Genomic DNA, 72,089 nt, shown 5'->3' with positions numbered 1-72,089 from the left:
AACAAAAGCAGTACAAGCAATTAAATATAAACATAGACAATAAAATATACAACATTATCAATAAGACAGCATGCAATTAAAAACAGTGGGAAGGCCAAATGTAAAGTTAAAATGGAAATAATGCTGGTAGCCAGCTCAGCTCACTCTGAGATGGGTTGCCATAGTAAAAGGGGAGGAGCCAACTGCCACTTGGCAAGAGCAGGCATTTTAAATAATATCCCTACAACTGGTGTTTAAAAACACCAGATGTCAGTAAACATATCTATGTGCATCTCTATCATCCTCCACTTCTCAGCTTCAACATAGGAAAGAATTAAACCAGTCTACTTTACACGATTGTCATAAAGATTGTAACAAAGGTAAGTGATATACACTTTGTACACTCAAAAGTTTTGTGTACTAGATGATGTTTAAAATCCTACTTTTGTATTTTGCTCTGGCAACCACACACAGAGTTGTTACTAATGCAAGGATTGGATATGCAAAACTATGGAAGAAACAAAGAATACCAACACCAGACAAATGAATTACATGTTTTTAATAAAATGGATAAATTAACATTAGCTCTACAACAAGATAATACACAAAAATTACAAGAAGAATTTAAATCTTTTGTGGATTTTATTTTAAAAAACCAGAAGACGACTGCAATAAGATTTGTGAATTAAAAGTATTATGAAATAATATATGTGTATAACTTGTATATCTAAGAACAAAGAAAAGTTTTTTTAAAAAATTGATGAGTTAATATTTCTGAATTAAAGTAGAAAAAGTTGATATTATAGATGGCAAAAGTATGATAGCTGGGACCCAATGCTGAGACAGGGCAGTGAGTGAGAGATGCAGGTGCAACAGAGTCTTGGCAAGATATTTCGCCAGAAAGGGGGGGGGGAGAAAGGGGAGGACAACAAAGAGCCAAGCATAGTGGTTAAGGCTATCTGGATATCATATGCAAACACATTCAAATATGTAATGTCTCAGCTTCTCTAATTCTGACCCACGTTGCGCAACCAGCATTGGGTCCCAGCAATCATACTTTTGCACCATTGTTTTAGGCATGTACATTTGGGCCAAAAGGCATGCCATATTCAGGTCTGTTTTCATCTCACCACTCATTTTGTTTACCAGAAAGTTACCCAAAAGGTGAAGGGTGTTTTCAGTTTCATTTGCCAGAGATTCAGCTTTAAAAGCTCAATCCTCAGCCATTTTAAGTCCAATCTGCATGAAACCTACCTCAGTTGTAGATCCCATTTACATCTGCAGGCCTGCCAAGTTTTCAAACAATTCATCAATCTACTGATTTTTTTTAGAATTATTTGAAGTTTTAACCATTTGTTGTTGTTCATTCCAGTCGTCTCCGACTCTTCGTGACCTCATGGACCAGCCCACGCCAGAGTGCTGTTTTTGTTTAATTTCCAAAAACAGAAAGGGGAAGAGAGAGACGAAAAGACCAGCGAAACAAATTCAGAGATATTATGTTTTTGAAAAGAGTTAAGTCTGCAAAATACTCAAGGCAGGAGGATCTGTGGTGTCTTTTTCTCTCTTTGGCAAAAAAAGTTTCCATTTTTTCTTGGAAAATTACCTCTTCCTCCTCCAGAGAGGAACCTGGGAACTCGCTTTCTCAGTGGCACTAGCATAGAGTGACCATTGAAAGTTCCTCTCGGAGTATGATGGGAGTTGAAGTTTTTCTCTGTCTGTGTCTCTCAGCCAATAAAAAGGCCATTGGTGTCCATGCTCTGACTGGCTGAGAATGGACCCAACCAGTGTCTACAATTCCCAAATGTTTTAACCATAATACTATGCCATCAGAAGATAAGAGAAAAGAAAAGAAGGGATAACATAAGAAGTTAAAAGAAATCAATGCGGATCCTGAAGGATAATATTTTACTCTTGTTAGAGAAGATGGCATAGCTGATTTTTTTTCCTTTTACTTCACTTTCTCCCTATACCAAAGAATATGTATAATGATACTCAATACATAGACTCATGTGTAGAACTATTTAACTAACAAGGCTCCATAACTTACATACTATATCCTGAGATATTTCCCATCTTTCCCTTCTTTTTTTCCTTTTTTAAATTATTTGAGTTAATTTTTTCCTCTCTTTTTTGAAAACAAAATAAAAACTTTTTTGTACCAAAAAGAAAAGGCAACTATGAAAAAGTGTAACCAGAAGAAAGAGGAAAAATAGAGATCTTGTCTTCAGTATCTAGTTGCCTTGCCAACAATGAATCTCCACAATTTTCACCACCTTGAAGTTATTGTAGTCATTCCTTTTGTCTCTGAGCATAATGACTGTATCAATGATGTGCTCTTTTTCTCTCTCTTAGTGAAAACCTGCAATTAATCAGTTAAGGTGCTGATTAACTACACTGGTGTAATTTGCTATCAGTTACATACTGTACATTGAAACTGAAGTATTAATTACACCATACACTGAGTCAATAAGGAATATGTGTTATCATCTGGTTTTGCATTATTCAACTGTTTCTTGTGCCTTTATTCATCATTAAATGTATAATCCTAAGCATGCCTATTCAAAAATAAGAATGACTGGGCACCATAGTGCTTGAAGCTTGACACCACTTTAACTGTCATGGCTTAGTGCTATGGAATCATGGGAATTGTAGTTTTATAAGGTCCTTAGCCTTCTCTGCTGTTCCTCACCAAATTACAAATCACAGGATTTCACAGCATTAAGCTATGACTTGTAGAAAAGACTCCTTTTTAAACCAGCAGCCTCCTCAAATCTCATGCTAGCATTGGTTGGAAAAGTTAAGTGTAAAAACATGCACGTGCAAACGCATCTCCACAAGTGTTTTCCAGCAACATTTTAGGAGGTCTAATATTGTATATCATTTGTCTATTAAATCCATTTGATTTTTATGATCATTCAGTTATTAAAACTTATTGACAAGGCATTAAGCTCAAAGTTTTTCCAATGCAGATAGATGACCATACAAATGTTTATATTTAGATTTACTAAATATTCTATTTCAGAGATGGAACTAAAAGGTTGAATTATGCTAAAACTAAACACCTGCTGTTATGGATTTTTCTACAACAATGGGTGTCTAACTCCAGATGTTTCTCAAAACATCTAAACTTGATGCTGGTTTGAAGGAAGGAAGGAAGGAAGGAAGGAAGGAAGGAAGGAAGGAAGGAAGGAAGGAAGGAAAATCCTTACCACTTAAGGACCTAGGACACTGCCTGGAGCCAACTCCTAGCCCATGTAGTTCCAGATAGGAAACACTGCATGAACACCAAACACAAAGTAGTTGCACTCAATAGCATCCTGAGGAAACACTGGCAGCACATGGGGTGCAGACCCAAAATTAACAAGAACATCAGCCCTGGCCTTGTCTTACTCAACTGTTGAGTATGCCTGCCCTGTTTGGCAAAAGTCTGCCCACACAAAGTAGGTAAACCTAGCATTAAACAAAACATGCAGAATAATCACAGGATGTCCTAAACTCTACAAGCTAGCTGGCATTGACCCCCCCCCCTTCCCCGATGTGCGATGGGAAGTTGCTGCTAACTGGGAGAGAAACAAGGTTGAACATTGTGAAAACCACCCACTTTATGGCTATCAGCCTCCTCCCAGTAGACTCAAATCAAGGAAAAGGTTAATGAGAGCCACCACTCCTCTTAATGTTCCCCCAGCAACAGCAAGTGTATCCCTCTGGGCAGCTAAACCTGGAAATCCCATTTGGATGGCCCCCCACGAGGGTCTATCTCCAGGGGCAAACCTAGAATGGGCAACTTGGAAACCCCTGAACAGACTCAGAAGTGGAGTGGACAGATCAAAAGACAACCTGGCAAAATAGCAGTACCTAAAAGAATCCTCACCTTGTGCGACTGTGGAGCAGAACAGAGAACTCCGCATCTGTATATTTGTCCGCAATGTCCTGCCTCATGGACAGAGGAAGAATTGTTTGAGGCTACAGACAATGCAGTGGCTGTTGCCTGTTTTTGGTCAAAATATATTTAGCTGCTTGTGCTCCCTATATTTTATCAGATTTATACGAGTTTATGCAATACTTTTGATATGAAATAAATTTTAAAAATCCATATTATCTATACTAACTGGCAGGTCTTGGCCACTGTTTCAGACAGTTGTCAATTCTAGTTCTACTTTGAGTTGTCAGGGATTTAAAATAGGACCTTTCATAAGCAAAGCATTAGTTTTACCATTAAACTCCAGATATTAAGATTAAATCTTGCTCGCTAAGAAACCGAAACAGGAAAACAGCTGCTGGAAGTATTTGGCAGAAATCATATGGGATAAGGGAACTGTGGTAGTTCAATGGGTTAAACCCTTGTGCCAGCTTGAACTGCTGACCTGAAGGTCGGTGGTTTGAATCCGTGAAATGGGGTGAGCTCTCATCTGCCAGCTCCAGCTTCCCATGCGGGGACATGAGAGAAGCCTCCCATAGGATAGTAACACATCCAGGCATCCTCTGGGCAACATGCAGGACTTGTAGTTTCTCAAGTTGCTTCTGACACAATTAAAAATGGGATAAATGTCTTGTAATTCGGTCTCTCTTTTTTAGGACTTCTGCATAAGAAGGGAATTTGGAATTTTATTGTTTACAAAATTGTCAGTCTATAGCCATACAAAGGTTTAAATAAGAGAATTCAGATATGTGTGAGTGTGTGTGTGTACACGCACATATCTGAATTCTCTTATTTAATGTATGTAATGTATGTATGTATGTTTGACGAGTTTGTGTCCCTGGAAAATTACATTTGAATTTAATGTTAGGTATCAAAATTGAAAACCTTAGTGACCTAAAGTCAGCCACTATGTCTCAGCCTAATGTTTCCCACAGAGTTATTATGAGAATAAAATAGGGGAGACCATGTATGTTGCCACGATTGTCTTAGACGTTGGATGGCGTTGGATATGAATGAAATACATGCCTGCTATTACCTTCTTATCTCCATTATCACCAGCAGAAGTTTTCCCGGATGCTAAACTGAGGAGGAATGTATTTTTTATTATTACTAATATCCCATAATCTGTAAGCATGACTAGGGAGCTTTTTAAAAGTACTCTTTTCAGGCTTCAAATCTAATTGCATGGAGAATGTCATTCAAAAGAAATAATTCTCCAGTGTTGACTTTCTGTTCTTTTCTTAACTCAGATAGTTAAAATAGACATAAAATTGCTAAGATGGATAAAGAAAAGGAAAGAGATGAAGAGGGAGAGAAGAACAGAGAAATATATAGAAAAGACAAATGGAGATACAGATATAGATGAAATAAAAATAAATATATATTCTTCTGTTAGATTTTTGTAGTGAAGACAATCTAAAGTGGATGCTGAACACAACATATGAATGCTGATCTGGCATAATTTATCTTTACTAGTGTTAAGGTGTTTGTATCATGTTTAAAAATGTCACCACCACACATTTTAGTTTCAAAGTTCCAGAACTTCACCTGTCTTTAAAAAGAAACACACAACTGGGTCGCTGTGAGTTTTCCGGGCTGTATGGCCATGTTCCATGTTCTTCTGGAACAAGGCCATACAGCCCGGAAAAACTCACAGCAACCCAGTGATTCTGGCCATGAAAGCCTTCGACAACACATTAAACACATAACCATTGGTCAACTCATGGTGACTCTAAGGAAAGCCCATCACTTTCTTGACAAGTTTTGTCCAGACTGGGTTTGCCTTTGCTTTCATCTGAGGCTGAGAGAGAGTGACTTGCCCATAGTCACCCATGGATGTTAGAATGAATCCGGGGATCCGAACCTTTTCATCAGAGTCATAGGCCAATGCTCAAACCATTACACCACACTAGCCCTCTGTGTGACAGCAACTTGAGATTATTCTTTGTGATGAAGAGGAAACTATGTATATATCTTCATTCTGTTACACAATTATTCTTTTGTTTGTGTGCTGGAATACTGGGACGAAATGTTTCAGATTCAGTGGTATGCTGAGTCAAAAGTGGTGGAAAGTGTTTATAAGGAGTATAAGCAGAAGAATATATGTATACCCTACTAAATGTACATCCAAACTGTGTTGACACTTTATGGCTGAAACATCCCATGGAACCTCCAATAGATTTTATTTATTTATTTATTTATTTATTTATTTATTTATTTATTTGCAGTATTTCTATCCTGCCTTTCTCAGCCCAAAGGCAACTCAAGGCGACTTATGAATTGACAGCAATTCAATGTCACAACAGTAATAAATACCAGTAAAACATTTAACATGACATAATAAAAATCCATATAAAAACCATATAAAACCATTTTAAAAAGCACAGGGATTGTGGCGCAGCTGGCTGAGTGTCAGCTGCATTAAGATCACTCTGACCAAAAGGTCATGAGTTCAAAGCAAGCCCGGGTTGGAGTGGGTTTCCAACCAATTGTGTGTAGCCTGTTGTCAACCTTTGCAACCCGAAAGACAGTTGCATTTGTCAAGTAGGAAAATTAGGTACCACCTTAAAGTGTGGGGAGGCTAAATTAACTGATTTATGAGGCCATAAAGAAGACTCCAGCAAAGCATTCCAGTGGGGAAGCATGGAAAGAATGCGGAAGAGCTTCATCAGCATCGCAGATGGACGATGAAAGCGACAGCTCCCCTGGCGGCCAGAAAAAGTTAAATAGCCTCTGTGTATGTCTGTATATGTTTGTATGTCAAAATTGCCATATATGTGTACTGCGGGATGAGAAGGGCGGAATATAAAAGCTGTAAAAAATAAATAAATAAATAAATAAATAAATAAAATCACATAATCACCAATATCATCCAGTTAAAGTCATTTTCCTTTATCATTGTCTAGCTATGCTCCATGTTCATTCTTTCATAGTACAATATTTATCTACTATGCTGCATTTCAAAAGCTTGTTTGAAGAGCCAGGTCTTTACTTTTTGTTCAGAAAATCAGGAAGGAGGGGGCTGATCTAATATCCCTGGGGAGTTCCAATGAAAAGGCCCTGTCTCTCGTCACCACCAACCGTGCCTGCAAAGAAGATGTGATCAAGAGCAGGGCCTCCCCAGTCGATCTTAAGTTCCTGGGTGATTCATAAGGAGAGAGATACGTTCAAACAGGTAAGCTGGGCCGGAACTGTTTAGAGCTTTATAGGCTAAAGCCAGCACTTTGAATTGTGCCCGGTCGCAAACTGGCAGCCAGTGGAGCTGGCACAACAGAGGCACAACAGCTGCCACCCGCTGGACCATTTGAAGCTTTCGAACAGTCTTCAAAAGCAATCCCACATAGTAGTCTATACATGATGTAACCAGAGCATGGACTACCATGGCCAAGTCAGACTTCCCAAGGTACAGGCAAGCTTTAACTGTGCAAATGCTCCCCTGGTCACCGCTGAAACCTGGGGTTCCAGGATCAACGATACTGCAAACCTGCGTCTTCAGGAGGAGTGTAACCCCATCCAACACAGGCTGTAACCCTATGCTCTGTTCAGCCTTTTGACTGATGAGGAGTACCTCTGTCTTGTCTGGATTCAATTTCAATTTATTCACCCTCATTCAGACCGTCACAGCGACCAAGCACCATTTCAGGACCTAAGTAGCCTCCTTAGTAGCAGGTAGGAAGGAGTGACAGAGTTGGACGTCATCTGCATACAGGTGACAAACTACCCCAAAACTCCAGATGATCTCCCCCAGCAGCTTCATGTAGATGTGAAACAACATGGGGAACAGTATTGATCCCCGCGGGACCCCACAGGACAATGGCCGTGGGGTCGAGCAGTTGTCCACCAACAACATCCACTAAGGTGACCAAGGCTGTATCAGTTCCATGTCCTGACCTAAAGCCAGACTGTGCCAGATCCAGATAATGCATGTCTTCCAAGAATATTAAAATCTAAAGATGCTCAAGTTCCATTATGTACAATGGCATAGTAAAGTGATACCCCTTATATAAAATGACAATATTGAGGTTTCTTTTTTGGATTTGTAAAATATATTTCAAGCCATGCATGGTGGGATCTGTGGATACAGATTCCATGAATATGGAGAGCCAACTTGATTTTAATTGATATGCATCACAGGTCTAGGCTTGAGGGAAAAGATGGTATGGGTCACCATCATCACCACCTCTAAGGAAATGCTTTTCAATAAAGTTGGTTGACATTATTCATCTTCCCCATAAAAGCAAACATAAAAGCAATTTCATTCATACACAAACAAATGCAGGAGTGAATTAGCCTTTTCATAATCATAGTCTCTTTGGCAGCATGTGCTAGAGCTTGCATCCATTAAAGGAACATTAGGCTGCAATCCCATATGTACTTAACTGTCCATAGAACACATTAAATTCAATATGGCTTACTTCTGGAAAATATATGTACATGTGTTGTTGAAAGCTTTCATGACTGGAATCACTGGGTTGCTGTGAGTTTTCTGGGCTGTATGGCCATGTTCCAGAAGCATTCTGTCCTGACGTTTCATCCACATTTATAATAGGCATCTTCAGAGATTATGAGGTCTGTTGGAAACGAGGCAGGTGGAGTTTATATATCTGTGGAATGCCCAGGGTGGGAGAAAGAAATTTTGTCTGCTTGAGGCAATTGTGAATGTTACAATTGGCCACCTTGATTACCATTTAATGGCCTTGCAGCTTCAAAGCCTGGTTGCTTCCTGCCTGGGGGAATCCTTTGTTGGGAGATGTTAGCTGGCCCTGATTGTTTCCTGTCTGGAATTCTCCTGTTTTCTGAGTGTTGCTCTTTATTTTGATTTTAGAGTTTTTAAATACTGGTAGCCAGATTTTCATGGTTTCCTCCTTTCTGTTGAAATTGTCCACATGCTTCTTGTGGATTTCAATGGCTTCTCTGTGTAGTGTGACATGGTGGTTGTCAGAGTGGTTTTGCCTCAAACAGACAAGAGTTCTTTCTCCCACCCTGGACATTCCACAAATATATAAGCCCCACTTGCCTAGTTTCCAACAGACCTCCCAACCTCTGAGGATGCCTGCCATAAATGTGGGTCAAACGGCAGGAGAGAATGCTTCTGGAACATAGCCATACAGCCCAAAAAAACTCACAGCAACTGAATGAGTACATGGTTGTAGAGTTCACTGATCAGAAGTGTTTAAATCTATTACATAAATAAGCTTATCAGTAAAAAGAGTTCCTCCAAAATAAGTAGAAGTTTTAATTTTAAGATAATTTAGTTTTAAGCTATTTTAAAATAAGAAGGAAGCAACAACAACATTTTCATAATTGTGTGTTTCTGTGAGAGGGAAATATAAGATAAAATAGTACAATTACAGGAGGCTGTTCAGCTTCCGACTTCAAGTAGATTGTGATTTTATTTTATTTTTCAAAACTTCACTGCACAAATAGTTCCTCCACTGTTATAGCTAAACAAAGCTATTCTAGACTAGGCTTGATTGGTGTTGTGCTTCTTTGCTTCCTCTTTTCAAGAAGCATCAAAAAGGGAGCAAGAAGAAATATGATCACCACCACCACCTGTAGGCTGAAGGGGTACATTCCACTGCCTCATCTCTCAAAACTTGGCTTGCTCCTTCCTTTGCACTGATCCTGTCTGGGGGTGTTAAAGAAGGAGGGAAAGATGCATGCCCATTCCTGTTAGAAGGTGACAGGGCTCCCATCATTCCAGGGTCCCATTTTCTGGAGCTAAGGAAGAAGGCACAGAAAAATAGAAAGAAATTGGGAGGGTCTTGTCTATATTGTGCATTTGTGTGTCTATGGGTGCATCTATGCTGTAAAATTAATGCACATTGCCAAGACTTTATCTGTCATGGATCAGTGGTATGAAATCCTAGGAGGTGCAGTTTGGTGAGGCACCAACATTCTTTGGCAGAGAAGGCTAAAGACTGGGTTGCTGTGAGTTTTCCAGGCTGTATGGCTATGTTCCAGAAGCATTGTCCTCTGGCGTTTCGCCCTCATCTATGGCAGGCACTCTCAGAGGTGGTGAGGTCTGTTGGAAAATGGGTGAGTGAGGTTTATATATCTGTGGAATGTCCAGGGTGGTAGAAAGAACTCTTGTCTGATTAAGGCAAGTGTGAATGTTGCAATGGACCATCTTGAATAACATTGAATGGCCTTGCAGCTTCAAAGCCTGGTTGGTTGCTGCCTGGGGGATCCTTTGTTGGGAGGTGTTAGCTGGCCCTGATTGTTTCATGCCAGGAATTCCCCTTTTTGTGTTCCTCTTTATTTACTTCCCTGATTTTAGAGTTTATTAAATACTTTTAGTCAGATTTTGTTCATTTTCATGGTTTTCTCCTTTCTGTTGAAATTGTACACATGCTTGTAGATTTCAATGGCTTCTCTGTGTAGTCTGGTTTTTAAAGTGCTCTTTCTCTCACCCTAGACATTCCACTAGCCTAGTTTGTATGTATAATACACACACACACACAGTGAGGATGTCTGTTTAAAAAGTGAATATATGCCAGAGAAGGGCAAGCAAAATAGTAAAATGTGTTGTTGAAGGCTTTCATGACTGGAATCACCGGGTTGCTGTGAGTTTTCCGGGCTATATGGCCATGTTCCAGAAGCATTCTCTTCTGATGTTTCACCCACCTCTATGGCAGGCATCTTCAGAGGTTGTGAGATCCGTTGGAAACTAGGCAAGTGGAGTTTATATATCTGTGGAATGTCCAGGGTAGGAAAAAGAACTCTTGTCTGTTTGAAGCAAATGTGAATGTTGCAATTGGCCATTCAATGCTAATCAAGGTGGGCAATTGAAGCATTCACACTTGCCTCAAATAGTCAAGAGTTCTTTCTCCCTCCCTGGACATTCCATAGATAGTTTCCAACAGACCTCACAACGTCTGAGGATGCCTACCATAGATGTGGGCAAAACGTCAGGAGAGAATAATTCTGGAACATGGTCATACAGCCCAGAAAACTCACAGCAACCCAGTGATTCTGGCCATGAAAGAATTGGGCAACACAAGGCTGTAAAACCACAACTCCCGTGATTCCATAGCATTGAGCCATGTTGTTTCCAAATGCATTCATTCCACTCTTTCCTGTGAAAAATGGGAGGAAGGGAGACAGAGGCTTCATCTTCATTGCAGAACTCATGCATTTGAGCGCCACTAGCTCTGAAGCACAGTATTGTGGAATCATGGGAGTTGAAGTTTTACAATTTCTTGGACCTTCTCTGCCACAGAGTGGTGGTGCTATACCTCTCACAATTCCATAGCATAGAACTGGTGTCAAACTGCATTAATTCAACAATGTAGATGCACCTCTTATCTGTGTGAGTCTATAGTTTTCTCCCTGAGTCCACACCTGGTGTGAGGAGGCTTCTCAACCAAAGCTGGAACAGGAAGCCACCTCTGAGGATGCCTGCCATAGGTGCAGGCAAAACGTCAGGAAAGAATGCTTCTAGAACATGGTCAATCAGCCTGAAAAACCTACAATAACCCAGTGATTCTGGCCCTGAAAGCCTTCGACAATCCACATATAATTGTGTGGGTTCTTCCTAAATAAGCAAGAGGGCAAAAGTGGGGCAGATAAGAGGCAGGCGCCTAAATGAGAACATGTAAGTTTACAATCGTGTACACCAGTGGTTCTCCACCTGTGGGTCCAAAGTTGTTTTGGCCTACAACTCCCAGAAATCTCAGTCAGTTTACCAGCTGTTGGAATTTCTGGGAGTTTAAGACCAAACCATCTGGGCACCCACGGGTTGAGAACCACTAGGGTACACCACAGAGTCTTTGGCCGCATTCACACTGCAAAAGATTAAGGGCGAATGTGGAAGGAAACCCGGGATGGAAAGTGCAGGAAGTTGAAGACCAATCAGAATCTTCTCTCGGAGCTTTCTGCTTGACTAAGGGGGCGAGGAAAGGAAGATGCGGGGTTAAGACACGTGTCTCGTCTGCCGCGTCCTCCCACCCGAACCCATCTGGGCGATGATGGGTCTCCCACCTCCCACCTCGTTTAGCTGTGAAGTCCTGGGGTGGATGAATGCAGTTGGACGCCACCTTAACCATCTTGGCTCAGTATCCCTTGGGAATCGTCGTCTGACGAGATCTTTGCCCAACTCCACCAGGTAGCGTTGGTGTCTCAGTAAATTCCAAAATCCCAGTATTCCACAGAATTGAGCCTTAGTAGTTAAAATCTGATGTCAAACTTTAATAATTCTACAGTGCAGATGCGCCCATCGTGGTGGTTCTAGGGTCGCTATAAGGGTTTTTTGTTAAGCTACTTTGAGTCCCCTTCTGGGGAGATAAAGCGGAGTATAACATATGATGATGATGATATATAAGTGAAAGGAGATTCCACCTGAACATTAGGAAGAACTTCCTGACTGTGAGAGCTGTTCAGCAGTGGAACTCTCTGTCCCAGAGTGTGGTGGGGGCTCCTTCTTTGGAAGCTTTGAAACAGAGGCTGGATGGCCATCTGTCGAGGGTGCTTTGAATGCAATTTTCCTGCTTCTTGGCAGGGGGTTGGACTGGATGGCCCATGAGGTCTCTTCCAACTCTATAATTCTATGATAAGTCGGGAATGATTTGAAGTCAAACAAGAAGCACGTGGTGGTTGGATGGGAATGCAAGATAGAAAGGGTGGGAGTTATTGAAATATGAATCTAATACACAACATTCATGTATATGTGTGTGTGTATATATATATATATATACACACACACACGGATGGGTGGAAATTGGATAACTGCATATCTATATCCATATAATTTTCATATACATGGGATCTGTTGAAGGGGAGTTTTTGAAACATGCATCTAATACATATATATGTATATTTGCGTGTATGTATGTATATGTGCATGTATACATGTAAACACACATATATACATATAACATATTCATACATATATATATACATATACATGTGTGTATTAAATGCATATTTCAATATGTGTATTAGATGTATATTTAAAGAACCCCTTTCAATAAATTATTATTATTATTATTATTATTATTATTAAACTTTATTTGTACCCCGCTAGCATCTCCCGAAGGACTCGATGCGTCTTACAAAGGCCAAGGCCTCAAACAACAACAACAGACAATAGCAATACAATACAATAAATCCCAATATATATATATAGTTTTCATAAATATGGGATTTATCATAAATCCAATTGAAGGAATATGTATGTGTGTGTGTGTGTGTGTGTATATACATTATTTATATTTTTATATATATTGTTTTCATAAAAATGGGATTTATCAATAAATCCAATTTAATGAATGAATATATATGTAAATAACACACACACACACACACATAACATTATTTATATTTATATATATATTATTTTCATAAATATGGGATTTATCAATAAATCCCATTGAATATATATATATATATATATATATATATATTCACACACACTGCATATGCGTGTATATAATGATATATGTGTGCGTGTATCCAACTATCAAATTTTCACCCGATCCGAAACACATTGGCTTGAAAAGAAGCCCAAGTAAGAGGCTTAGGATGTCAAATGTGATTTAAAGCCGTCTCTCTGTTTCGGACGTGTGAATCTGAACTTCTGGTCTACGGCGAACCGGGAGGCGAGTTTATTTTCCACGCCAACGGCTTCCGATTCATTTTGTCTTCTTTTCCCCAAAACATCTTGCCCACCCCATCCGGATATATAGAGCGCCGAGCCCATTTTTTAACCCCCCCCCCCCCCCCAATCTTTTCCAAGCCAACAAAGGACCGAGTTTTTCTACAGGAGCCGGAGACTCGTCTGGAGGTTGGTCTGCGTGTCGTGGGAGAGCCGCTTTCCGGAGCCGGATGGGTTAAGCCTGCTCGCCTGCCTGCAGCCTCTGCCCCCCCCCCCTCCTCCTCCTCCGCCAAGAGGAGCCCCCTCGGCAGCCCGCCCGCCCTCCCTCCACCCCTGGCCTGGCAGGGAAGGCGCAAAGGGGCTCCAAAGCTCGGCCGGGACCTCCTCCACCCTCCCTCCCGACACAGGCGCACAGGAGTCTGGAAAAGCCAAGCGGACCTCAGGAGTTTGGAGTCAACGGCTTCTTCTCAGGGGGGTGTCGTTTTGGACGCTGGAAATCCGATGTTTTTCTCAGGCATTCGGGAAAGGATTTGGGGAGGGGGGGGAGGAGAGAGAGAGAGAGAAAGAGAGAGAGATGAAATCCGGCGTTGAGGAAATAATTTATATCAGAGAAAAGGGAGGGAGGGAGAGATTCTGTATAGAGAGAGAATGCAGCATGCTCACATATACATATATTATGCACATGTAAACATGTGTGTATGTATGTATCTTTGTGCGCTTGCCTCCTAAGTTTACACACACACGCATATGTGTGTGTGTGTGTGAAGTACATGCACATACATATTTTGCATGCCTCCTGATTTTACATACATATAGGTATAGATATAATATTTACATACATATAGGTATACACATTCGCATTTATCCATGTATGTAAACATAAGAAGGCATGTACTATAGACAGAAAGATATAGCTAGAGATATATAGATATAGATATAGTACATAGATATATATATATTATATCTATATACAATATAGAGGGGGGGAAGGACAGGGTGTGTGTATACACACATACAAGCACACACACACACACACACACACATATGTACACACACATACATATTTTGCATGCCTCTTGATATTACATACATATATGTATAGATATAAATGTATACACATCCAGATTTATCCATGTATGTAAAAATCAGAAGGCATGTACTATATAGAGGTATAGAGATATAGAGATACAGCACATAGATATATGTGTACTATATGTATTATATGTACCATATGTAATATATACACTATATATGTGTGCGTGTATACACACTATATATATATATATAGAGAGAGAGAGAGAGAGGATGTGTGTGTGTGTATACATACACTCACACACGTACACACACGATATGTACTATATATAATAATACATATGGTGTATATATACACACAGGCACGCACAGACATATACACAGTCAGACGCGTATCAGGAACCATGCACAAAAATCTAGGCATAGATGTGCATGCATGCACCCGTGTCTTCCTCGCGTCTTCTGTCAGAAACAAGACATCTTTTCATGGCTTCTCCTCCTCCGGGGTGTGTGTACCTTGCTCCCTGAAAGCAGCAGTGTTTCCCCTTCAGGTCCTTTCCAAAACTCCTTCCCCCTGCGCACCTTCTGGCAGGCAGACAAGTCAGTTGCAAAGGAAGGGGGGGGGGGGGGGAGAGATCGGGACAGGAGAGAGAAGGAAGGGAAGACAGACAGGGGGAAACGTCAACTCCCAACCTTGATTCGCGAGGTCTTTTCCCGTCCTCGTCCCTCTGGAATGGGGCGGAGACAGGGTTCCTTCCTGCCCAGTATTTCAGACCTTCCAGAACCCTTCTTTCTCTCCCCCACCTCCCAAAAGGAATTGGGAAGGGGGCTCTCAAGACATTTACACATCAATGACAGAAAGAAAAGCAGAAAGGGCATTTTCTCCCCCTCACAACGAGGATAAGCTGGAAAAATCAGGAATACTTTCCCATCGAGGCTGGTTAAGCCAGAAAGGATGCAGACACATTGTGAAGGGGAGCAAATTTGGAAGAGAGGGAGATCACAAGGGACTGGAGAAGAAATAGCCCACCTATTCACATCTTTCAGCCCCCGTCGGTCTTTATGTTACGAAAGTTATACGAGTTTCCATCTTCCTTTGCTACTCATAAAAGGCCTTTCATTCATGCGGCCCCACGAGGGAACTTCATTAGTCTCGAGCGCTTAATTATGTTTGTAGAAATGGGGAGGGGGGGGGGAGGAAATCATCATAAAAAGGTCGCCAGGAAGGGAGCTGGTGGTGGGCTTCTGATAGGAATGAACATTCAACACCAGGAGGTGCGTTCCGCTTTCGGACGCCAGGGGTCGCTGTTGTAGCCAAAGTCAAAGGGGAAAAACCCCTCTCCACGCTCTCTTCTCCATCACCGACTGAGCCTTTCTATTAAAAGCTCAGAGGTACACGGGGAGAATATATCTACACACACAGTCACACACGGTGCAAATATCCTCAGTCACAAGCCATGCTGGTGGTTCCCAGAAAAGGAACGAGCCAGCCACCTTTGCATCCGTTGGAGCTTTGACACGGATTGCAAGGGGAGTAGGATGAAATGTAGTCATCTGCACGAATATAGTTGGGGAATAGTTGAGAGATGCACTGCATGGATGAAAGGAGGAGGAGGGAATAAAGAACAGAAGAAAATGAGAAGGAGAAAGGAGAAGGGGAGGAAGAAGAAGAGCGGAAGAAAGAAGAGGAAAGAGGAGGAAGGCAACAAGGAAGGAACGAAAGAAGGAAGGAAGGAAAGAATGATGGAAGGAAGGAAGGAAGGAAGGAAGGAAGGAAGGAAAGAAAGAAGGAAGGAAGGAAGGAAAGAAAGAAGGGAGAGAGGGAGGAAAGAAGGAAGGAAGGAAAGAAAGAAGCAAAGATGGATGGCAGGAAAGAAAGAAAGAAAGAAAGAAAGAAAGCAGGCAAGCAAGAAAGAAAGAGGAAGGAAGGAAGGAAGGAAGGAAGGAAGGAAGGAAGGAAGGAAGGAAGAAAAGATGGGAGGGAAGAGAGGGAGGGAAGAAGGAAGGAAAGAAGGAAGAAGGAAGGAAGGAAGCAAAGAAGGAAGGAAAAAAGAAGGCAGGCAGGCAGGCAAGCAAGCAGGAAGGAAGGAAGGAAGGAAGGAAGGAAGGAAGGAAGGAAGGAAGGAAGGAAGGAAGGAAGGACGAAAAGATGGAAGGCAGGAAAGAAGGGAAGAAGGAAGGGAGGGAAGAACGAAGGAAGAAAGGGAGGGAGGAAAGAAAGAAGGATCTTTAAAAAGCACTTGCTCCAGAGACAGGCTGTTCTTGTATTTAAATGAGAGGGATTTATAAACAGGACCAAAAAAATGAAATCAGCAGCCATGAAGAAATATTTCTCCCATTCAAAGAGACCAGGATTCAAATCGAGGAAGGTGCCTTCTCTCAATTTGGGAAAGGGTGAGGGGAAGAAGATTCAAAGCCCCATCATCCAAAATCCTTGTTCTCTTTAGCCTCCACTGACACCGACAGTTTCTCCAGTCCCGGTCCACGCGGGATTCCTCCTTCCACGTCCACGCAGTTGCGTGGGAGGGGAAATCCGAGGCTGTCGCCCTCCATGTCCGCCGAGAGACGTGTTCAATTCATGGCTTGGTTTCTCCGATGTCAAATGAAGGGAGGGTGGCAACCTCCCCTTTTTTCCCGGTGGCTTTGGGATAACTATCCCCCGCAATTATTACTAATTGCTCCTTGGTTGAGAGAGCTAAATATTGCGGGGTGGGGTGGGGGGAGAGAGGAGGGGCTCCTTTCTTTCTCGGATTCCAGGAAATTTTTAATGGCCCTTTTAGGTCTCCCCACCCCCATCCTCCAATCCCATATATAGAGACTCAGTGGTGTAATCGGCCATGTTTGTTTACACAGTACCAACGTTGCCTTCCTGGCCTTTGCTGGAAATCAATTGCATTTATAAAGATACATAAGAAAGGAAGGGCAGGGAATATCACACTGTGGTGATTTGAAGGTCCAAAATCAAAACAACAATAAGATATGTTGGTGTATATGTAAGAATGTAGTATGTATATATAAGCGTGTGTGGGAAGATAAGTGTCTCTGGCTGAATCTAAACCAGGCATGGGCGAACTTGGGCCCTCCAGGTGTTTTGGACTTCAACTCCCACCATTCCTCACAGCCTCAGGCCCTTTCCTTTCCCCCCTCAGCTTAAGCGGCTGAGGGGGGAAAGGAAGGGGCCTGAGGCTGTGAGGAATGGTGGGAGTTGAAGTCCTGTGTGTGTGTGTGTGTGTGTATTCAACTCCCACCATTCCTCACATTCAACTCCCTTCAACTCCCACCATTCCCCACCATTGCAGAGCTAGTGCAATCCGCATATATATATGCGGATTGCACTAGCTCTGCAATTTCGGGAGGAACACAATGGCTTTCCACTACTCGAGAATCCCGTTAATATTCTGGTTGCTTTCAGAATGGCCAGCTCCACATCCCAGGGTGCATCTACACTGCAGAAATAATGCAGTTCGACACCACTTGAATTGCCATGGCTTCCATGGCATTGGCTTTGGAAACTTGGGAGTTGTCCTTTTAGGAAGACTTGAGTCCTTCCTGCCAAAGAGTGCTGGTATCTCCCTCAACTACTACAACTCTTATGGTGCCATAGCATTGAGCTATGGCTACTCAAGTGACGTCAAACTGCGTTAATTCTTCAGTATAGATACTCCTGTATGGATTGCTGTCAGTCTTCCGGGCAGTCTGGCCATGCTCCAGAAGCATTCTCTCCTGACGTTTTGCTCACATCTATGGCAGGCATCCTCAGAGCTTGTGAGGTTTATTGGAAACTAGGCAAGTGGGGTTTATATACCTTAGACTGATATCCAGGCTGGGAGGAAGAACTCTTGTCTTTTGGAGGCTAGTGTGAATGTTGCAATTGACCAGCTTGAATGACCTTGCAGCTTCAAAGCTTGGCTGGTTGCGCCCTGGAGGGATCCTTTGTTGGAAGTGTTAATTGGCCTGGCCCTGATTGATTCTTGTTCAGAATTCCCCTGTATACTCTCCAATATTTCCGCTTACACCAAAGTGAAGAGGCGTTTAATTAGGAATCTGTTGTGTTGACTGGAAACTTTTGAGGGGCGCCTGTGAGTTGAGGAGAGGATGTTTAAGGCCTCCCAAGCTTGGCCTTCCACAAAGGCAGGTTCAAAAATCAGCTGACGTTCTCCTAAAGCAAGAAGGAGAGGAAGCCCTCATTCTCTAGCAGGAGGAGGAACAACAGGATCAGGAGGCCACTCTGGGAGGAGAAAAAGAAGGTTTCAGCCATGGAAACCCATTGGGGCAAGCCACATTCTCTCAGCCTTAGGAGAAGGCCATGGAAACCCCTCTGAACAAATCTTGCCAAGAAATCCCGTGATAGAACCTCTTAGGGTGGCCACGAGTCGAAAGAACTTGAAGGTACATCAGCAACTGATAATATGGATGGTTGTAATTCTCACAGTCTTACACTTTGGCCCCTTCCACGCAGCTGAATAAAATCCCACATTTTCTGCTTTGAACAGGAATATATAGCAGTGTGGACAGTGGGCCCTTCCACACAGCCCTATATCCCAGATTTCATATCATATTGTGGTAATAGCACAATTATAGTAATTCACACTGCCTGTCCTCCCAAGAAGATTATAAGGAAGCAGAGATGGTGATAATTCATTAGTGTGCTTTAATCTTAGGTTGATGTCTTATGTGTTTTAATAGTAACGTGTTGTACTCTACATTTAGCATTGAGGAGAGGCTGATGACAAATTATTAGTAGTAGTGGTAGTAGTAGTATTGGAAATATCGTCATCAAGTATCATCTTTCTATAGAAAGTTGAGGACACCATGTCATGCACTGTCAGCAGGAAGAGAATAGTAGTGGCAGTTTTCTCTATTCCTCCTCCAAGAAGAATAAACTGGATTATGTAGAAGATAGACCTGGTTATTCTTTCTGCCTTTTCAAGAAGTTCAAGGTACAGAAGGAGAAGGGAGAAGAAGAAGAGGAGGTAGTGGGGGAAGAGGAGGAAGAGGAAGAGAAAGAAGAAGAGGAGGAGGAAGAGAAAGAAAAAGAAAAAGAGGAGGAGGGAGAGGAGGGAGACGAGAAGGAGGAAGAGGAAGAGAAGGAAGAAGAGGAGGAAGAGAAAGAGGAAGGAGAGGAGGAAGACGAGAAGGAGGAAGAGGAGGAGAAGGAGGAAGAGGAGGACGAAGAGGAGGAGAAAAAAGAGGACGAAAAGGAGGAGAGAAAAGGAGGACAACCACGAGGAGGAGGAGAAGGAAGAGGAGGAGGACGAAGTGGAAGAGCAGGAGGAGGAGGAGGACGAGGAGGAAAAGGAAGACGAAGAGGAAGAAGAGGAGGATCAGGGACCATAAGTTTTGCTTTGCAGTCGAAGCAAACGTTTTCGAAGTCGTCGCAATCCTCAACCTAATATCTATCGAGGCGTAAATTCCCTCGAAAACTATTCTTGAGACCTAGTCCTGAATTAGGCATTTTAACAATAATCATTAATTCATATCATTTGCTACCCGCCTCTCCTCAAGGCAGAGTACAACACAGTTAAAAATACCAAGGTTAAAACCTACGGCCATGGACACACCTGTATCAAGTGACATAGACCTAGGATTCAAACACATCAATCGTAGGCTCTGACTGGCCACCTGAACAACTCCAGGCGTGTGGATGGTTGGGATCCACAGGTCCTCATCATCATGTCTGTCTCAGACTGAGGTTGGTGGGGGAGGAGAGAGAAAGTGAGACGTCAATAATTATTTTGGGGGGCGAAAGGGGTTTAAAAGCACCGACAGCCTGGGGTCAACCGGAGCCTCGCTTGCGCTTTTATGCCCCGATCTACATTTGTTATTTGAAAAGTACAGCGAGTAAATATCTAAGCAGCAACTAAGCCTTGATTGCCCCCTTTTCGTGGCATAATACAGATTGCAGCGTTTTTAATCCGCCGCTCCACCTCTCCTCTCCTCTCCCCCTTTCCATATTTGATCTGATCAATTTCGTTTCGGGGGGGGGGGGGGGAGAGATTTGGAGGGAGGGGAGAGGGGACGAGGAGAAGGGGATGCTTCGGGGAGAAAAGCCTTGCTTCCCCTTCAAAAGGGGGAGAAAAAGAAATTCCACATTTTGAAAAAAAAACACCCCAGATTGAGAGAGAACAGGGAAAGACAGCTGCCTGCTTTATAATCCAATGAAAGGGGAGGCGGGGTCTAAAGAGAGATAGAGGGAGAAGAGGTATATGTATGTGTGTGTGTATGTATGTATTCTCCATTCCCTTTCCACTCTTCTCTTCCACCCTTAATCCTATATAGATAGATTGAGTGAGAGAGAGAGATAGCAAGGATTAAGGGTGGATGAGAAGAGTGGAGAGGGAATGGGGTGAGAAGGGGAAAGTTGCCCCTTGATTTTCTTTTTCTCGCCCCTCTCCTCTTCTTCTTCTTCTTCCCCTTCTCCATTCCCTTTCTACTCTTCTCTTCCACCCTTAATCCTTGGTAGAGAGAGAGGGAAAAAGCAAGGATTGAAGGGTGGAAGAGTGGAGAGAGAAGGGGGTGAGAAGGGGAAAGTTGCCCCTGATTTTATTTTTCTCCCCACTCTCCTCTTCCTCCTCCTCTTCCTCTTCTTCTTCTTCTTCCTCTTCTTCCCCTTCTTCCTCTCCTTCTCCATTCCCTTTCCACTCTTCTCTTCCACCCATAATACTTTATATATAAACAGAGAGAGAGAGCAAGGATTGGAAATGGGGTAAGAAGGGGAAAGTTGTCCCTGATTTTCTTTTTCTCCCCATTCTCTCCTCCTCCTCTCCTCCTCTTCTCCATTCTCTTCCACCCATAATCTTATATATATATACAGAGAGAGAGTGCAAGGATTAAGGGTGGAAAAGAAGAGTGGAGCGGGAATGGGGTGAGAAGGGGAAAGTTGTCCCCGATTTTCTTTTTATCCCCACTCTCTTCTTCTTGTGCGCCCCCTATTTCCAGGCTCTGCCTGGGCTTTCTCCAACCTCTCCTTTTCCTTCTCTCCCCCCAGTTCTTCTATTCGCCCACCTGCAACTCTTCTCCCCACATCCCTGCAGGCCCTCACTCTCTCCTTCCCCCTTCAGGTCCTTCCCCTCCCTCTTGGTCCTCTTTCTCCCCCTTACAACCATGTCTACCCCTCTCTTTCAGCTCCTCTCCCTCTTCCGCCTCCCTTTCTGAAAGGACTGTTTCCCTCCCTCCCTCCTTCCCTGGTCCTCTTCCCCCTTCTCTCTAGTATTTCTCCCCCTCTCTCCCCCCCCCCCCCATTTCTCCCCCTTCCCTCTACGATGTCTCTCCCTCCAGGTCCCCCTCTTTCTCCCTCCTCCAGCCCCTGAAAGATGATAATCAGAACAGCTGCTTCTGCGTCCCGCCCGGCCAATCAGCGGCCAGCAAGCCTGACGTCCCCGCGGCCGACGCCGACCAATGGCGAGCGGGCCGAGTTGGAGCAGAGAAGTTTGAGTAAGAGATAAGGAAGAGCGAGCGAAAGAAGGGAAGGAGGGAAGGAAGGAAGGAAGGAAAGAAAGAAGGAGGGAGGCGGGAGCCAGGGAGGGAGGCAGGCTGGCTGGCTGGCTGGTGGCCGCGCCGCGTCCGGGCAAGCGCCTCTCCGGCCACTCGCGCCTCGGGCGGGGAAGGCGGCAGGGACGCAGGGAGGGGGCGCCTGGCCTCGCGTGTCCCCGCGCCACGGCCGTGTCCTCCTCTACACTTGGAAAAGAAGCCTCGCCGTGGCCCTAAGGGAGCCCAGCCCTGAGCCCCGTCTTCCTCTGGGACTCCTCCACCAAGAAGAGGCACCCCACAAGCGGCACTGCTTCCCTTTCTTCGCCTTGGCAGCCTCTTCCGCGTGACTTTCTTCCTATTGCTGCTCTTCGCATCATCATCATCTTCCTCCTCCTCCTCTTCTTCTTCTTTGGGAAGTCCCAACGCAACCGTGCACCATTCCACTGTGGACTCTGTACCCTCTCACAGAGATGGGAGATATGGGAGACCCACCGAAAAGTAAGAATAGATGTATTATCATTATCATCATCGGTATATTATTTTATTTATTATTTTATTATTATTATTATTATTATTATTATTATTATTATTATATTATTATTTATTGGCAGTAATCGTAACCACAATTCATTTTATTATTACTTAACTATATATTATATTATTTATTTTATTATTTTATTTTACATTATTTTATTATTATATATTATTATTTTATTATTATATTATTATTTATTGGCAGTAATCGTAACCACCATTCATTTTACTGTCACTTAACTATATATTATATTATTTATTTTATTTATTTTATTGTTATTATTTTATTTTACATTATTTTATTATTATATATTATTTATATTATTATTATTATTATTATTATTATTATTATTATTATTATTATTGAAAGTAATCGTAACCACCATTCTTTTTATTATTACTTAACTATATATATGCATTATCCATTGGACTTGTGTGAGGCTCCAACCACCTTTAACTGCTGGGATGGCATTGAAAAGCAACCTTGACTGCCAATAGTAATGGGGAAGAAGGTGGGGACGGGCCCCAACGGAGAAATTGGGAAGGCATGGGGATCTCCTGTCCAGAGAGATCCCTCGCCTCTGCCAGGTGATCCCAAACCCCTCGGCTGGAAGTAAGTTCTGCTAGAGAAGGACAATCCCATCCAGGCGGTGGAGTTCCCTGCAAAGGCATGGAAAGGAGCGCATGTTTGGGAGGGAAGGGCGCAGGGAGCAAGAATCCGGATCCCTTTCCATGCCTCCCCTCCCCCTCAATTCCCGCAACGACTGTGGCAGGGGCTTCTCAGGGAGGGCTGCTTTGGAAAGGAGACATTTCCACGGGAAACTGGGGCTTCGGAGCGAGACCCTGAGCTCTTTTGGCTCTTTAGACATTTGGAGGGAAGGGGAAATCTGTCCAAATGTGGTTGGACACCCCCCCTCCATACCGGAAAGAAAGGTGAATGAAATTACAAAAAACAAAAAAAGGAGGAGGAGAACTGGTAACTCAGAGACACATGGTTTCCCAAACCCCATTGAGAGGGCTCTCAATGCCCCTGCTGCCTCCTGCTTCCCCCCTTTGGGGGAGACGTCCAAAAGGGGGGTGTTTTGACTGCGTGGAAAGAAGGCGTGTAAATTCTGCCCCTTCCTGATTATGCCCTCTTTGCTTTGGAAGGCGATCCGCCTCTTTTCTTTCTGTTGTTTTTTTTTTTTCTCAATGAGAGGAGCCTTTGATGACCGAGGCACAGGCACACAACACACACACGCGCGCTCTTGCTCCCATTGCCCTCCGAAAAAGGCCACTCGGATCTCTCTCCCTCCTCCCCCTCCCCGCTTAGAGCGCAACCCGAGTCCCCAACAACAACAACAACAACAACAACAACCACGGCAGCAGCAACGCGGGTGACCGAGGCTCCTCAAGTGTCTTCTTTCTGGCCGGAAGAGAGAGAGAGAGGCCACGAGAAAGAGAGAGCGCGAGCGAGAGAGAGTGGGGTTCGTCATGTCTCTCCTCCTTTGCCTTGCAGAGAAGCGGCTGATCTCCCTCTGCGTGGGCTGCGGGAACCAGATCCACGACCAGTATATCCTGCGGGTTTCCCCGGACCTGGAATGGCACGCAGCGTGCTTGAAGTGCGCGGAATGTAACCAGTATTTGGACGAGACGTGTACCTGCTTTGTTAGGGACGGGAAGACCTACTGCAAGCGGGATTATATCAGGTAGGAGGCTTCCCTTTCGTCCCTTCTGCCTTCTCTCCCTCTCTCTCGATCTCTTCCTCTCCTCCTTCCTTCCCCCACGCAGTTGCCCTGAAAGAGGCAAAGGCAGTCTTGCTCGGGCTTGTTTACATTTGTTTTTGGAGGCTGGAGTGGGGGTGGGAACGCCTTGTGGGAAATAAATCCCCCCTCCCCCCAAGATGAAATAAACGTCCATGAGATGGAAATAAAAGCCACAAGGAAAATAAATGTCAGGTATATGAAACCTCCCCCTCTGAAACACCATATAGGCAGGTTGCTTCATCACCAGTCCTCTCTCTTTGGCACAGCTTTGTGCAGATGGACTCTCTCTCTCCTCCAAGTGTTTTATTCCACTGAGTTTTGTAAACATCGATGGACGAGGCCAGGGAAATAAACAAGAGCTTCTACGTCCTTAGAACCTGGAAGTTCAATTGGCAAACAGGCTGGATCTACACTGGAATATAATGCAGCTTGGACTGCATTATATGGTCAGTGAAGACCCCTATAATGCAATTCAATGTAGATCCAAATAGACAAGAGTCCTCCCACCCTACCCTGGACATCCCACAGATATATAAATCCCATTTTCCTAATTTCCAACAGACCTCACAACCTCTGAGCATGCCTGCCATAGATGCAGACAAAACATCATGAGAGAATGCTTCTGGAATATGGCCATACAGCCCGAAAAACTTACAGCAACCCAGACAAAAGTTCTTTCTCCCACGCTGGACATTCCACAGATATATAAACCTCATTTTCCTAGCTTCCAACAGACCTCACAACCCCTGAGGATGCCTGCCATAGATGTAGGCGAAACGTCAGGAGAGAATGTTTCTGGAACACGGCCATATACCCCGGAAAACACGCAACAACCCAGTGATTCTGGCCATTTCGACAATACAATGTAGAACCAGTCCAAGTGCCTTTCTAAGCATAGCAAGGCTGAGGTCTCTAAGGCACCGGCTTTGGGAGCTTCAGGAAATGTCCTGTCCATATTTCCTTTATTTACCTTCCGGGGAAATGGAGGCAGGATGAGGCCTCAGCGCGGAAGCATCCCTTCTAGAGCGGGTTCCCTTCTCTCTCTGGGCCTCAACCTTGGAGAAGGAAGGTGTCCTGTTTCTGTGGAGTAAACCTCATAGGATCGGGGCCTTGACCTTAAACCGAGGAGCCTCTGCTGGAAGGAGAGGCGCTACCGTTGGATTTTGAGACCCCAGGGATTGAGACTCTCTTGACCCCGTGGGTTCTCAAACCCAGCCCCTTGTCCCAGCTGGAGGCCTAATTGGAAGGCAACCTTCATTTGAGGTTGAAAGCAGGAGAGAAAGAGAGCTCTGCTCTGGGTGGAATTAACCCTTTGGATTTAAGGCCTGGGCTTATTATTTGGTGGTGGTGGGGGGGGGGTAGCATTTTGTCCTTGGTCCCCTTGCACCAACAAACCCTCTTATCTTACAGCAAACCCCCCTCCCCTCGCCTCTTTTCCACTCGAGCTAATATTAGTCTAATTGTAATTAAGTGCGCGGCCTTTAGGCCTTGTTTGCCTGCCTCGCAGCTGCAGGGCTGGGACTGCGATTTGAGATCTTTAGCCCATGTAGATGCAACAGGGGAAGCGGCACAACATTGGCCCGTGCAAAAGCGGGCCCTCGACCTCTTCAGAAAGAGATAAGGGAGCCTGAGAAATGGGCTTCTCCTTCCTCCCCCGGCTGTCCTTGGGACAGGATAGGAGGGAGATTATTAGGAAGAGATCATCATTAGTAGCGTGGCAATGGTAACAATCTGCTAAATAAAGAAGCGGAGGGGACTTCAAATTGGGAAGGAGGGAGGGGGGTGGTTGGAACAACAGAAGAAGGCAAAATAATTATACGGAATGAGTTGTTGTGAGTCTTCAGGACTGTGTGACCAGAAGCATTCTCTCCTGACGTTTCGCCTGCATCTATGGCAGGCATCCTTAGAGGTTGTGAGGTCGATATGATAGCGAATCTTTTTTTAAATATTAACTCTTTGGTGGCTCTCGGGTTGCCTCTCCCTTCTTATCTTATCTGGCTTGACGAATTGGACAGGCGAGATCAAATTGCCCCTCATCTGCTGGCCAACAATCGGGACGTTTAGATAATGAAACAGCTTCCTTCCTTCCTTCCTTGGAAATCTGGGAGCCGGTTGTTTTTGTTTGGTTTTGGGTTTTTTTTTCTAATGCGGCGATGTTAGCCGCCTGGCATTGTGGTGAGACCCAAGGAAAGAGGAAGAAAAAGTCAGGAATATTATTTATTTTTAGGCACTCCTTGTCTTTCCTTTCTTTCTCTCACCCTCTCTGGATTACTTTTTTATTTTTTGTTGAAGAGGGTGTTAATTTAGATCGTACCAGGCTCCTGGGGGGCTTTGTGGAGTCAGTTTTGTCATCGGAGGAACCAACTGGGTGATTTCTGAGGGCCCTTCCACACAGCCACATATCCCAGAATATCAAGACGGAAAATCCCACAGTATCTGCTTTGAACTGGGTTATCGGAGTCCACACTCTGATAATGTGGGGTGTTCTGCCTTGATAATCTGGGATAGAGGGCTGTGTGGAAGGGTCCTAAGAAATCTAACCTCAAGGGGCAATCCAACCCGACGGAAATTTCTCCTGTGTTAAGGTCTCTTGGCAAACAACTGGCAAGAGAGCAACCCACTGGTCTGCGTCCATCTTTTTGTTGTTATTTTTTGTTTGTTTGTTTTTTGCATTGGGGAGGGAGACAATATTTTAGAGAGCGACTTCTTCCTGATTTCGGAATGGCCCCCTACAATCTCTGCGACTCCGGCCAACCTTCCCTCCTCCGCTTTCTAAACACATTATACAGTTGACTACCTGCGCAAGTCAATCCTTGGCATAAGACTAAATAACCCCTCTCCCTTTTTTCCCCGGTCCCAAGTCACGTCCAGAAAGAGTTTCTGGAGCCTTTTTGCACACCTTTGCCCAGAAATGCGGACCCATTTGAGAGTTTTTGCCTGCCAAACTCCCCGATTCTAGTCCCATGTCCAAATCTCCCGCTGGCTTGGCTGGCAAAGATCTTCTCGCCAAGCCAAAGGGAAAGCTCGAAGTAAATTGGCCTCAGAATGTATTTTGCGCCAGTGCTGCCAGACGTCTTGCATGTTGGATTAATCTCCTTTTTGTTTAGCACCCGGTCTTAAATCCCGATTCTGTTCTGATTCTCACTCTGTTTACTCTGACATTCCGTTGACTTCCAGAACATTTAGTCCTGGAACTGTGCAATGATTTAGGGCCCTTCCACACATCCCTATATCCCAGAATATCAAGGCAGAAAAATATCTGCTTTGAACCGAGTCCACACTCAGATAATGTGGGATTTTCGGCCTTGGTATCCTGGGATTATAGGGCTGTGTGGAAGGACCCTAGGGCACCTTCTACACAGCTGAATAAAATCCCACATTATTTGCTTTGAACTGGCAGTGTGGACTCAGATAACCCAGTTCAAAGCAGATATTGTGGGATTTTCTGCCTTGATATTCTGGGCTATTCTATGCGGAAGGGCCCTTAGATATACATCTACCGGGTATATAGGATTCTCATTGATGAGGCGGCCATATATCGACTTGGCGTTAGTTAACAACAGTATCTCTTTGAGACTGTGCGCACACGTATGAACACAGCATGTGTGCACAGGGCAAATCTTCATTGACTGGCAACACGAGTGCCAGCCTGCTTGGAATCGCAGCCTTTTGACCCATGGCTTTGAAAGGCTCAAATGCAAGAAGGGAAATGTGCTCAAACCCCAGTTGAAAACAGGAGCCAGTTCAGTAGCAGAGTGAAGAAGCAGGGGTATATTGGCGCCCTTCCACACAGCCATATAACCCAGAATATCAAGGCAGAAAATCCCACAATATTTGCTTTGAACTGCGTTATCTGAGTCCATACTGCCATATATTCCAGTCCAAAGCAGAAGATGGGGGAGTTTATTTAGATGTGTGGACGTTTCAATCGCGCAGTGTTTACTCAGAAGTAAATCGCATTGAGTCCAATGGAAGTCCTATGCCTTCCCCCGCCTCCCAAGTGAAGACTTCAGGCTTAACTATGCATTTATCTAATACCTCTAACTCTTCGTTGATTTTCAAGTGGAGAGGGAGAAAGATTGCTTGTCAGCACTGTGGGAATATACTCCTGCATCCCTATACTTTGTGGATCTGGCATGAAACCGCCAACCTTTAGGCGAGGAAGCATTGTGTGCCATGGGACGGAGGAGGGGAAGAAAACATATCTCAAAAACCTACTGTAGGACCCTTCTGGGATTTTCCTGCATTTGGAAGAGCCCTGGTTGATTTGGTTGACTGGATGCCTATTTGAGTCAGGCACTCTAATAGGTGCCTATTTGTGTTTGGGATTTCTCAAGGCCAGTGTTTGCTGGTGGCTGCACTTCAAACCAAACCTGCCTGTGCCTAAGCCCTGTCTCTTTTCACTCCTATCTTTTCCTTGTTTGCACCAAGATAATAAATATTGGGAAGATATTCTCCTTGGTTTCCTCTAGCGCCCATTAAGGCTTGGAGGTGAGGGTGGAATTATTATTATTATTCAATTATTATTATTCAATGCTGAGTTAGAAGATAGAGTTAGAATGTGCTGGCCTAGCTCTGTATTTGTGGAAGTCTTGGGCTCCTTCCACATCATGCAAATCCCACATCTTCTGCTTTGAACTGGAATATATGGCGGTGTGGACTCAGATAACCCAGTTCAAAAGCAGATATTGTGGGATTTTCCTCCTTAATATTCTGGGTTATATGGCGGTGTGGAAGGACCCTCGATTTAGACTCGAAAAAACGGGTTCAGAACTGGAGGGTAACACATTCTGCCGAATGCTTTTTTTTTGAGGGGGGGGGGATTCAAGGCCGAAACAAAGGCGCCCAGGATGCTTTTGACCCCGATTTTCCGTGTATTGATACTCGCTCAGGGTTTCCATTTAGGCTACTTCTGAGTAAAGACAATGTATCCCATGGAAGGCCCGCAGTCTTTGCCTTTTGTTACGGGTTATAGAGGAACAGAGACTTCAGCTATGGCGCCCTTCCACACAGTCCTATATCCCAGAATGTCAAGGTAGAAAATCCCACAATATCTACTTTGAACCGGGATATCTGAGTCCACACTCAGATAATGTCCTTAGTCAACAATAATGTCCTGCTTCAAAAAAAGAAAAGAGGATCTTCCGAATCAAGGTTTTCCCTCTTTCTTTGTGGGTGCTCCTTTCGACGGGAGCACCCCCATCTAGGTGGGTCCAGCTTCGTAGCTGGTTGAAGCCTCGCCTCTCTTTTGCCGCCGACCCCCCAAGGATCCTAAGGGAGGCTCTAGGGCTGGAAAATGGGGAACACACACCTAAGCCGCTTTCACGGGGGTTTTCTCTCAACGGGAGGACCCGGATTGCATCCTGCGGGATTTTTTCCTTATTTCCTGCGGTTCTTGGGTGGGCTGCTGGTGGTCACTCCAGCCAGCGCAGTTGATGCGGGCACAAAGGCAATGCTTTGGGTTTTGATAGATGCCCGTTTGTGGGTGCTCATTAATGCATTCTTGGGTGGGAGAGAGACCCGCCAGAAAGACCCCTCCCCCAGGTCAACACAAAATTTATATTTGATACAGAACAAGAACACTATGCTGGCTTTTGTATTGGATCACACGTTGGATACTTCCCAAGTATCTAGGATTATTATTATTATTATTATTATTATTGGATACAGAACAAGATTAGTACACAGCAAACAAGAACACTATGCTGGCTTTTGCATTGGATCACATGTTGGACACTTCCCAAGTATCTACGATTATTATTATTATTATTATTATTAATAATAATAATAATAATAATAATATTAGATACAGAAGAAAATTACTACACAGCAAACAAGATCACTATGCTGGCTTTTACATTGGATCACATGTTGGACACTTCCCAAGTATCTAAGATTATTATTATTATTATTATTATTATTATTATTATTATTAAATACAGAACAAGATTAGTACACAGCAAACAAGATCACTATGCTGGCTGTTGTATTGGAACACACGTCGGACACTTCCCAAGTGTCTAGGATGATGATGATGATTATTATTATTATTAGATACATAACTAGATTGGTACACAGCAAACAAGATCACTATGCTAGCTTTTGTACTGGATCACACGTTGGACACTTCCTAAGTGACTTGGACTGTGTGATGTACCCAGGAATAATGCATGCAGATCCCAATAGCCTTTTGCAGCTGACAGATGGTAATTTTGTCAGCGCCCGATTGTTTTTAAGTGCAGGCCAAGATCTTTAGGCACTGCACCCAGTGTTCCGATCAACACTCGGACCACCTTTACTGGCTTGTGCCAGAGTCTTTGCAGTTCTATCTTTAAATCTATTATTATTATTATTATTATTATTATTATTATTATTATTATTATTATTATTATTATTATCAAGCACAGACAATATTCGTCTTAGCCAAAGAAGCGAAAGACCCAGAGAACAGAAGGGTTGACGCGAACGGGTCACTAAGGCTCCATCTACATTGAACATTTATTGCAGTTTCAAAGCGGTAGAGAAGAAAGTAGAAATCCTGGAACGGGGTTGAGACTTGGATGGTGATGACACAAACCACACAGAGCAGGAATGAGCCTGAAGGGCTCTCTTTCCTGGGCGTTTGTTGTCCGGCCACCTCAAAGCGCATTCATGCAAACCTCAGTGTAGACGGGGCCCGAATTCAGCTTCTCCAAAGAAGCGCGCGGCCCCGAGAAGAGAAGAAGTGGCGGGAAGGGGGCCGCGGGATGCCTGGGGAAGCAAAGGCCCGCTTGGGAAGGGATTCAATCTCTCTTTTTTCCCTTCTCGGTCTCCTCCTGCTCCTTCCTGGGCCTCTTCCTCCGCCCGCCTTGCAGGCTCTACGGAATCAAGTGCGCCAAGTGCAACATCGGCTTCAGCAAGAACGACTTCGTGATGCGGGCCCGCTCCAAGGTCTACCACATCGAGTGCTTCCGCTGCGTGGCCTGCAGCCGGCAGCTCATCCCCGGGGACGAGTTCGCGCTGCGGGAGGACGGGCTCTTCTGCCGCGCGGACCACGACGTGGTGGAGCGGGCCAGCCTGGGGCCCGGGGACCCCCTCAGCCCCCTCCACCCGGCCAGGCCCCTCCAGATGGCAGGTAGGCGCCCCCGGGGGGCAAGGGGCCAAGCAGGGGAGGAAGTGGCCTCAAGCTATACATTCATTCTACAGGATAAGTCAAGCCTGGGCCAACTTGGCCCTCCAGGGGTTTTGGACTTCGACTCCCACCATTCCTAATAGCCTCAGGCCAGCGGCTGAGGGGGAAAAGGAAGGGGCCTGAGGTTGTTAGGAATGGTAGAAGTCAAAGTCCAAAACTCCTGGATGGCCCAAAATACCTGGAAGGGAAGAGGAAAGGGCCTAAGGCTGTTAGGAATGGTGGGAGTTGAAGTCCAAAACTCCTGGAGGGCTCAAAATACCTCGAAGGGAAAAGGAAACGGCCTAAGGCTGTTAGGAATGGGAGTTGAAGTCCAAAACCCCTGGAGGGCCCAAGTTGGCCCATACCTGGTAGAGAAGCCTTAGGGCGAGAGAGTGATTGGGTTTCACAAGTCTTAGACCTGTTTCTGGGTGTATTTGACCTGGTGATTCCAAAAATGGCACCACTAGAGCCCTATCAGCTCTAGTTTTTGGGACACAGAACGTATGTTCACCCATATCTGCTTCCAATGCCCATAAAACATCATGATAACCATTTTCAAGAAACTAGAGCGCATGCAGTCTAGGTAAAGGTTTTCCCCTGACATGAAGTCAAGTCGTGTTGGACTCTGGGATGTGGTGCTCATCTAAGCCGAAGAGCCAGCATTGTCCATAGACACCTCCAAGGTCATGTGGCCGGCATGACTGCATGGAGCGTCCTTATGCAGTCTATCCAATGAAATTTTCTGAATCAGTGCCACAAATAACCCCAGGAACAGGCCTAAAAACCAAGACATCATGAGTTTTTTTGTTTTTGTTTTTGGTTGGGTTGTGTTATCATAGAATTCCACAGAGTTTACACCCAAAGGCTTGCACCATCAGTTATTTGGAAAACTTATCAGTGAACGCCCACCCCAATTCTGGCTGGATCTACACTGCCATATCATGCAGTTTGGATTGCACTGAACTGCATTTTATGGTGGGAATGGTGGGAGTTGAAGTCCAAAACACCTGGAGGGCCCAAGTTTGCCCATACCTGAATGAGCAGCACTTAAACTGTTAAATCGTATGGAATCCTGGGAGCTGTAGCTTGAGGAGGCGCCAAGTGGGAAAGAGGCTGGAAAGAATGAGATCTCGGCGGTTTACTGAGGTAGTAAGGAGACTATAAAGCCCATCCTCCAAGCACAACGGGAGCAGGTTGTCCTGGACAGGGACCAATCTCTCCCTCGCTATCAACGCTGTCTAAACCCGTGAACCTATAAACACATATTTCAGTGACCGGTGGGGCTTCTGTTTAAGCCTATGCGACGAGGCTGTAAATCTCGAGGTGTGTGCCTGTGTACACACAGATAGTCACTAAACAGAGGATGTTTCCAGGCAGTGTTTGCTCTTTCCATCCAAACAAAACAAAACCAAGGTTTGTTCAGTTTCGCGCCTTTGGGGTAGTTTTAGATCTGTCCCAAGAAAAGAAGAGGCATATAATATGAACTCTCTCCCACTGGAATTAATGAAACGAGTTGATATATTTTTTGGGTTTGCTAGAAAGTAAATCTCCCGCAGAGAGAGCTCTAGGGTTTGGTCTCCCAAGTCACATGGACCTTACTGTAAGGCAGTGGTTCTCATCCTGTGGGTCCCCTGATGTTTTGGCCTTCCACACCCTGAAATCCCAACAGCTGGTAAACTGGCTGGGATTTCTGGGAGTTGTAGGCCAAAACACCCTCGGACCCACAGGTTGAGAACCACTGCTCTGTTCACAGAAAATTCACAACCCAATTCCAGTTATGTCTCCTCAGGAATAAGGATTGGGACATTCAGTGGGATTCATTCCCAGATAGGTTTGCATTTGTACCCTAATGACTACTTCCGTATTGAAGAACTGGACTGTCAGGAAATTAGACTTACACTTGGATCCTTCGGTTTAATACCCCTTTAACTGCCAGGGCTCAGTGCTATGGAATCCTGGGATTTGTAGTTCTGCGGCGCCTCCACTCTGTAGCAATAAAAGCTAAATAACTTGTATAACCGCAACTCCCAGGATCCAACTGCATTATAATAATAGCATTGTATTGTCGAAGGCTTTCATGGCTGGAGTCACTGGGTTTTTGTAGGTATTTCGGGCTATATGGCCATGCTCTAGAAGCATTCTCTTCTGACCTTTAGGCTGCATCTATGGCAAGCATCCTCAGGGGTTATGAAGTCTCACAACCTCCGAGTATGCTTGCCATAGATGCAGGCGAAACGTCAGGAGAGAATGCTTCTAGAGCATGGCCATATAGCCCGAAATACTTACAAAAACCCAATAATAGCTTTTATTTATATTGAGCCATGCTGGTTCAAGTGATATATCAAGCTGCATTAATTCTACAGTGTAGCTGCGCCCTAAATACTGCTGGTACCTCCTAGTGCACTGTCCATGGAATTGTCCTGCCAGAAAGTCGGAATGAGTGAAAGAAATATTGGGAAATGCTTGAGCCCCAAATCTGTCCCATCATTAACTGCAAGCAAACAAACCCAAACGCCCCCTTTCAATCTAGTATGAGGGGCACGTGGAGGCAAATACTACCATGTGTTGACAGGACCAATGGGGGGAAAAAGAAAGAGACTTAAAATATATATCTGTTGGCTTAATATAAATAGAAGCATGTGTGCCTGTTTACATAAGAACTGTGTGTCTTGCACTATCCGGTTTATGGGCCAGATAATCATAAAGTGCTCATATCTTGCATTGTAAATAGAAGAGGTGGGAAAGAGAAACACAGAGCGACCACAACTTGCATGACAAAGAAGGTGTGCAGTGGTTCCTATGAGGCCCTGACATTAGAAGTAAATCTCATTGTGTGTATATTTATGTGTGTGTGTATGTATCTCTCCATATGTAGAATGAATGTGAGAGGATAGTTGTGGTCTTGACTTTGCCACCAACTACCAGTTTTCAATGTATGGGTAAACTGTAACGCCCTCGCTTTAGAAGCATTACTTTGAACATCACAGCCTGGTCCATTCCACTCACTTTTGTCACACACTACAAACTTTCCTGGAAGAGCAGTCCCCTTCTCTTTGGAAGCATGACACCCACCAGCCAAGACTTCCCCACCAGGATTTCTTCCCAATGTCAGTGCACAGCGCCATAGGAATCACTGTATATAGAAAAAGCCAAGCCTGGATATTGTTTATGTAGGCATGCGTCCACGGGTGTATTCCAAAGAAAGTCCCATTGAACTCAGTGAAATTTAACCTCTCATTCTAATTCTCTCATCTGTAAGGTTGGTAAAAAAAGGAAAACCACACTGCAGCTGGATTGATACAACCCAGAGCCCTGGGCAAAACATGGGTTGAAGTCCTAGAATATGTCATTTATAGAGTCAACATAACTGCCTCGAGTTCCTATAAGTAAATAATAAATGATAATAAATATAATAATAATAAGTAATTAATAAGTCCAATTCGACTTAACAGCATATGTCAATGCATTTCCCTACTTTTAACTGACAATTCAACAGCTAATTCCATGGGTCTAACCCAGGCATGGGCACACTTGGGCCCTTCAAGTGTTTTGGACTTCAACTTCCACAAATCCCCAACAGCCTCAGGCCCCTTCCTTCCTTTCCTTTCAGCTTAAGCAGCTGAGGGGGGAAAGGAAAGGGCCTGAGAATGATAGGGATTGTGGGAGTTGAAGTCCAAAATACTTGGAGGGCCCAAGTTTGCCCAGGCCTGTCTAACCCATAGAATTCAGTCGTAGAAGGCTATAATGTCAGCAAAATGTGTGGGATCTTGCTATCCCTACGGGGATTGTCGCTGTATGTTTCAGAATTATGACGAGGGGAGGAAAAGGGCAGAGGGAAAAACAGGAAAACCAAGGGGGGCAAGAGAGCAGTCTCCCCTCACTTGACAAGGCGGCATCTGTACACCCTCCATTCCCCAGAGGTTCTGCCAAACCTGGCCTCCTTTGCATGAAAGCTTCGAAGTGAAGTCTGTCTGCAGCTTCCTGAGAAGGGAAGGTGGAGGAGACCGAGTTTTAGAACGGAAAGAACCCTTCAAGCTCTCATTTAATACTGTCCACAAGTTAATAGAGGAAAATTGGGTCTCAAATGGAATAGATGCACCCTTGGAATGCAATACTATAGGCACACACCTGGGAGCTAGAAGGATTGAATTCTGTGAATATTGGGTTTGAATTTTGGACTGTTTGTGTGTGTCTGCGAGCGTTTTACATCAAAATCAGGCAAGGACCTTCCTTGGTGGCCCATACTGAAACAGAAAGGGGTTTAATGGATAAATACTATGAACAAAATTCCTACCGATTTCAGTTGTGCTTGCTTCCAAGTGAGGAGAGTTCAGGCTGTGTTGTTCTCACCACCGCTGGAAACCAAACCGAAAGTGCTCACTCTTCCCAAATCAGTTGTTTGTGGGGGGTGCAACTGTCCTGAGGAGTTAATGCAGCTTGACCCCCCTTTAACTGCCATGGCTCAACATTATGGGATCCTGGGAGTTGTAGTTTGGTGAGGAACCAAGGCTATTTCGAAGAGATAATTAAAAACTTTGTAAAACTATCACTCCAATGATACCGCAAGCGACTACGTTTCCTAGACTTTACTTTCTGAGTAAATGCACATAGAATTACCACTTTCCTTCCTAAGAACTATAGCGGAATCCAAAGCTACATCTACACTGTAGAATTAATGCACTTTCACATTGCTTTAAGTTTCATGGCTTAATGTAAGGGAAACCTGTGATAAGTCTGCCAAAGAGCACAAATACTCTGCAACAGAGAAGGTGAAAGACTTGCAAAACTATAGCTTCCACGATTACTGAAAGACATTGCAGTTGAAGTGGGATCAAACTGCATTAATTCTACAGTGTAGATGCACCTTTATGTACACTTACTAGGACTCCAGAAATCTTTGACAGAGAAGGTTATGGAGCTTGTAAAACTACAACTCCCGGGATTCCATAGCTCTGAGCCATGACACCTAAAATGTTGCCAATCTGTGTTCATTCTGCTGTGTAGATGTACCCTAAGGGGTTGAGGCGAGCAGCATAATGATGTAAAAGACAGGGGGAGACTCCTAAGGGACTCCCTACATGCAAAGGGAGAGGGGAGAGTTGGATCCTGACTTATTTGGTTGGCTTCTTGCAATCCCTTTTGTTCTGCAGGGATCTTTCATAGCTAGCAGTTATTCCACGTTCTATGGAATCTTGGTATTTAGTTTAGGCAAGAGGGTTTAGTGGTTCTCAACCTGGGGTCCCCAGATGTTTTTGTCCTACAACTCCCAGAAACTCCAGCTAGTTTACCAGCCTTAGGATTTCTGGGAGTTGTAGGCAAAAACATCTGGGGACCCCAGGTTGAGAACCACTGATCATCAGCTAGAAAGCTTCAATTTTTGAGCCTCAATTCCCTGATCATTGGTCAGGGCACCTGAGCATTCTGGGAGTTGAAGCCCAACATCCTAAAGAATCATTGTTAGAGCCGCACCAAACTACATATCTCAAGATTCTATAGAATACAGCCACGATAACTAAAGTGGGGTCATAGTGCTTATAATTGTGCAGTGTGGAAGGGTTCCTAGACTGATAAAATATTTTAGGACTAAATTGTTTTAGGACAACCTCCAATTTTTTCAGGCAAGGGTGGGGAATCACTGTGGAGGATGCTCACTGGGACTGATGGGTATTGTCATTCAAACCTCTGCTAAGCCCTGGATGAGATTGCTCTTCAAAGTCCTTATGCACTCCTCTAGCCCAGCCATAGTAGACAGAGCAGTTTAATTCCACTGAGACTATTCTGAAGTAGTGGAATTAGTCGTCTGGGGAGGTTCTTGGAATGCTCTGATAGACAGTTTTAGGCACTATAGCACTGGGTCTCAACCTATGGGTCCCCAATGTGTTTTGGCCTCCCAGAAATCCCAGCCAGTTTATCTGCATTTAGGATTTCTGGGAGTTGAAGGCCAAAATATCTGGGGACCTACAGGTCTATCTCATCAGACATAGAATTCTATAGGATACAGTAATAGCAACATATTAAAGAACTGATATAATTGTATAATGTAGAAAGTTCCCAATACTGTTCCTCCTTCCCTTAAAAGCCTTTGTGTATTCCTCACTCACTCCCAGATGATGACTACCTGGTTTCCACTACAACCCTAAATACTTCAAGGTGGGAAAGGGCTGGACTTTTTTCCTGACTCTTCCTTCCATGAAGTTCAGAGTGTCCATAGATGGACAAAATAATCTGTTGGAGGACTTTCACCACCCAGAAGAACTCTCTTCATCAGCAATTTCTATGACAATTTAGAAATGTTGTCGTTTGGACCACTCTTATCAGCATGGTGATACTGAGGGGGTTCTGGCAGTAGAGTTTCTGTTGGGTTTCATCCCTGGACTGCACAAGTCTCCAGTCCTCAATGATTAGTTAGACTTAGATATAGGATTAGAGGGAGGCATTCCTTTCCCCGGATTCCTATTCATGCTTATCTCAGAAGGGGCTTTGCTGATTCCCAACAGTTTCCAAGCTGTTTGTGGATATTGTGTGCCTTCAAGCTATTTCTAATGTATGGAGACCTGATCACAGGTTTTCTTGTCAAGCTTTGTTCAGAAGGCCTTTCTTTAAAACTGAAAATGTGTGACTGACTCAAAGTCAAGGTTTCAGTGACCAAACATGGACTTATAGCCAGTTCTGGAAGTTCTGGAATTAGTCGTCTGGGAAGGTTCTTGGAATGATCTGATAGAAAGCTTTAGACACTAGAGCACTGGTTCTCAACCTGTGGGTCCCCAGTTGTTTTGGCCTCCCAGAAATCCCAGTCAGAGACTTGAATCTGGTCTCCAGAGTCATAGCCCAACACCCAAACCACCGCTCTCATTTGCAAGTGTCCATGATACTTCAGTAGCCAGGAAATAAATCCACTCTCTTCCTCCAAGGAACTAAAACAGGAACCGGTGGTGAGGCCCAGAAGTGAATTTTCTGGCCTTTGGGCCTTTCTGGAGGTGCACTAAATGACAAAAAAGCCTGGAATTGTGGGTGTCAAGGAAACCAGGGATCAATGGATTCAAATCGCAGGAAAAGAGATTCCTCCCAAATATTAGAGAGAGAAATCCGGATGGTGAAAGCTATTTGACAGTGGAACATGCTGCCTGTAGGGTGATGGAGTCTCCTTCTCTGGAGGTTTACAGCAGAGACTGGATGGCTATCGATCGGGAGTGCTTTGATTGTGTATTCTTTCATGATGGAAAGGAGTTGTGTCTGCAATGCTTGCTTGGGGGAGTATGGAGGCTTTTCTCCTCCGTCCCCAAATATTAAACTCTTGCTATTGGACCTAAATGTCCGGAGATGGAGTGGAGGATGTCTTTGCTAAGATGCTGGCCCAGCCAAAGGTGGATGTGGGGGTGTGGGTGCCCCTCCTCCACCACTGACAGGCCTGCCTTTCTTCCTCCCTCCCTCCCTCCCTCCCTCCATCCTTTACAGCAGAGCCTATCTCGGCCCGGCAACCGGCTCTCCGGCCGCACGTCCACAAGCAGCCGGAGAAGACCACCAGGGTCCGGACCGTCCTCAACGAGAAGCAGCTCCACACCTTGCGGACCTGCTACGCCGCCAACCCGAGGCCCGACGCCCTCATGAAGGAGCAACTGGTGGAAATGACTGGCCTCAGTCCCAGGGTCATCCGGGTCTGGTTTCAAAACAAGCGCTGCAAGGACAAGAAGCGGAGCATCATGATGAAGCAGCTCCAGCAGCAGCAACCCAACGACAAGACGGTGAGTCAGGCGCCGCCGCCGCCTCCCGGCCTCCAGGGGGCGCCCCTGCCTGAAGCCGCGCTCAAGCCGGAGAGGGGCGCTTTTGGTTCCCTGGGTGTTCGTGTGTGGATGCATCTACATTGTAGAAATAATGCAGTTTGCCATCACTTCAACCGCTATGACTCAGTTCTACGGGATCTTGGGAGTTGCAGTTTGGTAAGACGCCGGTGCTCTTTAGCAGAGAAAGCGAAAGGCCTTGTCAAACTACAACTTCCATGATCCCATAGCCTTGAGCCATGGCACCTAAAATAATGCCAAGATGCATTACTTGTACAATGTAAATGCACCCTATGTTCGTGTTTGAATGTGCTCTTGGGGGCTCTGAAAATGTTTTCTTTTGTTGCCTGGGGCCACTTCTGCACTCCCATATAACCCAGACCATCAAAGCAGATAATCCACATTTTCTGTTTTGAACTGGATTATATGAGTCTTCACTGCCATATAATTCAGTTCAGTTCAGTTATATGGTGGTGTACAACGGGTCTGAGGCAGGATCTGTGAGGTCCTGTTTCCCAGGATCTGATCCCAGATTATCTGTTTAACCTAGATTTACTGGAAGTGATGACACATATAATCCAGTTCAAAGCAAATCGTCAGGGATCAGATCCTGGGATATAGGGCAGTGCAGAAAGGACCCGAGGCCTCTTCCACACTGCCATATAAAATCTAGATTATCTGATTTGAACTGATTATATGCCAGTCTAGATTCATTTAATCCAGTTCAAAGGAGAGAATGTGGTTTATCTGATTTGATAATCTGCATTATATGGCAGTGTAGAAGGAGCCTTAGGCCCCTTCCACACTGCCCCTGTATCCCAGGATCTGATCCCAGTTTATCTTTTTATTCCACATTATCTGCTTTGAACTGGATTATCTGAGTCCACACTGCCATATAATTCAGGTAATCCACATTATCTGCTTTGAATTGGATTATCTCAGTCTATATTGCCATATAATCTAGTTAAAAGCAGATAATTTGCATTTTATATGGAAGTGTAGAAGGGACCTGAGTCTTTTTTTATTTAAATGCAGGTTTTTATATTGAACAGTGATGCTTTCCAATGTAGTGCAGTGATCTGAGTAGAGGAGTGTAGTCCCCTTCCAATGTAGTGCAGTGATATGAACCTTGGGTTCAAGTCTCTTTCCAAAACACACTGGGTGAATGTGGTAAAAAGGAGTAAGGGAGTCTAGTATTCTATTCTTTGTTTAGGAGACCATAGTGGACTGTCTTGGTGGTTTCTGCATGAGTTCTTCCTGATGTTTGGTGGAACAAGTGGTTAGTTTGAAAAATATTTTTCAATTTTAAACACTTTAAGGCTGTCATTCTACTTGCATGTAGTTGGAAGTACAACAAATACCATGGGCCTATGTGGCAAAGTGGTTTGAGTGTTCGGTTTCTGCCAAGAAAATCCTATGGTAGACTTGCCTTAGAGCTCCCTAAGTCAGAAGCCACACAATAACAACATGGAAGAGTCTGCATTTCAGAGGAAGGAATTTCTGAGTATTCTTTGCCTTAGAAATCCTTATGAAAAATGAATGGAGAGTCTATAAATTGACAGTCAACTTGGAGGCACTCACACGCAAACTCTCCATTGCAATTAGTGGGACAACAGAATATCTGTAAACCCCTCTAAATGCAAAGCTTGCTACAGAGGCCTACAGAGTAGAACAGTGGTAGGGTGTGTCACTTCGTAGAATTAACCTAGTTCAACACCAAGTGCCATGACTCAATACTATGGAATCATGGAAGCTGTAGATTTACATGGTCTTCAGTTTCCTCTGTTACCCCACCAAACTACAACTCCCAGGATTCCATAGCATTGAGTCATAGCAATGAAGGTGGTATGTAGATGCAGCCTTAGATGGGTCATGCTGAAGTCTCACTTTTGCATTATTCAGTGAAACCAAACCTATAGAAACTCTATGACTTTTCTATAGTTTTGGTGGAGGGAGTCCATCCCACTAAACTCAGTAGACCTTCTTCCTGCTGTGATGCCTGCTTTCAACTGAATAGGGACCCAAATCTTCAGCCTGAAGGGCACTTATTAGGGAATGAAATCTCATTGACCAAAGCAAGGCTCAATTTAGGAAGAAGCAGACAAAAGCAGGACATCTCAAAGCCCAAGATTTCCCCAGTAGCTTATACAAGAGAGGCAGTCTTCACAAATAAGGATAGGAAGGAACTGTGTCTGGGTAAGGCTGGTTTGCAAAGCAACTACCCTAGCAGTGAGCCTATTCATCACGTTTCCCTCTGTATACAAAAGAAGACAAATGTTCCCCAGCTTCTTGTCTAAACCTGGAGAAAGGGATGGCTATTAATTTTGCTTTAAAAAGTCTGCCTACCTAGGTTAAGTGGAATTTAAAGACTTGAGTTTTTACCAGGGTGGAATGTAATAAATCCCAATTCAAAGGACTTTTCTGGGTTGCTCAGAATTAGGTTGTTATTCTGGACACAGAGCAATTCAATTGCCTGTAGAATTGCCTCTAGAGCCAGTGTAGTGCTTTGAGCTCTGAGCATGATCAGGAGAACTGGGATTGAATCTCTGCTTGATCATGGAAATCCACCGGGTGACCTTTGTCAAGTCATTCAGCCTTAGGGGAAGAATTCTCCTCTGAACAAAGCTTACCAAGAAAAAATACAATGATAGACTCGCCCTAACTGCCTTCATGTTGACTTCAACTTAAGACAGGCATCTTCAAATTGCAGCCCTCCAGCTGCTTGGACCTCCAACTCCCACAATTCCTGACCATTGACAAGCTGGCTAGGGCTTCTGGGAGTCAGAGGCCAAAACAGCTGTAGGTCCACAGTGTGAGGATGCCTGACTTATGGCAACTCTATGAATGAGAGATCGTGGAAATTCAGGATCTCACTGATAGAGGCCCCTTCCAACAGTTGACCTATTTATTTATTTATTTACAACATGATACATCTATTCTACCTTTCTCAAGCCCAAAGGTGGCTTACAAATTGGCAGCAATTTGATGCCATAACAATCCATAATATACAGTTAAAACATTTAAAGTAACATTATAAAATCAATATAAAATCAATATAATACAAAATGGATGCAACCTCTCAGCAAAAGCAGCAGTTCTATATAAGCAGGTGTGCCTGTAGCTTAGCAGCAGTCAGTCTGAGGTAAACCTCAGTGGGAGAAAGGTCTCAGTCTGTGAGAAGACCACACAGTGTGAGGTAAGCTTTAGTCTGTGAGAGAAGGCCTCACAATGTGAGGTAGGCCTTAGTCTATGACAAGGCCTCGTGTGAGAAGGCCTCGTGTGAGAAGCTTCTGTGAGAGAAACTTCTGATTGAAGGCCTCCTGTGTAAAGTTGTGTGTAAAGCTACTGTGTGATGCTCCTGTGTAAGTTTGGTGTGAGAGAAAGCTCTGTGAGAACGAAGCTGTTTATCTGCATGTGGAAGAAGGCCAGCATGGGAGCAAAGAAGGAAGTATAAAGAACTTTATTTGTTTCATGGAAACCTTCTTCGTGTAAATAATGTAACCATACTATTTTATTACAAGGAAAAGCCTCCTATGGAAGAGATAACATTGAACAAAATCCCACATATTCTGCTGGAATTTTCTGCCTTGATATTCTGGATTATATGGCTGTGTGGAAGGGCCCTGAGTCCATCCATCTGGAATGCTGTCTTCCTCTTTTCCTACTGCTCTCCACCTTAACAAGCACTGCCATCTTTTCTAATGAGTTATGTCTTCTCATGATATGGCCAAAGTAAGATAACCTTAGCTGAGTCATCTTGGCTTCTTCTAGAGAGAATTAGGGTCCACTGATTTGTTATTTTAGCAGTCAACTGGATCCACAGAACTCTTCTCGAGGACCACATCTCACTATCCAGCTTTCATGACCATACATGGAAACAGAAAATACCCTGGCATGGACCATTCTAATTTTAGTAATCAGTGGTGTCTTTTCTCACTCCAGGATCTTGTTTAGTTTCTTCATAATTGCCCCTCCAAGCTATACCCTTTTTCTGATTTCTTGATTGAAGACTCACAACAAACAACAGTCAGGAAAAATGAAGTCCTAATGAAACTTCATCAGATCCTCCTAAATCATGTGGCTTTTCATTGGCCTTGATCAATGCAGTACAACTTATTTCTCAAGATCTCACAGAAACAGTGTTAGGAGACTCTGCTAAACTGGGTGGTGAATTCCATTAGTGTCACAATTTAGCAATTTTTAGGTCCCTTCCACAAAGCTGAATATAATCCCACATTTTCTGCTTTAAACTGGGATATATGGCAATATGGAATCAGCCCAGTTCAAAGCAGATATTGTGGGATTTTTTTCCTGCCTTCATATTCTAGGTTATATGACTGTGTGGAAAGGCCCTTAAATTCCAGGTGTCATTGTCTTAAGTCTCTCCTGCCTTGCTCCCTACCTCCCTTCAAATTAGGTCGCAATGGGGTTACTTCTCTTCTTTCAAAAAGCTATATCAACATATCCCTATATCCCAGGATATCAAGGCAGAAAATCCCACATTATCTGAGTGTGGACTAAGATAACCCAGTTCAAAGCAGATATTGTGGGATTTTCTGCCTTGATATTCTGGGATATAGAGCAGTGTAGAAGGGCCCTCAGACAGGTCCTGATCCCAGGGTTTCTGTTTATCCCAGTTTATCTGGCAGTGCAGACTCATAATCCAGTTTAAAGCAGAAAACTTGGTATCAAATCCTGGGATATAGGGTCTGTCTGAAAGGGCTCCAAACTTGCTTGGTTTGGGACGGGCTTTTTCCTCTTCTGCTGTGTGGAATCATAGACTTCCCGTCTGTTTTGAAGGCACCACTCTTCATAACCTTCTTCACTTGCTTACTACTGCCATTATCTTCTCTAGACCTGGAAAGTGGCTTGAAAGGAACCTTATTGGAATGACCTTTACTGTTCCCTTAAGTGGGTCTAGGCTAAGTTGCGTGGTGGCGATCTACACGAGTTTTCTTAGAAGGAAGTCTTTCTGGCTCTTTCACTGGGATGGGAAGGATTCAAAAAGAGAATTCTCTAGAAGACCTTGAGTAGATTTTATGCCTTGGGTAGGGCTTCGATTCGGGGGGGGGGGGGGGGGGGTGATAGAGGAACGACGACACTTGTGTCTTTTCTGCAGTAGGTCTTGAAAAAAAAGTCTACTCACTGACAACGTAGGGAAGGAAAGGCTGCATAAATAGGTTTTACTTTACTTTTAAGGAATCCACTTACAGTCTGATACTGTCTATGGTTACTAGGTGAAGTTGCGTGTCTACATATCTAAGGCTGGATCTACGCTGCTGTATAATGCAGTTTGGGCAGTGAAGACCTTCACTGCAATTCTAACTGCATTATATTAGTCTACACTCAGTACAATAACCATATAATACATTTGAAACTGCTTTAAATGGCAGGGTAGATCCAGCCTAAGGTTGACCTAGGGAATTGAATCCATTCCACTGACCTCAGTGGCCAATGGGTTAAACTCTTGTCCTGGAATCTGGGAAGCGGGGTGAGCTCCTGTCTGTCAGCTCCAGCTTCTCATGCGGGGATATGAGAGAAGCCTCCTACAGGATGGTAAAACATCCCGGCGTCCCCTGGGCAACGTCCTTGCAGAATTCTCTCACACCAGAAGCCAATTGACTTTGAATGAAGTGGCCGAAGGCTGCATCATCAGTATCCTTGTGATGATGATGATGATTATTATTATTCTTAATTTAGTGCCATCAATATACAAGCCACTTTAAAGAACAATACACCAAGGCACACACGGACTAGCCGAAGATGTACAATCAAAACAACAAAAATAAATCTGACTTTATTTCCAAGTCAAAATATCCCTCCCTCGTATATAGGAGTTTCCCCAGGAATAAAGGCTGCAGTCTTTTCACCTTCGTGTCAAAATATGTGTGTAGAGCTTCAACTAGCTTGTAGTCTTATAACGACCTGATGAATTTCATAGGGTTTTCTTCGACAAGGAATGCTTACAGGTGTTTTCTCCAGTTTCTTTCACTGAAATCTAGCCGACAGAGGCATTTGTTGGTGGTCTCCCATCCAAGCACTGACTAGGATGGACCCTAGTTATTTTTCAAGATCAGTTGGATCTTTAGAGTATACCTGTAGAGTATTTAAGCCCTACTTTCCATCTTACCAAACATTACTGTCTTCGTGAGTCATGACTTTCATGATATTACCATATTACTACCATATTTCTAATTAAAAAGAGACTGTAATGCCTTTCAAGATGGTGTGTTCATTGGGTTGCTGCGAGTTTTCTGGGCTGCATGGCCATGTTCCAAATACTACAACATCTGCTTTGAACTGGGTTATCTGAGTCCACACTCAGATAATGTGGGATTTTCTGCCTTGATATTCTGGAATAAAGGGCTGTGTGGAAGGTTCCTAGGCAAGTGAGGTTTATATATCTGTGGAATAATGTCCAGGGTGGGAGAAAGAACTCTTGACTGCTTGAGGCAAGTGTGAATGTTGCCACCTTGATTCGCATCGAATGGCCTTGCAGCTTCAAAGCCTGGTTGTGTTCATTATTTGAAAGTGATACCGTTCCTCTGCCTCCTAAGTATTTCCAAATATATGAATTCCTATGCTCTTTCGAGATACAAAAAGAAAAAAGCACTGCTCCTATAAAAATGTTTGTCCGTGTCAATTTATGGAGACCCCATGGATTCCATGGGGTTTTCTTAGTGTTGGAAGGAATGTGGAGAGAGGAATCCCTCACTTGAATCCTATCTAATCTAGCTGCTCATTGAGGACCGGAGACTTGTGCGTTCCAGGGATGAAACCCAACATTTAGGTGAAGAATACTCAACAGTGGTTTTGCAAGTTCTTCTGAAATATAGTTTATATCTCCTGGTGCTCTTTGGTAGTCTCCCATTCAAGGACTAATAATCAGCTTAGCTTCCAAGATCAGACGGGATCTGGTGCCTTTGGGGTATTTAGGTCCTTGGAAACGTATTTACTCCAAAGGGGATTTCTGAGGAAGTGTCCAGAGGATCAGAGCCTTAATCCCATGCGGTGTTTGCTTCCTGTTGTGAGCTAGAGAGGGAGAAACAGAGAGCAATAGCCGGCGCAAACAACATGTCTATACAATGGAGAGGGAGTACTATATTCTTATTTATATAACTATTAATGGGGTGTGTATGCTAAATGTGAACGAAGTCCTCTTCTCCCTCCCTCCATGGAGTCCCTACTGAGATCTACCCGGATGGCCACCGAGGTCAATGAAATGGATTCAATTTCCTAGGTACCCGGATGGCCACCGAGGTCAGTGAAATAGATTCACTTTCCTAGATACCCGGGTGGCCATCTGTTGGGGGGTGCTTTGAAAGCAATTTTCCTGCTTCTTCGCAGGGGGTTGGTCTGGATGGCCAATGAGGTCTCTTCCAACTCTTATGATTCTATGATTTACTGGCAACCACGTCAACATCACAACTACAACATAAATACAAGCAGATTTACAAGAACCTGTCGAGAAAAATGGGGTTTGAAGACTGCGCACTCACTCTATGGAAAATAGGGTAATTCTTAGGAGTAGAATTAATGCAGTTTGAAACCATTTTAATTCGTTGCTCAAGGCTCTGGAATCATGGAAGTTGCAGTTTGGTTAGGCACCAGCCCTCTTTGGAAGAGAAACTACAACTCCCACGATTTCATAGCTTTAAGCCCTGACAGTTCAAGTGGCGCCAAGATGCTCCAAAGTTCCAGAAAAGAGTCAATTCTCCTACTAAAAGGAAATAAAGTATAATAGAGGGTTTTTTTTATCCCTTCCAAAAGCCTCCCCAGTCTGGAGCGATAGGCTTTGTATGTGTTTGCTTCTGTCTTGGTGTTTTTGAAATCACCCCCGACATTCCGCGAGAGGCAGATTAGCAAAGTCAATAGAAGTCGAGCCCTTGATAAGCCGCCCAAAGCGTTTATTGACTCTCCTTCCCAGGGCGGCGCAGGAGACAATCGCGGGGTATTTTGCCTCCCTTCCTTCCTTCCTTTGACTCTGCTGTTCTTCTTCTTGCCACCCCCCGCCTTCTCCAGAACATCCAGGGCCTGACGGGCACTCCGATGGTGGCCTCCAGTCCGGAGCGGCACGACGGGGGCTTACAGGCGAACCCGGTGGAGGTGCAGAGCTACCAGCCGCCTTGGAAAGTCCTCAGCGACTTCGCCTTGCAGAGTGACATCGATCAACCCGCCTTTCAGCAACTCGTAAGTGTGGGCTCCCGGGTGACCCCAAGGAATGAATGAGAAAGGTCTGGCACTCTTTTGCAGAGCGACCTTCAAAGCTTACTCCAAAGCATCTTGTCCCAGATCTTCAGATCTCCTGCAAGTCCTCATCTCATACGTGCCCTGTTTTGAGTCCCCTTGGGGAGAGAGGGTGGAATATAAATAAAGTTTTATTATTACTATTTATTATTTTTGCATTGCTGTCTGGTGGGTTTCATATGTGTCCTCTTCTAAGTCAGTGGGTCCCAATCTTTAGCCCTCTAGAGCAGGCATGGGCAACCTTGGGCCCTCCAGGTGTTTTGGACTTCAACTCCCACAATTCCCAACAGCCGGCTGTTAGAAATTGTGGGAGTTGAAGTCCAAAACACCTGGAGGACCCAAGGTTGCCCATGCCTGCTCTAGGAACTTTGAAGTTGTTAGGATTCCTTGACCATGTTGGTTTGGACTTCTTGGAGATGAAGTCCAAAACACCTGGAGGATCCAAATGGGAGAGCCACTGATTTATGGAGAGGATGTGAAACATGGAGCCTGGAACTGTAACTTTGTGGTGGAAGGAATCTCCAACTATTTATTATTATTATTATTATTATTATTATTATTATTATTAACTATATTTATACCCTGCTCTTCTCACCCGAAGGGGACTCAGAGCTGCTTACAGATTATGGCAAAATTCAATGCCTCATTATACATACAAATAATAAATATAACATATCAAATTATAAAACAGTTAAAACATACAAATGCAATAAAACCTATTAAAACATCCTCCACCATGCTAACTAACTAGGACATTTGAGGAGGAGGTGTCCTCAAAAGTACCTGTTCCATGTTCTGGTGAAGGTCCCTTGAAGTATGCATAGGGTCCAAAGCTCATGAACAGGGAGAGCAGTCATGGGCAAACTGTGTCCAATTTACTCAGTTGCAAAGCTGTGCACCAACTCCACAGTAAGATGCAGAGCAGTGGGTGGACAGACATAGGACATGGCTCTAAAACTGGACTATGGGAAGAGAGAAGATTGGACTATAGTGCAAGGGAAAATTATATGGTGCTGCACTAGGTTTCTTTGCTTGATTTATCACAGTTTAGTTGATGGGTTAGATTAGTTAATTTTACACCTCCCCTCCCTGCTTCCATGTCTGTAACTAAAATATAGCATCTCTTAATTCAGGGAAAAGGTGTTCCTTCCCACCACCACAAAATTAATTTGAATAGTGAGGCAGAGGGAAATTTGTCAGTAGGATTAAGACAAAGTCAGACTCTAAATCAGTGGTCCTCAGGTATTTTGGCCTACAGCTCTCAGAAATCCCAGCCAGTTTACCAGCTGTTAGGATTTCTGGGAATTGAAGGTGAGAACATCTGAGGACCCAGAGGTTGAGAAATGCTCTAAATGATTTTACATTAAGAAGACTTAGAATATATTGCCAAAATGTATAGGATTATAGAATAATTCTTCTATGGTTATTATTAATATTAAGGATTAAAACAAACAAATAAAACTCTCTTCCTAATTTGACTAACCAAGCTATGGCTTATTTGGTTGATGTTGCTATGTGCCTTCAAATCTACTATGTCTTATGGTCATCCTAGCATAGGGCCTTCCTGGCAAGAGTTATTCAGAGGCTTGCCATCAACTTCCCTTCAAGATAAGAGGAAGTGAGATCATTCAGATTGTTTCCAGGACTCCATGGGCTGTATTTATTTACTTATTTACAGTATTTATACACTGCTTTTCTCATCCCTGGGGGGACTCAAAGCAGTTTCCAGTAAATTCACAGCAAAACATTCAATGCTTTCAAAACACACACACACACATATGCAACTGTAACATATAACTATAAATTAAATTAAACTCTATTAAATAAAGAAACAACAACATCTAGACATTTAAACGTGGAATTAAAACATATTAATATAAAACATTAAAATCACAAATCCAGAAGCGAAAGTCTAAAGTCCTTCCAAGAATCAATTGCACATTATTCTGTTCATCTTTTGCATTGCTTACTGCCCAGTCCTGGAGTCCAAAACTCAAACAACAAAAGGAACTTGCCTCTTTCATACCTTAACTTATTTGACTAAAGCTGGCACTTGGTAGCATGCAGTACTGTAAAAGTGACATCCCTCAATCCTCCTGACCTGCATAGGGTAGAAGAAGTCTCTTAAAAAGGCATAGGCAAACTTCAGTCTTCTAGGTGTTTTGGACTTCAACTCCCAGAATTCCTAACAGCCAGTAGGTGGGAGTTGAAGTCCAAAACACCTGGAGGGCCAAAGTTTGCCGGTGCCTGTGCTAAATGATGCATTCATTCATTTTTAAATGCCACTCCAAAATGAGTGTTTCTCTGTTTAAGATACTTCTATGCTCCCTTATTAACTGACAGTGTCTCTGGGTGGTTTGACAGATATCACTTTCAACTGATTAGTTAATTAAAATCTGTAGGGTAAATGGGATATTGAGGTTGTAGATCTCTATTGCTGAGCAAAACTTTAATATGAAATTCAAATTCTAATAAATCTAGCAGTAATGAAGAATTGAACCAAATTGAACTTCTGCAGCCCTAAAGCTATTTACTTCCATCAACTATTATAAAGACAAACTCCTGTTTTTCATCTTAAATTCACATTTCATACTCATATGGATTAGTTTTATGTCTTGTAACATTAACCTAAAGCACAGTGTATTAAAGTGCATGAGTCGGCAGAACGATATACCATTTTCTGTTTTTTTTAACCTTTTAAAGCATCTATTTTAAAACTTCCATTGATCAATACATGCTTTTCTTATTTTGCTTTTCTTTTTTAAAAAAATGTGGTTATGTATAGTTTACATGCAAGATGTTACTATTAGTAGGCTGGCTTGCAGCAAAAAGCCATAACAGGAATTTGCCAATCAATTCTGTTCTTAACTCACTTCCTTATGCCTACATCATTTGGCAGCTCATATGGGACCATATCATCTGCAATACTTAGGCCCAACCAGGTGATTTAAGGACAGAAGTTCAACCTTAACTCAATTTCCTGGCCTAAGTGTGTTAAAACCCGATCTTAAAAATAATAAGGTATGTTATGAATAGTTTTTCAGTGATTGAAATTCATAGTAGTAATGATAGATCATCTAATGACTTGGGTGCACAAGTGCTACCAAAATCTTTGCTTTGGATATCCCTCACATTAGAAAATGTAGTTGGATTGCTTCATGCAAAACAGTACCAAAAGCTACTCTATTCCATTAAGACCCATTGTGTCACAACCAGAACATGGAAGCGTTACTTTTCTGGAGTATTCTCCAGTTCTTCCAACCTCCATGAGTAATGCTTTCAGGAATCTTCTTGGAGTTTTCATACTCCCCAAAAGAATTGTTTTCCAGCTCTAGTCATAATTAAAATCATATGCTACATATCTGATCATTTGATAGCTAGTTACTTTGAACAGAAATATTCAACATACTTACTCATCCCCAATCCTATTGAACATAAGGAAATTTCCTTCTGAGTTATATATTGACAAATGTCCTGCTTAAAGTAGAAAATATAAAAGACATTTTCAGGATGGTAAAAGTATACCGACCACAGCAAAGCCCAATTTGGTTATTCATCTGCTACGCATAATGGACCACCTTGCCTGTTATTATGATTAGTTTTCCCAATTCTTTCCAAGGGCTGGGTATATATTTCCTGAAGGAGAATTAGCATGCCCTTGGTCTTTTGATGCAGCTTTTAATGATATTTGAGATGGACAGACTTTGCAGCAGGTAATGAGTCTGGGGAGATACAATGAGAAGATTTTAGGACAGCATGACAAGGATAGGTAAAAGCCTAGGCTGGGAAGGAAATTACATATGGAATGAGTTATAATGGGCATCCGCTACGAAAACTGAAGAGAAACCAGTATATGGTTAATGTTACCATAAAATGGGGAACTCAACAAAGGATCTGAAACCTAGTCTTTTTAATATGAAGCGATATCAAGAAACTATGTGTTTATTTTGCTCTAGAGAGAATTGCTTGGTGTATTAATATTATTGGGCCGGGAAACTAGAAAAAATGGATTGTACAAATTCTTTTTAATGCTCAGAGATTTCTGAGATACAATTCTTGGTCTGTGAGCAATATTGCAATGGATTGAATGCTTTCTTTTGGAGGAGGAATCATTTGGAGAATGGAAGTGCTTTCAGCTAGCCCTCTTATTTGCTGAAATCGATTATTTTTTATTTCAGTGGGGTATTTTCCTGCTTATTGAGGGTAGAATTGTAACTTGGTCACTTTAAAAAAGGAAGTCAATTTGAAATTATATTCATATACTACTTTCATTTCTAGTAAACGGATTTGTGTAGTGCTGCACCAGAGGAGACAATGGGCAGTGCGTATATATAAAAGGACGTTACTCAAAGAGGTGTCCGCTTTGCACGGAGATTCCTCTGCTTGGAAATAATAGGCCCACTTCATGGGAATCCTGTCCTACTATGGAACATCCATACACTGGCAGAGAAGTTTGGGTTGGAGCATTATGTGAAAATGAATCCATTGTATGCAATGGGCATAGCCTTCAAGTAATGTGTTTTTCACTGGTAATACAACCCACTGCAGACCACTTGATACAATTGTTGATCCCCCCACCACATATCATTTTAAAATGTCAAGTGATTAGAAAGGGAAATAGCTCATGGAAAGCATCACATTGACTTTACTGGTTGTGGTTTTGAGCCAATATACAGAAATTCACAACCTTCATTACTTTATGAATTTTCTTTTCTCCAGTAGGCCCCAATCCATTGCTCATTTGGATTTTTACCTAGGATGGCAATTCTAAAACATATATTATAATGACTGCAGGGGGATTACATACTCATTTTCATTCTGGAAATTATTTTAAATTGCAATTTCTCATGTATAGGAATTTTTTTCCATTGGACGTGGTTGATCCTGACCCTGTTTACATATAAATAAATTCTTTATAGATTCTGAAGTTTTGCTCTTTGAACTGAATATGTTCACAAAAGGGAAGCCATAGTTGTAAATGGGCCCTTGTCATTGACCCCAATGGCACCTACAGATTCTAATGGCATTTCATTTATACTTTGTCTTTAAGATAATCATATTGTCATCCAATGCCTTGAAATTATTTTCATTACCAACTAAAGTAGGCCCATTGAATTAATGGGATTTGCCAGTGTATTTAATTATAATATAATAATTGATTCAATGGATCTACTGTAGTTGCAACTAATGGTAAAGTTTTAGTTCAACACTTGTTTGGCTCCAAATACCTGGATTAAATTAGAAATTAGCACATATATTATATGCTTTGGTTTTCTTTGAAAAATAGAATTTCTTTTATGAAAATAAGGGAAGCATGTAATAATACTTAGCATTTTACATGTGTTCACAGCACTCTCGGCATAATATTGATGAGAGACTTGGGCTAAGAAAGAATGGCTGGTGCCTAAGCCCACTGAATGAATATAAGGTAAAGGCCATACAAAGGCTGTCCCAAAAATGTATACTCTATTTAACAGCTAAAAGCAGCTAGATTATTGAACGGCCACGTAAATATATTTATATTGAAAAAATGTGTTAATAATTATTTAATTGGGAGTTCCAAATTTTGTTTTACAATCATATTTTTATGTAAGGTGTTCAAATTGTTATGCCTGTGCAGCAATGCACTCCTTGCATTGCTAAAACACAGTTTCCCACCTTGCTTAGAGTTTCTCTTGTAATTTTGTGATACTTCTCTATTATTGGAATCTTTAATCCTGTTAAGGGCATATACATTTGGGCTGGGGATGTAAACAAAAATTCAGAATTGCAAGCTGTTAATTAGAATAATAGAATTGGAAGAGATCACAGGGGCCATCCAGTCCCAGCCCCTGCCATGCAGGAACATACACACTCAGCACTCCTGACAGGTGGCCATCCATTCTCTGTTTACAAACCTCTAGAGAAAGGCAATCCATCACCCTCCAAGGTAGCATATCCCACTGTCAAACAGCTCTTACCATCAGGACATTTTTCCTAATGTTTAGGTGGGATATATTTTCTTGCATGTCTTAGTTCTTGAAGCAGCAGAAAACAAGCTTGCCCTTTCCTCAATGTGACATCCTTTCAAATATTTAAACATGGCTAGGTAATCAAGTTATCTTCCCATCTCCTTGTCTCCAAACTAAACATTCCCAGCTCCATCAGCTACTTCTCACAGGGCTTAGGGAGTTTTACCATTTTGGGTTGCTTCGAGTTTTCCAGGATGAGCCCCTGGTGGTGCAGTGGGTTAAACCGCTGAGCTGTTGAGCTTGTTGACCGAAAGGACAAAGATTCAAATCTGGGGAGCAGCATGAGTTTCCACTGTCAGCCCCAGCTTCTGCCAACCTAGCAGTGCAAATGTGAGTAGATCAATAGGTACTGCTCTGGCGGGAAGGTAATGGTGCTCCATGCAGTCATGCCGGCCACATGACCTTGGAGGTGTCTACGGACAATGCCGGCTCTTTGGCTTAGAAATGGAGATGAGCACCACACCCCATAGTCAAACATAACTGGACTTAATGTCAGGGGAATACCTTTACCTTTACGTATGGCTATGTTCCAGAAGTATTATCTCCTGGCATTTCACCCACATCTATGACAGGCATCCTCAGACATTGTGAGGTCTGTTGGAAATTAAGCAAGTGAGATTTATGTATCTGTGGAATATCTATGGTGGGAGAAAGAACTCTTGTCTGCTTGATGCAAGTGTGAATGTTTCAATTGGCCACATTGATTAGCATTGAATGGCCAATTGCAACATTCACAGTTGCTTCAAACAAACATGGCCATATAGCCCAAAAAACTCACAGCAACCCAGTGATTCTGGCCATGAAAGCCTTCAACAACACATTTTACTATTTTCTTTGCCCTTGTCTGGGCATATATTAAAATTTTAAACGGACATTCTCTCCCTCTCTCTCCCCCTCCCCCCCCACTCTCTGTATATTATACACACACACACACACACACACACACATGCATACTCAGAATTAAACCTTATTATTTTCAGTGGGCCTTCACCCCTAGTATGGTGGTATGAGACAACTTTTTCTGGCCCTTTAGATATTTTGGAGCACAGGTCCTCTAAACTCTTATTGTCAAAGAGGCAAGGAGCATCTCTCACTCACACTTCATGTCTCTTTACAGTACATGCATGTTTACTCAGAAGAAAATTCAACTGTGTTGAATGGGTCTTGCTCTCTTAGATTTACCCTTATAGTCGCTATCCATCACAGCCCTCCTTTGTATAACCAAGCATATATCATAATACGATTATCACTACAATTTGCAAGATGTATGCATGCTAGGAATATATAACTTGCTGCAGCAAAATTGTAGCAGACAGTATGCTCCCCAGTCCCCACCACAATTTACAAGATGCATTCATTGCGTTGGGATTCTATCATTTCTTTAAGGGGTTCCTGTGATAAATTTAGATTGACATACTTTGACTAGAGTGATTTTTAAAATGCTACTCTTGTCAGGTATATTAACAGCTGCTCTAAACGATACAGTCCAGATTAACAAATGTTCCTGGGAAAGCCCTCTTGCATTAGCAATCCTTGTTATGCCTATTTAGAATTAAATCTTAAGTAATATATTCAATGTATCTTACCTCATACCACATTTGTATTAGACAAAGGTGAGAAGCCATTGTCCCTCCAGATGTTTTGCACCATGGCTCCCACAATCTTTTACCATTGACCTTGTTGCATGGACCTGATAAGAGTTGTAAGCCGAAATATAAAGAAGGCAAGAAGTTCTTCACCAATGGCATTGGGCTACCCTTCTACCAGATAGATCACTGCCATTAAAAATGAGTCTGTCTTAGAAGGTGCTTTCAGTGGTTTTGATGTGGTGGAAGAATGGATTTGGGCTTGATCTCTTTCTGAGATGAGTTATCTTCAAGGCAATTGGGCTTATTTCAAAGCAGTAAATTAAACTCCTCCTAAGCTCTCTTGTTTCCAAACCAGTTTTTCCTATCTGTGCCACTGTCTTCAGTCAGGAATCTATTAAAAGTGGTTGACGTATGGATGTGAAACGTCCTTACACTGAATCACACTTGGCCGGTCAACGTATGACTATATCCTTTAATGGACCTGGCACTGGTTCTCCAAGATGGGGAAGCTTGTGGCTCTCTAGATGTTGTTGGATTACAACTCCCGTCATATCTCACCTCTGACTAGACAGGCTTAGGCTGAAAGGAGCTGGAGTCAGATAACATCTGGAAGGCCACATGTTTTCCAGACCATGGGCCTTATGAATTCTTCTAGTGGAGTTCAACAATGGAAAGCCAACTATATTAGTGTCCAACAAAATCCTGTTGATTTATGCTGAATTCATGATTTTCATGAATTTTCTTAGACAAAGAATACTTTTCTATACATAGGAATAATTAATCTGATATGGATACTTCTGAGATCTTGTTCTCTTGTCTGCTTAACTGAGAGCTTGAATTTTTATATTTTGTGGATATCCCCACAGAGATATCAATATACCACACAGCAGAATCCTATGCATGGTGTAAATCTTACTAAATTTCCTCTTCCCAGTCAAGTGCCCGCAATTTCAGCCATGATGGAATGTGTCTTCGTTTAAAAACAAACAAACAAACAAACAACACCACAATTTCCCTCCACAGATAGATAATTTTATTCTTACCTTGATTATGGTTAATGCCTTCAAAATAACAATACAAACCTACTGTGAAATAAGCAGCTACTTCATTCTGATCTATGCTATGGAAAATATTCCTAATAGAAATGAATGCCCTCTTAAGATGAAAAGGTCTGTAGATAAACATTTCCAGTATTCCAATATCCAGGTACAATTTCTATTTTTCAGTTCAGTGGTTCTAAAATCAACTTTTGCCATCTAGTTCAATGACACAAAAACTGGTCCTTCCAATCAACTTAGGAGTAAGGATCACCAAACTCAACAAACCTTACCTCTGAGCAGATTTGTTTTTAGGTCACTTTAAACCTGTGATATTCAGTTTGTTCAGTGGTTTGGCTGTTCAAAGCAGCATAATCTATACCAAGCATGGGCAAACTTCAGCTTTCCAGGTGTTTGGACTTCAACTCCCACAATTCCTAACAGAATATTGGCTGTTGGGAATTGTGGGAGTGGAGTCCAAAACACCTGGAAGCAGGCATGTAGGGGGGGGAGGGGGCTTGAGGGGCTTCAGCCCCTCCCCAAATTCTCAGGATGATCCACGAGAAGGCCTTACTGGTACATTATTTAAACTGTTATGTTTATTCATATCATGATCTGATCACCATGCTCAATATATCCCATATGCATGGGGGTATTGGGGTAATGATACAAAAGGTTTGCTAGGGTAGATCCTCACCCCCCCCCGAATCAAACTCAGCCCCTCCCCCCAAATCAAACTCAGCACCCCCCCCCCCAAATCAAAATCCTGGCTACGGGCCTGCCTGGAAGGCCAAAATTTTCCCATGCTTGAGCTATATACTATATTGCATTCTGTATGAATGTGTCTTCAATTTTTTGGTAACTTACAGTGAACCCATGATTTTCATAGGATTCTCTTAGGCAAGGAATACTCAAAGGCTGAAATACAGCAGTCTTATTTGAAAAATAATATAGTGTTTCTAGGTGTAGCTTGATGAGGTTGGATAGCACAGTGATTGTGACGCTAATAAGCTATGCACCAAGCCCATCCCTACCCACCCTCTTTCACATTTCACTTCAGATATAAGCTCATATGTTCTGCAGTTCCATAGGTGTACAGTACACACAAGCACATGTAAATTTTAATGAGTTTAGTGAAGCATATTATAAGGTAAGTGTGTATAGGATTGTAGTATAAATGAACCTTACATGGTATTATCTGCTTGACATTTCAGCATGGAATATTGACCTATCTTACAGAACCATGCTGAAGATAAGCATAATAAATGGATATGGAATTTTTAGTATTTATACAAAAGGCACATTAAAAATTTACCACAATTTCTTGACTCTTGACATACGGGATCTCACTTTAAAATTCCACCCATTTTTATTTTGTAGCCAATTGATTGTCTTTGTGACACTTCCAGAATTGTTTATATTTTACTTGCAGTATTTACAAATGTGTTTTCAGATCAAAGTCTCATGCTATATTTTTGCATTCTCACCTTGTGGTTCCAAAAATAAAGAGAAAAGAATGACGACGACGATGATAATGTTATTGTTACATAAGTAGTCAAACAGGCTACTTTTTCTAGTATACAGCCTGAGTATCATTGAGTCTCCTTCAGGGTTGAGAAGGGCAGTTATACATGTGGCAAATAAATAAATAAATTTATTGGGAATTCCAAAATTCTATAAAAATCCAAAATACCCACATGTATGGCTGATAGTGTTATGCTTGTTTCATGCTCAAAATTATTGCAAACCCCGTATAAATTATTTTCAGGCTATATGTAGGAGCTGTATATGAAGTAGAACTTAATTTCATGTTTAGACTTGGGTCACATGTCCAACACTTCTCCTTATGTATATGCAAGTATTCCAAAATCTGTAAAACAAAATACCAAAATACAGAACACTTTTGATTGAAAGTATTTTGGATAAGAGATACTCTACCTGTATTAGTAGAAAAACAGAAAAGAAAAAAAGATCTTCAGAAAGCTGGAGAAATTATGACATTGACTTGAATTCAGGAATAATCATGCTGTTGAAATCAAAGGGACTTAAATTAATGGGGACTACCTAAGTTCAACCTAGTGTGTATCTACACTGTAGAATTAATGCAGTTTGACATCACTTGAACTGTCATGGCTCAGTGTTATGAAATCCAGGAAGCTGTAGTACCAAATAATGTGGTTACCTCACCAAACTGTAAATCCCAGGATTTCAAAACATGGAATCAGGGCAGCTAAAGTGTTATAAAGCTTCATTGATTCTACAGTGTAGATCAGGCACGGTCAAACTTTGGCCCTTCAGGTGTTTTGGACTTCAGCTCCCACCACTCCGGTAGGCTGTTAGGAATGGTGGGAGTTGAAGTCCAAAACACCTGGAAGGCTGAAGTTTGCCTATGTCTGGTGTCAGGCATGTTGCCCGGGGGGGGGGGGGGCTCGGGGGGCTTCAGCCTCCCCCCCAGAAATTCTCATGGTGGTTTGTGAAAAGGCCTTACTGGTGCATTATTTAAACTGTTATGTTTATTCATATCATGATCTGATGACCATACTCAATATATCCCATATGCATGGGGGTATTGGGGTAATGATACAAAAGGTTTGCTAGGCTAGACCCTCTTTCACTCAGACTCAGCCCCCCCCCCGAAACTCAGCCCTCCCCGAAACCCCCCCCCCCTGAAAAAAATTCACCCCCTCCCCCCCCCCCCCAAACGAAATCCTGGCTACGGGCCTGTCTGGTGTAAATACAGTTCTTTGTGGACTGTATATTGGCACTGAATATTTGTCATTAGCACAGTGGTCTCAACCTGGGGTCCCCAGATGTTTTTGGCCTACAGCTCCCAGAAATCCCAGCCAGTTTACCAGCTGTTAGGATTTCTGGGAGATGAAGGCCAAAAACCTGGGGACCCCAGGTTGAGAACCACTGCATTAGTATGTTGTGCACCGCCTTGAGTCCCCCTAGGGGTGAGAAAGGCAGTATATAAATATAGTAAATAAATAAATGGCTCTGTGTGAAGGTAATAGTGCTCCATGCAGTCATGCTGGCCACATGACCTTGGAGGTGTTTATGGACAAAGCCGGCTCTTCAGCTTAGAAATGGAAATGAGTACCACCCCCCAGAGTTAGCCAGAACTAGAGTTAATGTCAGGATAAACCTTTGCCTTTGCCTGAAATTCCATTGATTTTAGTGAGTCTGCATTGAACATTTATAAACTGTATGGAAGGTTGTTGCTTTCTTTTTCTTTCTTGTAATTTCTTTTTCTTTCTTCCTCTCTCTCTCTCTCTCTCTTTTTTTTTTTTTGAAAAAAAATATATTGGCAGGTTAATTTTTCCGAAGGAGGACCAGGTTCCAATTCTACCGGAAGTGAGGTAGCATCTATGTCCTCTCAACTCCCAGATACACCCAACAGCATGGTAGCCAGTCCCATTGAGGCATGAGGAACATTCCTTGCAAAGTTGTGGTCCTTTGTGGAAACTTTTGGCCCCCTGCTGGAGAGAGTGGGAAAACTATCACCTTTGGGGCCTGGAGAGGGGGACAATTCGAAAGAAAGCAGGACAAAGAAGGAAGAAAAAGAAGAAGAAAAAGTATTTAACACAGCTGTGTTCATGAACCTAATGGAAAGAAACCTCCACGAACTGTCTGGGGATTCTTGTTTGTTCCTCTCCTTTTTTTTTTTTTGGTTGTTTTGTTTTGCAATGATAAGGTAGCAACACTGTGAAGACAATCATGGGATCTTACTAGAATAATATTCCTAAAGAGCAAATGAAAAATGCTTTTTAATAATAATAATAATATTAATATTATTGATAATAATAATAATAATAATCCACCCACACTTAAAGGATCGTAGGAGGAAGAGGAAAACAAAAAAGAGACCTTGGGATCCTGAGATCTCCTGTTCCAAAAGGACATCTTTCAGTGACTGCACATCCTGGAGAGAGACAAGGACACAAAGGAGACAAAAAACCCACAAAAACGCCCAGTTGACCATCTTGACGCGAATGGTGCTCTTTCTATACTGGCCTTTCCCTTGCCAAATAAAAAGAAAGAAAAAATATTAATAAATTTAAACAAATATATAGATAAAATGTTAAAATAATTTAAGACATAAGAAGGAGCTCGGATAAGGTTGCATTTTCCAAGAAGGAGAAAGGACAATCTTGACTCACGACCAGAATGAGCCATTTCGAAGGTGTGGAGCTGCGTTCGGTTTGGAATCTCTCTCTCTCTTTCTTTCTCTCTTTTTCTTTCTTCCTTCCTTCCTTCTTCCCTGTGGTTTCAGTTCTGTCTTTAGAGGGTTCTTGAAAGGCTTGGGGCCGCCAATAGCATGTACTGTAGCTATTTCTTCTTTCCCTTCTCCTGTTTTTAAGGAGTATTGGGAGGATTGTTTGGGTTGACTTGACTCCCTTGTCCTTTATGATTTCTTTTTCAAGGAGGTTGGGGATTTTTCTTCTCTTTTTACAACATTTTGTTTCATGGGTTAAGAAAACCAACGAAAAACATTCGCAACAAGGTATACCTCTCTTTAATCACCTTATCACACTAGAGAATGAATCCACTTTAAATCCGGTTTCTGCCTCCTGCAGAAATCTGGGATTTGTAGTTTTAGGAAGGCTGGACTTAGATGCATAGAAGAAAAGATATGCAAAGATACAGGCATGGAGAAAATTAATGAAAGGAAGAAGATTGGAAGTCACTATATTTACTTTTTCTTTTTTCCTATTTTCTTCCTTTTTTCATACCTCTTCATTTTCCTACTTTCCTTTGATCATTTGTTCCCCCACTTTCATTGTACTCTTACGTTTTAGTATATAGTTGATAAAATAATAATAAAAATATTTTTAAAAAGGAAGGAGTCTTTAACGGCCTCACTAAACTACAAATCCCAGCATTCTGGAGGAGGCAGAAACCGGATTTAAAGTGGATTCATTCTCTAATGTGATGAGCTCACACACAAAGGGCGTTTTTCGGGGTTGTGTTTTCGACTGACATTGGATCAGTAACATTCCCCTTTCCTCACCCTCCTCTCTCCCCCCCAAAGATGTGTATATTTCTTGTTTCTTTAATTTTCTTCTCTTTCTTTCTTTCTTTCTTTCTTTCTTCCTTTCTTTCTCTCTCTCCTTCGCTGAAAATAAAAGAGGAGGGGAGGGCATCCTTTTGTTTTTGTTGGCTCTCTGATTGCAAAAATTATAAAGTAATTTATTATTTATTATCCGAAGACTTGCCACTTTTTCATGTCCTGATTTGTGTCGTTGATGTTGTTGTTTGGTTGTTGTTGGACTCTTTGGGTTGATTTCCCCCTTTTACTAAATATATATATTTTTAAAAGAACGAGAGGTCCTATCCACGCCAAACATGTCTCCTACGCAAGCCTCCGTTGTAAATAAGTACAGAAATGAGATAGAAATACAAAAATAATAATAATAATAATATGGGGGAGGGCTGGGCGTTGCTGTGTAGGAGAATGTCTCCGTGGATTGAACCCAAAGAAAGAAGGAAGGTGGGAAAAGGTTTCCACCTTGGTCTGTGAACAACGATGTCGAAATCTATGTGGGACTTCTATTTTTTTTTATTTGTTGGTCTTTTTTTGTTTGTTTGTTTTTTTTTAAGTTTCCTCTCCTTTAAGTATTATGTGAAATAAAAGCGCCGTATGTAGAATGATTATATCTTCAGGACTATTTCACGAAATAAACGTTTGGTATAGAGAAAACAAATAAAAAAGAATTAAGAATGACCCAAGCGCCCTCTTTTATATATATAATAATATCATACAGAAAGAAAAAAAATATTATATATTTCCTATACAGCCCCTTCGGGGAGATAGGGTGGGTTACAAATAAATTATTATTATTATTATTATTATTATTATTATTATTATTATTTACAAATATACAGGACCAATTTACAAGTTAGATGCTGAATGTGTTGTCGAAGGCTTTCATGGCCGCATTCATGGCCGGAATCACTGGGTTGCTGTGAGTTTTCCGGGCTGTATGGTCATGTTCCAGAAGCATTCTCTCCTGACGTTTCACCCACATCTATGGCAAGCATCCTCAGAGGTTGTGAGCTCTGTTGGAAACTAGGAGTTTCCCAGGCTTCTTCCACAGAGCTGAATAAAATCTCTCATTTTCTGTTTTGAACTGGATTATATGGCAGTGTGGACTCAGGATATCCAGAATATCAAGGCAGAAAATCCCACATTATCTGAGTGTTCAAAGCAGATTTTGTGGAATTTTCTGCCTTGATATTCTGGGTTGTGTGGAAGGGCCCCTAATTTCCTAGCTTCCTAGTTTACAACAGACCTCACAACTTCTGAGGATCCCTGCCACAGATGCAGGCGAAACATCAGGAGAGAATGCTTCTAGAACTTCACCATACAACCCAGAAAACTGACAATAATTCGACGTTGCTGCTGTTGTTGCTGCTGTTATTATTATTATATACAAATACTCAGGGTACATTTACAAGTTAGATGCTGTTCAGACAATGTGTGGTCGAAGGCTTTAATGGCCGGAATCACTAGGTTGTTGTGAGTTTTTCGGGCTGTATGGCCACGCTCCAGAAGCATTCTCTCCTAATTCTCAATCCTCATTCTCAATCCTCAGAGGTTGTGAGGATGCCTGCCATAGATGTGGGCCAAACATCAGGAGAGAATGCTTCTGGAAAATCACCATACAGCCCGGAAAACTCCCAGCCATCCTTAGATGCTGAATACTTAAAATAAAACATGACATTGTGGGGGGTGTGATATTTTATTGCATGTTTTAAACAACCGGCTTATAAATTTTCACATCTGAATGTGTCAGCCATAGTAACTTTTCCCTTTCCCCCTTTCCTTCTCTTTTAAGTATTTTCAATTTTTATTTTGGGGCCAGCCGAACAAGTTGGCTTAGGTAGAAAGTATTCACTGTGGATGAAATCTATTTGAAAGCGTTTCCAGTAGTTAGTGTGGCGTTGCAGGGCGCAGAGCTGGCTCCCAAATCACCTAAAGAGTTTGTGTGGTTTTTGGCCATTGCGTCCTTTCAAAATGCGATAGATGCTGTCGGTGGTCCAACCCGGGTTTGCTGCCTTCCCAAATGGGCTCTTGTTGAAGGCGATGGATGAATTGATGCCTCTGGCTCACAATTTTCCCACCCAGAAGCCAACAACTGGACCCTGAAGTTTGGGCCACAGTTTGGCGACTGGCAAAGCGGTGTCGCGATGTTCTGCTTTGGCTCCTGGTGCTTCTTGGTGGCTGTGACCCGAGGGGGCCTATGGGCAGGGAGAGACCCGGAGTCACGCGGGAAACGTCCCCATTTCCCCGTTAGCTTTTCCACTCACGCCTCCCAAGCCACAGAGCTTTGGGGAGGCTTTAGAGTTGTCACCGTGGCGCATTGTGTTCAGACCATGGACAAGTGTGGAAGCCTTGTCTCGGTGTATTAAAGGTGTATATTTGGATCTCATCACACTAGAGAATGAATCCACTTTAAATCCGGTTGCTGCCTCCTGTAGAATTCTGGGGCTTGCAGTTTAGTGAGGAACCTTTAACAGCCTCACTCAACTACAAACCCCAGAATTCTGCAGGAGGCAGCAACCGGATTTAAAGTGGATTCATTCTCTAGTGTGATAATGGCCTAAGGCTCGGTTTGAAGAAGGAACGGGCCCAGGGGCATGTTAAAAGTTCTGTTTCTCCATCCTAAGGTTTATTTGTGTGCGTGAGTTTTTATCTCTGAAGGAAGGAGGAGAGCACAAAGATATGGGGCCCTTTAACACAGCCGAAGAAAATCCCACATTATCTGTTTTGAACTGGAATAGATGGCGGTGTGGACTCAGGGCCCTTCCACACAGCTCTATATCCCAGAATATCAAGGCAGAAAATCCTACATTATCTGAGTGTGGACTCAGATAACCCAGTTCAAAGCAGATATTGTGGGATTTTCTGCCACGATAGTCTGGGATATAGGAATGTGTGGAAGGGCCCTCAGATAATGCAGTTCAAAGCAGATATTGTGAGTTATACTGCCCTGATATTCTGGGTTATATGGCTGTGTGGAAGCGCCCTTAGGCCCCCTACACATCTGAAGAAAATCCCACATTATTTGCTTTGAACTGGATTATATGGCAGTGTGGACTCATAACCCAGTTCAAAGTAGATATAGTGCGTTATTATGCCCTGATATTCTGGGTTATAGGGCTGTGTGGAAGGGCACTTAGGCCCCCTACACAGCTGAAGAAAATCCCACATTTTCTGCTTTGAAGTGGAATATATGGCAGTGTGGGCTCAGATAACTCAGTGCAAAGCAAATATGGGATTTTCTGCCTTGATATTCTGGGTTATATGACTGTGCAGAAGGCCCCTTAGTTAGACGTGATGCTTGAGGCTGTGCAAATAATGTCCCGTCGTCGACAACTGTCCCCCGGTACTACAACGAGTAACGAGAACAAATTACTTTTTGAAAAGGCCTTTTTCCCTCCTCCAGGCTGTGTTGTGTTTCCTCTCACCTCGAGACCCGCCCGAAGGACCCTCTCCCTTTCCAAGCTGCCAGAGCCTTTCTCCCTCCCTCCCTTCTTCCCTCCCTTCCTGCGAAATGCCAAAGTCTCTTTTCCTCGGAGCTGTTTACCTGATCTGTGTTTTTATTTGGGGAGGGGAGGACAATGGGAAGCCCAGGCCGGGCTTGGACTCGGCTAAGCCGGTGAAGGATGGCTGTTATTCGTCACTGTCTCTTGTCCAGGGGCTTGGGAAAGGCTGCCGGCGAGATTCGGGCCGGAGGGGGACGTGGACCGACCCTGTTTGTTGTTTTTCTGGCGGCTTCCGTTTTCCTTGAGTTTCCTTGGGAAGGGCGGGGTGTGTGTGCCAAGGAGTGGTGCAAGCTGGAGAAAGGGGGGAGAGGAGGAGGAGGAGGAATCGCCTTCTCCTTGAAGACAAAGGCGCAGCAGTCCTGTTTAGCTGGGTTACTTGAAACCAGGATGGCGTGCTTGTTTGGGTTTTGGGCTAGGAATCCCGAGGCCAGGATTCGCATCTCTGCTCTGCCTTGGCGGCCTGGGACAAGTCACACTGTCTCAGCTTCAGAGGAAGGCGAGGGCAAACCCCTAAAACATTATGTGCCGATACAACACACAGTCCTAGGCACTTGAGAAGTTTCCGACTTGTGATTCAATACAACAGGCAGCAGAGTGACTTTGTTTGCTGTGTACTAATCTTGTTGTGTTTCACATAATGATGATGATGGGTAATGATAATGATTTAAAGGTAGTACTGCAAAGACTTTGGCACAAGCTAGTAAAGGTGGTCCCTGTGGTGATTGGCACACTGGGTGCAGTGCCTAAAGACCTTGGCCTGCACTTAAAAACAATCCACGCTGACAAAATTAGCTTCAAAAGGCCACCCTACTTGAATCTGTACACATTATTTGCCGATACATCACACAGACACTTGAGAAGTGTGATCCAATAGAAAAGCCGGCATAGTGATCTTGTTTGCTGTGTACTAATCTTGTTGTGTATCTTATTATTATTATTATTAATATTAATAATAATGTATTGTCGAAGGCTTTCATGGCCGGAATCACTGGATTGCTGTCGGTTTTTTCAGGCTATATGGCCATGTTCTAGAGGCATTCTCTCCTGACGTTTCGCCTGCATCTATGGCAAGCATCCTCAGAGGTAGTGAGGTCACAACCTCTGAAGATGCTTGCCATAGATGCAGGCGAAACGCCAGGAGAGAATGCCTCTAGAACATGGCCATATAGCCCGAAAAAACCTACAACAGCCCAATACTTCTTCTTCTTCTACTACTACTACTACCAAGAAGCCATGTGGTCCTTAAGTGTATCTTTTCTTTTGCTATCTTTTTAAACTGGATTCTATGCGAGTTTCCGAAACAGTAGCTACAATCCCAATTAAACACAGGATTTATTTTTCCATTGATCACCTACCAGTTCAGGTTGAGAGATTGTGACTTCGGTCCCATGTATCATCTTTACCTAGAAGTAACCTCCGGTTGAATTGAATGAAGTTGACGTCCTGTTTACATAGATCCTTGAGCAGAAATACTTGACCAGAACGTGGTTAAGGAAAAGCAATGGAAAAGGTGGGCGATTCAGTGATCAGTGGGGTCTTGAGCAGGTTTATCTGGGAAAAGGTATCGCCTAACTAGTGAGACATTTCCTCTTGGGGGGGGAAATGTGTCTGGCAAGACACTGGGAACCCAGGGCAGTTAAGCCACAACTCTGCAGTAGTTTAGAAACCCGGGATTTAGAAGTTACTTACTTACTCAGATTTGCCATCTGACAAACCAAGGTGAAAATAGAGTGTTTCGGCTTTGAACCAGTTTTTGAACGCGTTTGAAATGCATCAGTATTGCAGAAAGCAAGACGATTTGGTTAATTGCCTATTTTCTGACGAGTTATTTTCGGTTGAGCAAATGTCAAAGTTCCTACTTCTTGAGTTCTTTTAAGAAGTAACGAGTTATGTTGAGAAAGAACTAGTTCTTCGAAAAAGTAACTAATTACTCTTGGCTTTCAAGGCTCTTTTAGGACTGAATGCGGAAAATAAACTTCCTCGTCGGTGGGAACTAAGTGGGATTTCTTTTTGTGTGAGTCTCTCAGGGATCGTGTTATTATTAAATGAGATTTCCAAAAATCCAGCTGTCATAAAAGCTCGCATTAGGGCTAAGATGCATGCGTGGCAATTTCTCCTTTTTTAAAAAATGAGAGAGTTTATAAGATCTATTTAAAAAAGTAATCGGAAAGATAACTTGAAGTTTCCCCAGGGAGACTTCTTCTCTTTTGTCTTGTTTTTGGAAACTTAAAACTTTTTTCCTGAATTCATTGGATGGGTGGGATTTTCCCTCAGTTCTTTCAGGTAACGCGTTACAAGGAAGGTCGTTACTTTTGGTAACGGTAGGACAGCATCACACTTCCAAAGTAAAAGTCCCTTCATTGATGAAATGAATAGTGATGTCTAGTTCCTTTCGGAAAGTTAGTTTTAAAGGAATTTGCAGAATAGGCACAGAATGCATATACTCTGTAGAATGAATGCAAATTGACAGACACCATTTTACGCCAAGACTAGGTGCTATGGTATCCTGGGAGTTGTAGTTTGGTGAGGCACTGGACTCTATTTGTTAGGGAAGATACAAAGCCTTGACAAACTACACATCCCAGGATTCTACAGCAATGAGCCACACAGTTGAAGTGGGGTCAAACTGCATTCATTCTACAATACAGATGTAGCTAAATGTTACTAGGGACTCTTCCACACAGCTCTGTATCCCAGAATATCAAGGCAGAAAACCCCACAATACCTGTTTTGAACTGGATTATCTGAGTTCACACTCAAATAATGTAGGGTTTTCTGCCTTGATATTCTGGAATATAGGACTGTGTGGAAGGGCCCTAGGGCTCCTTTGTGTCTTTGTTTACTACCGAATAAGACTTATATTGAACATGGTTGAGATGTTGTTGATCAAGTTGCTTCCAAATTCTGGCAATCTTAAAGCAGAAGGGTTGGCCCAAAGTCACTCAAGGGATTACCATGGCCAAGTGGAGATTAAAATACCTCAGATTTGCATAATTACATTTTGTAATATTAAAAGTATATTGTATAATTAGTATAATGGCTAATTGCTGTCTTGAAGGGGGTGTAGAGTGGATCTCAAGGGCTTCATATATCTGCTGGACTCAGGTTCCAACTTGTGAGTAATGGATGGTAGAAACTCTATTCTCTACACCAGGCATGAGGAAATTTGGGCCCTCCAGGTGTTTTGGTATCCAACTCCCACAATCCCAGTTTAAGTGGCTGAAGAGGGAAATGAAAGGGCATGAGGTTGTTAGGAATTGTGGAAGTTGGATATCAAAACACGTGGAGGGCCCAAGTTTGCCCATGCCCTAAATCTTGTGGTGGGGTAAAATAATTTAAAACCTCAACTTCTAATTGTGGGGACTCAGGGCCCTTCCACATAGCCCTATATCCCAGAATATGAAGGCAGACAATCCCACAATATCTGCTTTAAACTGGGTTATCTGTGTCCACACTCATAATGTGGGATTTTCTGCCTTGATATTCTGGGATATAAGGCTGTGTGGAAGGGCCCTTGGTGAGTGTGGCCAGGAGAATGACATTCCTCTCAGGAGAACATTATATTCCCCTTTCATCCTTCCAAGTTTGGAGGGGATTTCCTGAGGACTCCCATTCTGCATCCAAAGTGAGGAAAGATTAGAAAACACTGAGGTTTGTTTGCAAGAGGCAGGAGGGAAGCAGGGTGTCTGTGCCTGCAAAGCCAAGACTTCCCCTTCTGCGCTTTTCAGGGCTGTGGACCTGGGAAATCTCTAGTTTCTCCTGATAAAGGATCTCAGGGCTGGGAAGAAGGACTTTGTGTGGTTTTAGGAGAGGGCTACCTGTCAAGTAAGGGAAATGTAACCCTGAAGTAGGGTGGAACCAGAGGTCTGAAGGCCCTTCAACACAGCCCTATATCCCAGAATATCAAGGCAGAAAATCCCACATTATATGAGTGTGGACTCAGGGCCCTTCCACACATCCCTATATCCCAAGGCAGAAAATCCCACAATATCTGCTTTGAACTTGGTTATCTGAGTCCACATTCAGATAATGTGGGATTTTCTGCCTTGATATTCTGGGGTATTAGGCTGTGTGGAAGGGTCCTGAATGAGTGCCAGGCAACTCCCAATGTAGGCTGGGTCTACACTGGCAAACAATGCAGTTGCATTCTATGGTCAATTTAGACTCAGGCCCCTTCCGCACAGCTGAATAAAATCCTACATTTTCTGCTTTGAACTGGAATACATGGCAGTGTGGACTCAGATAACTCATGGTCCTTCCACACAGCCCTATATCCCAGAATATCAAGGCAGAAAATCCTACATTATCTGAGTGTGGACTCAGATAGCCCAGTTCAAAGCAGATATTGTGGGATTTCCTGCCTTGATATTCTGGGATATAGGGCTGTGTCTAAGGGCCCTCATACATATGATGCAGTTTGAACTGCATTATGTGGATCTACATTGACCATACAATGCAGTTCAAACTGCTTTATTTGGCAGTTTGAACTGTATTATATGAACAGTTGCATTATATGGCCAGTGTAGACCGGAAGTCCTCAAACTTCTGAAGCAGAGAGCAGGTCTAATGTATTGTGGAAGGCTTTCATGGCCAGAATCACTGGGTTGTTGTAGGTTTTTCAGGCTGTATGGCCATGTTCTAGAGACATTCTCTCCTGAGTTTCTCCTGTATCTATGGCAAGCATCTTCAGAGGTTGTGAGGGCCCTCAGAGACCTAGCTTGGTGAGGCATCAGGGTTCTTCGGCAGAGGAGGCTTTAGACCAATGGTTCTCATCCTGTGGGTCCCAGATGTTTTGGCATTCAACTCCCTGAAATCCTTACACCTGGTAAACTGGCTGGGAGTTAGAATCATAGAGTTGGAAGTGACCTCATGGGCCATCCAGTCCAACCCCCAAGTCCAACTGCCAAGAAGCAGGAAAATTGCATCCAATGCACCCCCAACAGATGGCCATCCAGCCTCTGTTTAAAAGCCTCCAAAGAAGGAGAAGTTGTAGGCCAAAACACTTGGAGACCCACACTTGGAGAACCACTGCTTTAGAACCTTGCAAAACTAGAATCCCAGGATCCTATAGCATTTGAAGTGGTGCAAAGCCAAACTGCAGGAAGCCTGCAGTGCAGATAGACCCTTGGCTGTTGTGCAAAATGAGAGTCTCCACCCGAGGAGCCCTGCGGGAAAGCCCAGATCTGCCTGGGAAGCAGAGGGAGGAGGGAGGGTGGGCAAAGGAGGTCCGGTGGAGCCTTTTCTTCCGCGTGTTTTCTCCCTTGTTGTTTTCTTGATAACGAGGCGAGTCCCCGCATGGGTGTGTTTGAGCTCAGGCGCCAGTCCCTGTGTCCTGTCGCGGACGGAGGAGGACATCTCTCCTCACCTTCAGGCCAGAGACAAGGTGCTTTCCAGGACACGGGAAGAGGGAGGGAGGGAAGGAAGGAGAGGAAGCAAGCAAGGCCCGGGAAAAGGGAGGAAGGGGTGGGATCGTGCTTTCCTGGCCCCGCTTGCAATGCCACTGAGCCGTCCCTGCCCGAGGGAAAGAAAGGACGAGTTGGGGCCATATCCTCGCCGGGACTTTCTCATGCAAACTAAGCCATTTCCAGGTTAGGAGGCATCTCTTCCGTTCACATCCCCTTGAGTGAGCCAAACTGGGTGAGGAATACATGCTGGACCTACTATAAAAATAGTATTTTTTCGCTGTGAAAACATGTTCCAATTACACAGAAAGTTACAAATGGTTTAACAAATTCTCAAGTTTTACTCACCATTTGGAGCCAGAAACAAATCTATAATAACCTCACAACCTCTGAGGCTGCCTGCCATAGATGTAGGTGAAACGTCAGGAGAGAATGCTTCTAGAACATGGCCACACAGCCCCGAAAACTTATTCCATGCCTTTCAGTTACCGCATGAGAAGTTGAAGCTGACAGATGGGAGCTCACCCAGTATTCCTGTATTCCTGACAGGCACCTTATGGGACTGTTAACAAAGGTGCATGTAGAAGTAATGTAGTTTGACACCATTTTAGTTGTCACAACTCAATGCCATAGGCCCCTGGGAGTTGTAGTTTGGGTTTTTTTTGCTTGTCAGGAGCGACTTAAGAAACTCCAAGTCGCTTCTTGTATGAGAGAATTGGCTGTCTGCAAGGAGGTAGCCCAAGGGATGCCGGGATGTTTTACCATCCTGTGGGAGACTTTCCTCTTGCCCCCGCATGAGAAGCTGGTGCTGACAGACGGGAGCTCACGCGGCTCCCGGGATTCGAACTTCCAACCTTTTGGACAGCAGTCCTGCCTGCACAAGGGTTTAACCTTTTGGTTTGGAGGTATCCTTTTGTTTGGGGTGAAGCAGCCCCATGGCATGCAATGAGTCCTCCCTTTGGCAGAGGAGGCTTAGGATACTGTGCTTGGACACTCCCAAACTTCCATCTGAGCTTGGATTCTGAGAAGGGACAGTCTTGCATTAATGTTAAGAATCTCTCTCACACACCCTTCCCAAGGAAAACTCTTCTCTCAGCAGAACTATTCAGCAATATTTGGATGGGAGGAGTATTTAAATGTCTTATGCAATTGCCAATAGGAACAGTAATAAAGGAAAAAGGTGGCCTTCAGATAATGTTCACCTCCTCCCATTGCCTTCTTCTGAAGCTGAGAGTGTGAGACTTGCCTAAAGTCACCCAAGTAGGTGGCGCAATGGGATGAACCCATGTGCTGGCTGAACTACTGACCTGAAAGTCGGGGGTCCAATCCGGGGAGCGGGGTGAGCTCCCATCTGTCAGCTCCAGCTTCTCATGCGGGTACATGAGAGAATCCTCCCACAGAATGGGGAGGGCAACGTCCTTGCAGAGGGTCCAATTGTCTCACATTAGAAGCTGTTTACAGTGTATTCTTGGGTTGCTACACCACATTAACCAATTTATTGCCTTTCCTTTCAAAGGCATTGCTTCGTTGGGAGTCAGGTATTGAAATACTTGTGATTGAAAGGTGGGAAAATCGTTATTTTTGTCGACCTGTCTGTGAAATGATCGCTCTTTTACCCTTCCCAGTGTCTGAGGGGGGCAATTCCATAGATGGTAGCCAGGGTTGCGTTACCTTCCCCGTTAAACTATTCGTTCCTTTTCTATCACCGTTTATAAAACCCATAGGACTGACAGGAGAATAGAATACCACCCTGCCAGGATGGTTCATCTAGGGTAGGTATTTGGCAAACTTTGACCCTCCAGGTGTTTTGGACTACAACTCCCAGGATTCCTACCTGGAGAGACAAAGTTTGCCCTTGCCTATCTAGGGATATTCCCCAGGGTTGTTGCTCATTATGTTGCTTGGACGCCTTCGTTCCCCCCTCCAAGTAACTAGTTACAAGTAACGGTGTCATATGTAATGCGTTACTTTCACTTCCAGCACTCTTTGGCTGCCTTTCCTCCCATCGCTCTTTATACCTGGGTCTGTCTAGTAGAGGCATGGGCAAACGT

General features: G+C 43.3%; 1 protein-coding gene across 5 annotated transcripts; it reads left to right on the top strand.

Annotated features, from left to right (window-relative positions):
- Window positions 1-20,754: 20,754 nt before the first annotated feature.
- ISL1 (ISL LIM homeobox 1) lies at window positions 20,755-61,295 on the top strand. Of its 5 annotated transcripts, none has more exons than XM_060761471.2 (7): window positions 21,757-22,493; window positions 24,028-24,217; window positions 31,129-31,388; window positions 38,883-39,166; window positions 47,225-47,392; window positions 52,800-52,877; window positions 59,398-61,295. In XM_060761471.2, the coding sequence occupies exons 1-7, from the start codon at window positions 22,466-22,468 to the stop codon at window positions 59,512-59,514; spliced, it is 1,125 nt and encodes a 374-aa protein (XP_060617454.1). In that variant the 5' UTR covers window positions 21,757-22,465; the 3' UTR covers window positions 59,515-61,295. The 5 variants fall into 5 exon arrangements, with proteins under 5 accessions (XP_067320711.1, XP_060617454.1, XP_060617453.1 ...); XM_060761470.2 differs by having other exon boundaries at window positions 38,880-39,166; XM_067464610.1 differs by lacking the exons at window positions 52,800-52,877; window positions 59,398-61,295 and adding an exon at window positions 50,349-50,462 and having other exon boundaries at window positions 20,755-22,493; window positions 38,880-39,166.
- Window positions 61,296-72,089: the final 10,794 nt, after the last annotated feature.

Source organism: Anolis sagrei, chromosome 2 (assembly GCF_037176765.1).
Source record: "Anolis sagrei isolate rAnoSag1 chromosome 2, rAnoSag1.mat, whole genome shotgun sequence".
Taxonomy (NCBI): domain Eukaryota; kingdom Metazoa; phylum Chordata; class Lepidosauria; order Squamata; family Dactyloidae; genus Anolis; species Anolis sagrei.
This window is presented reverse-complemented; position numbering and strand designations above follow the sequence as displayed.

Excerpts from the sequence above, each read along its gene's own strand:
- ISL1 (XM_060761470.2), top strand. The coding sequence starts at position 22,466 with ATGGGAGATATGGGAGACCCACCGAAAA. Across the intron at positions 24,218-31,128 it reads TGCAAGCGGGATTATATCAG|GCTCTACGGAATCAAGTGCG; the intron begins GTAGGAGGCTTC and ends CCCGCCTTGCAG. Across the intron at positions 39,167-47,224 it reads AGCAACCCAACGACAAGACG|AACATCCAGGGCCTGACGGG; the intron begins GTGAGTCAGGCG and ends CGCCTTCTCCAG.